General features: G+C 42.7%; 3 non-coding genes across 3 annotated transcripts; all 3 read right to left on the bottom strand.

The window, feature by feature from the left end:
• Window positions 1-46,406: 46,406 nt before the first annotated feature.
• Window positions 46,407-46,480, bottom strand: TRNAN-AUU (transfer RNA asparagine (anticodon AUU)). The gene has a single exon. It is a non-coding gene; the product is annotated as a tRNA-Asn (tRNA).
• A 5,769-nt stretch (window positions 46,481-52,249) lies between these two features.
• TRNAN-AUU (transfer RNA asparagine (anticodon AUU)) lies at window positions 52,250-52,323 on the bottom strand. The gene has a single exon. It is a non-coding gene; the product is annotated as a tRNA-Asn (tRNA).
• A 4,604-nt stretch (window positions 52,324-56,927) lies between these two features.
• Window positions 56,928-57,001, bottom strand: TRNAN-AUU (transfer RNA asparagine (anticodon AUU)). The gene has a single exon. It is a non-coding gene; the product is annotated as a tRNA-Asn (tRNA).
• Window positions 57,002-72,089: the final 15,088 nt, after the last annotated feature.

Raw genomic sequence — 72,089 nt, 5'->3', positions numbered from 1 at the left:
GGCACAGTATCCTAACTGAGGTCTGGAGGAGGGTCATAGGGGGAGGAGCCAGTGCACACCAGGTAGTCCTAAAGCTCTCTTTAGTTGTGCCAAGTCTCCTGCGGAGCCGCTATTCCCCATGGTCCTTACGGAGTCCCAGCATCCACTACGGACTACGAGAAATAGATTTACCGGTGAGTAAAATCTTATTATATATATATATATATATATATATATATATATATATATATGACTTGGGGTTTGTTTTATTAGATAGAGCATGTCCCTGTGAAGTGCCTTTTGGGGTTGTGGTTTTTCAGAAAGTTACAGGTTTTTTTTAATTAAGAGAAATATGCCCCATTATAGAGATCGGGCATTTCAATTTGTTGCGCCTGCGCAGTGGCCGCCAGCAGGGGGTGTACTAGAGTGCCTTCTCTTGAGAGCCGCAATGTGGCCGCCTTCTCCCCGGTTATTCTGTAAATAGGAAAATAACCTCACAGGTTCACATAGGGCAGAGTTGCCACTACTAGTGCAGGGCTGTAACTTACAGTACTAAGGAAAAGCCATATACTAAAGCGGCACGGTGACCTCACCCCTCTCAGAGACACCAGGGCGCAGCACACTGGTACACACACCTGTTAGCTCAGGGCAGCACTATAGGACCCTCCTGTAATGCTGTGCTGGCGGCGTGTAGTGATCAGGGCACTGGGAGACTGGCTGGCTGGTCTCCGTCTCTGTTGCCTATAGAACTTCCACCTCTGTTATATATCAGGGCTGCTCTCCTGTTGTTATGATTCCAATACTCTGGTCTGGGGATATCTTATAGCAAGGACCTGAGTACTGGAACGTAATGCTTGGAAAGGGAGTGGGAACGGGAATAGCCCCTGGCGCCCTATCTCCGTTGTCTCGCCCGTGCTGTCAGAAATCTCTTGCGAGACTATGGTTGCTTGGGCCCATGGCAGCCGCGTTTGAAGGGCGGATTACGTCTGCCCAACTCCGATGCCCCCTCAGGTCTTAATGGGAGACAAAGAGAAATCCGAGACAGGGTGATAACAAGGGGCCCTCTACTAAACAACAAAGCCAGGGGCTCAAAACTAACTTTAAACTAGAGTATGTGCGGAAAACCGCCAGGGAAAAGGACAACCAAAATACCCACTTGTCCACTCTTCTACCCGGCACCGGCGAGTTCCGGAGAGGAGTGTGGGAGCGTAAACCTCCGCAAATGCACCAACACAGAATACAAAATAAAGCGGCCTAGGCCGCAGCACGCGGCAGAGCCGCCACTCACGAAAACCACACGAGATCCTCTAGCGACTGTTGCGGGTAAATGAGGACTGGAAGACTCCTTGGGAAGAGATGACAACACTAAGATTCAGGAACTCTGAGGACAGGAATGACCGGACACAGCAGAACTGGAACAGACGTCAGCAAACCAAAGCAGCATGCAGGAAGCTATTACCGGCGTCTGTGTGAAGCACTGAGAAGGTATTTAGCAGGGAGTCCTTCAATCAGAAGTTCAGAGCCTGATTAGCACAATGCCGTGCAGCTGCCTTGCTGCACGACCAGAAGACAAGTGTGTGTGTGTAGTTCACTTGATTGACCCTGCAAGGGGAGCGCAGTCCGTCCGTGGCGTCCCCGTTGCTAGGGTCCAGGCGGCTCAGCGCGCCCGGCGTCCTAGCGTTGCTAGGGAGCCGGCGGCTAGCACGCTCGGCGTCCCTAGTTGCTAGGCGCCGGGCCGCGAGGACATCGCGGACCACGGCGCCTAACACCTGTGTGTTCTCTTCCTCTCCTACCTCACACTGGAACTGGCCGCCCAGAGAACGAGAGGGCAGCGGCTGACATCAGAGAGGGTGCAGCAATCTGTGTGGGCAGAGCCCCTCACAGCAAGGTGTCCTTATGCTGTGCCCCGTGTAATCACTGTGATCCATACAGACTCTCACCCTGGTATGCTCTCTATTATTTATTTTTTTACACTGCGGCATGCTCGAGGGAAGGGAGCAGGCACCACCCCACCGCCACTACTCCTCCGCCAGCATCACTGCCGAGCCGGTCAGTGTTCCGGCGGCAATGAGCAGTAGGCAGCCACCAGCAACAACAGTCAGGAAGCTGTTACTCCCGGCAGCAGTAGCGTCAAGCTGCAATTCAGCCAGCGGCACGATGATCCGGGAGACAGTGGCAGCACAGGGAAGCAGTACCCCCTCCAATCGCAGCACCAACTAGGAGACTGAGGCAGCAACCTGCCCCCAGCAGCAGCACCACCCTGATGATAGGTAAGATGCATTTTGGTGTCACAAGAAGGTGGCCGGAGTAGTGGCTGGCTGTGGTCACACCCCGGGGAAAAGTGATAGTGATTTCAGTGTTCCCTTGCGCGGGGATTGGATGTGTAGATGTATGGAGGCTATGTATGTATAGATGTGAGCGGCAGTGTGCGGATGTATGAGAGCGGCAGTGTGCGGATGTATGAGAGCGGCAATGTACGGCTGTATAACTGCGTCGGTGTGCGGCTGTATGAGTGCGATGGTGTGCGGCTGTATGCGTGCGGCGGTGTGCTGCTGTAAGAGTGCGGCAGTCTGCGGCTGTAAGAGTACGGCTGTAAGAGTGCGGGGTTGTACGGATGTATGAGAGCGGGGTTGTACGGATGTATGAGAGCGGGGTTGTACGGATGTATGAGAGCGGGGTTGTACGGATGTATGAGAGCGGCAGTGTATGGATGTATGAGAGCAACAGTGTACAGTTGTGTGAGAGCGGCAGTGTGCGGATGTATGAGAGTGGCGGTGTACGGATGTATGAGAGCGGCAGTGTATGGATGGCAGCGTCATAGGGAGGGATGTCGGAATGCTGTTATAGGGTTCCTAATACAAAATGCCACGTTGGGCTTGATGGGCAGGTAGTGCGGCAAGCACACCCAAATTGGCATCTGACGTCGCCTGCAGTCCACACTGTTGTGAGGAGTCAGAGTTAATTTTGACTGTGTAGTGTACTCACAGAGGACCTACCGCCCGTCCCCTCCTCGCATCTGAGCAGCAGGTCAGGCTCTTATTTTCTTTTTAATCAGGAGAGGCCGAGTGAACTGTGAGCAGGGGGGCAGAGCTACATGGGACCCAGAGGGGCTGCTGTGCTGTCAGAGAGGGAGAGGAAGAGAGAGATGAAGCTACTGCAGATCCCCAGCTGATTGTGAGGTGCCGGGTTGAAGGGTGATGTGATCACCCTTCTCCCTCGCTGCCGCTGGGGACCGCATCTAGGCTTCCTCCATCGAGGGCATGCGGCGCAGCAGTGGGCAGCGTGTAATGAGTTTGTCTGACTCATTATACTGCTGCCTGTTGTGGACACCTCCGTCCGTACGGACTGGTGTACATGCCCAGCACAGAGGTGACAGTGTTGGTGGAAGTGCTGCCCAGTTCTGACCCTGCAGGCCTCCCTGATCTGACTGCGGCCGCTGCTACTGCTGCGGCCCGAAACCCCTGCCGGTCCCCTCCATAGACTTCTGCCTGTCCAGCGCTGAGGTACTAGGGGTATCCCAGCTGCGGGAAGGGTATGTCTCTGGCTTTCTCTCCGGCAGGGGAAGGTGACAGCGGCGGAGGAAGTGTTGCCCACCTCAGACACTGCAGGCCTCTCCGATCCAGCTGCGGCCACAGCTGATGCTGCCAGAACCCCCTGCTGGTCTCCTTTGTTGACTGCCGCATGGCCAGTGCTGAAGTACTGGGGGTAGGCCAGCTACGGGAAGAGTGTCTCTGCCTCGGGCTCTCTCTCTCTCTGTCAGGGGAAGGAAGGGCTGATTCTCTGGCACAACAGGGAGGGCTAGGCTGCAGGAACACAGCACTGGAAGAAACAGGAGGCCGAACTCATGACCAAAAAGTGAGCAGTGCAGTGATCAGCCCCCTAGTCTTTCCCTCTCTCTGGGTGCAGAGCTGTATTCTACAGAGAGAGCTGGGATGGGAAGAAGGGGAACGGCACCTGACACACACATACACGCGCGGCACCTGACACACACATACACGCGCAACACCTGACACACACACATACACGTGCGGCACCTGACACACACACACGTAGCATCAGACACAATAAAATAAACATGCAGCACTTGACCCACACATACACGCGCAACACCTGACACACACACATACACGTGCGGCACCTGACACACACACGTAGCATCAGACACAATAAAATAAACATGCAGCACCTGACCCACACATACACGCGCAACACCTGACACACACACATATACACGTGCGGCACCTGACACACACACGTACCATCAGACACAATAAAATAAACATGCAGCATCTGACACATGCATATACACGCAGCACCTGACACATGCATATACACGCAGCACCTGACACATACATATACACGCACACCATCAGACACACACATACACACGCAGTGCCTTACTCACACACACATAGACACGTGCAGCACCTGACACAGACATACGTATTCATGCACAGCACCAGACATACACTTGTACACACGCGGAGCACCTGATACTCACACACATATACACCCGCAACACCTGACACACACACACGCATACACACGCACCATCAGACACACTCATATATACACGCAGCACCTGACACACACATACACACAGGAGCTGACACACACATACACAGGCAGCACCTGACACACACACACATATACACGCGCAGCACCTGACACCACGCACTCACACGTACAAGCAATGCATTTCACGCCTACCTCCAGCCTCAGTTACAGGCTGCTGCCGCCTACCCCCCTCCCTGCATCAGCTGCAAAGGCAGCAAAATATTTTGACCAAAGTCTAAAGGCCCGTACACATTAAACGATGTCGCTCTGTGAGCGACATCGTCTAATGTTTCCCCTCCCGGGCCGGCCGGCGGCCGACTGTACACACTGAGCGATATGACCGCTCATATCGCTCAGTGACGTCACGCCCCCGCCAGCCCTGCATGAAGGTCGTGGACGACAGTCCACATCCTTCCTGCATGCCCTACCGACAGCGAAGATTGTTGCCGACCCGCGGGGCCGCGCATCGTTTGTCGCTGGCTGCATACACACTTAACGATAAAATGAGCGACGTCGCTCATTAAATCGTTAAGTGTGTACGGACCTTAAACAATTTGGTTTGGTTAATAAAATAATTTTGCACAGAACAGTGATGTTATACGAACATTTTCATTAAACATTTAAAAAATCAAATGTTTATTCTTACAGTGAAATTTTACATTTCTGAATAAAAAAAATAAATTTAAAAAAAGCGATGAAATTCCATAGACAAAAAACCTTATGGTTTCACATGTCCCATTAAGGCTTCTTAGACATGATCGAAATTTCAGAAACCTGTTGTAACTCTTCCACTCAAACTCCAAAAAGCAATGAAATTCCGATCATTAAGGCTGACGCCTTAATGGACGTGTTCCTTGCGCAATACAGATATGGTATGCCATCACAGCCTGTGGGTAAGTGCAGATTCAGCACTCTCACAGAGTGAGATTGCTGTCACTCACACAATGGTGGAGCTGCTAATTCACAGATTTGTGTGCTCATTGGAATACACACATGCAGTCTATGCAACTGAAGGTCTGAGCAGTTTTGTGGTGCTCCCATCCCACACAGTGCCCACAACCATCCCATTCAGTCAACACAACAAAGCCACCTTGTTACAACATCCTTCTAACTCCATACATCCATCTCACTTAGTATACACATTTAGCTCCCTCAAACATGTCTATGCAACTGAAGGTCTGAGCGGAAGACAAAGCTGCTCAGATGAGGTAAGAGTGTTGTTGATTGGAGGGAGGAGAGCGGTGTGGATGGGGGAACAGAAGTGTGTGGATAGAGGGAACACTAAGCAGCACTAATGGGGGGGACAGAGAAACACAGGGGGTAATTCAGACCGCAGCAGCAGCAGCGATTGCAGTCTGAATTAGTTTGTGAGGTGCGCACGTGCAATGGCCGCACTGCGCGTGCGTACCCCAGGAGCCCAGTGAGATGCTATCACCCTGCCTGATTGATAGGCAGAGGTGGTTGCGGGGAAGGAGGGGGGCGTGCAAACAGCGTTAGAATGCCATTGGCAGGGCATGGTCTGCACAACGGAGGCGTTTCCGGACCACTGGGGGGTGGGCTGTGGCGGTTATCCCCCTGCCAAGAGCGCAGGATCCACTAAATTTACCTTCAGGATGTCAGCTACATGAATAGGGTAAGAGTGGTGTGGATAGGGGGTAGATTAAGCAGCAAGTATGGGAAGGGAGACAGAGCGGTGCAGATGGGGGAAATGGTGCAGATGGGTTGAAAACACTGGCATGGATGGGTAGAAAACTGGTGCAGATGGGAGAGAAGACAGTGTGCCATGTACTGGAGGAGGCAGAGTGACGTTGAAGAAGGAAACACTGAGCAGCACAGAGAGAAGGAAACGGTGGTACAGACAATGCACAGGTGGGGAAAGACAGATGGTACAGATAAGTTAGTACAGACTAGCACAGATGGGAGAACACAGCAGTAGGGATTGGGGAAGACCGGGCAGCATGGGGGTGTATAGGGGAAGTAAGTGTAGATGCATAGACCGTAGATGGGGTATTATAGTTTAGCAATTAACCAAGATGTTTGAGGGAGCTAAATGTGTATACTAAGTGAGATGGATGTATGGAGTTAGAAGGATGTTGTAACAAGGTGGCTTTGTTGTGTTGACTGAATGGGATGGTTGTGGGCACTGTGTGGGATGGGAGCACCACAAAACTGCTCAGACCTTCAGTTGCATAGACTGCATGTGTGTATTCCAATGAGCACACAAATCTGTGAATTAGCAGCTCCACCATTGTGTGAGTGACAGCAATCTCACTCTGTGAGAGTGCTGAATCTGCACTTACCCACAGGCTGTGATGGCATACCATATCTGTATTGCGCAAGGAACACGTCCATTAAGGCGTCAGCCTTAATGATCGGAATTTCATTGCTTTTTGGAGTTTGAGTGGAAGAGTTACAACAGGTTTCTGAAATTTCGATCATGTCTAAGAAGCCTTAATGGGACATGTGAAACCGTAAGGTTTTTTGTCTATGGAATATATATATATATCACAAACATATATGATTCATACATATATCACACACACATACATGATACATACATGAGAAAGACCTGGGATGGTGATGAGGCCAGGGCCCCCTGCTGATGTTGCATTGAGGAAGGCAGTGTTCCAGGGCGGATGCCAGTCGGGGAGAGCGCCGCGCAGCCCGGGAAAAATACTGCTGAGGAGCTACATCTGGAAGAGCCCCTGGGAGGGAGAGTGCCACATGCCCCATCCTGCGCGGCAGACTCTGCAGGCCTGCACATGGGAAGGGAGGTCTCTGGCCACACATACTCACCCTTCTGCTGAAGCCCCGCTGCTGTCCCCATCAGCGATCTCCAGCGGGGAGCGGGGCCAGGATGAACCTCAACCTGTGAGAACTATCTTCATGATCAAGAGATCTCATATGCAAGATAAGTATGTGTTGGGATAGGGCTGGGGAGGGCGGCTGCTCGGGCACACCCCCGTCAAGTTAAGGAGATTTAACTGAGGAAGCACAAGGGAACTCTCGTCTGGGGACAACAACTGCAGGGAGACCACATCTTTTCAGATGAACATGGGAGGGCGGAAGGCTGCCTAATACTGAAGCACCCTCAGACATTAAACCATATGCAACAACTATTGCAATCATTCCTGGGGGAAGGTCTGCAGCAGACGGATTTGCATACGGTGATGTCATCCAAGCAGTGGGCCAAAGTTGGCTGGAACCCTCATCTGTATATGAAAAGAGAAAAGGGGCATGCAGGGCATGGCGGCCTTTTGCGGCGCTTGGATAACCCCAAGTTTGCATTAAACACCCCCACCCTCCTTCGGTGTGGGGCTCATGTTGGCCATGCCCAAGCCCCTGAAGCATTCAAGCTGATTTCTTGCAGCAGCTGGGCACTGTAACAGCTTCAGAGCTGCTCTACAAGACAAGTAAAAGGGTGTGGGCCCTGCAGCACCACCTGTAGTTTGCATACACACATATATAGGACAGCATCTCTTATATGCCCCAGGGTCAATAAAATAGTATCCTTATCTAGGGTATCCATCCCCTCAGATAAGGTATTTGTCCATGCCGCTACAGCACTACACACCCAGGCCGACGCAATTGCCGGTCTGAGTAAGGTACCTGAATGTGTATAAATGGACTTCAGGGTAATCTCCTGTTTGCGGTCAGCACACTCTTTGAGGGTAGCCGTATCCTGGGACGGGAGGGCTACCTTCTTGGATAAGCGTGTTAATGCTTTGTCCACCCTAGGGGAGGATTCCCATCGTAACCTATCCGTTGATGGGAAAGGATACGCCATAAGAATCCTTTTGGAAATCTGCAGTCTTTTATCTGGAGATTCCCAAGCTTTTTCACATAACTCGTTCAGCTCGTGTGAGGGGGGAAAGGTTACCTCAGGCTTCTTACCCTTGTACATATGTACCCTCTTGTCAGCGACAGGGGGTTCCTCTGTGATGTGCAAAACATCTTTTATTGCCATAATCATAAATCGAATGGATTTTGCCAATTTTGGCTGTAACTTTGCATCATCGTAATCGACACTGGAGTCAGAATCCGTGTCGGTATCTGTGTCAACAATCTGGGATAGTGGGCGCTTATGAGACCCTGACAGTCCCTGCAACATAGGATCAGGCATGGGTTTAAACCCTGACTGTCCCAAAGCTTCTGCCTTGTCTAATCTTTTGTGCAATGAGTTTACACTAGCATTTAAAACATTCCACATATCCATCCAATCAGCTGTCGGCGGAGACACCACATTCATTTGCTCCCGCTCCTCTCTAATATAGCCTTCTTCCTCAGACATGTCGACACACGTGTACCGACACACTACACACACAGGGAATGCTTTTTCTGAAGACAGTTTCCCCACAAGGCCCTTTGGAGAGACAGAGAGAGAGTATGCCAGCACACCCCCCAGCGCTATATAACCCAGGAATAAAACAGTAACTTAATGTTTGCCCAGTAGTGCTGCTGTATGTAATTTGCGAATTATGTGCCCCCCCCTCTTTTCAACCCTCTTGTCTAACGTGGTATAAGCAGGGTAGAGTCCGGGGAGCTTCCTCTCAGCGGTGCTGTGGAGAAAAAATGGCGCTGGTGAGTGCTGAGGGAGAAGCCCCGCCCCCTCGGAGGCGGGCTTCTGTCCCGCTTAAACTGTAAAATTGGTGGGGGCTTATACATATATAAAGTGCCCAGCTGTATATATGTTATATTTTTGCGAAAGAGGTTTATATTGCTGCCCAGGGCGCCCCCCCTGCGCCCTGCACCCTTACAGTGACCGGAGTATGTGAGGTGTATGGGAGCAAAGGCGCACAGCTGCAGTGCTGTGCGTTACCTCAGTGAAGATCATGAAGTCTTCTGCCGCCTCTGAAGTCTTCTTTTCTTCTCATACTCACCCGGCTTCTATCTTCCGGCTCTGCGAGGGGGACGGCGGCGCGGCTCTGGGACGGACGGCGAGGGTGAGATCCTGCGTACCAATCCCACTGGAGCTAATGGTGTCCAGTAGCCTAAGAAGCAGGACCTTGCAACTCAGAGAGTAGGGCTGCTTCTCTCCCCTCAGTCCCTCGATGAGGGAGTCTGTTGCCAGCAGTGCTCCCTGAAACTTAAAAACCTAACAAAATACTTTCTGTCAGAAAGCTCAGGAGAGCTCCTGAAAAGCACCCAGTCTCCACTGGGTACAGTATCAAACTGAGGTCTGGAGGAGGGGCATAGAGGGAGGAGCCAGTGCACACCCAGAACTAAAGTCTTTCTTAAAGTGCCCATGTCTCCTGCGGAGCCCGTCTATCCCCATGGTCCTTACGGAGTCCCCAGCATCCTCTAGGACGTTAGAGAAAATAGGATTTTAATACCTACCGGTAAATCCTTTTCTCTTATTCCGTAGAGGATGCTGGGCACCCGTCCCAGTGCGTACTGTGTCTGCAGTTATTAAATGGCCCTTAACTCCAGAACATTTATGTGGAGATGAAAACATCCAAGGAAGACTTGACCATCTTCCTTGGATGTTTTCCCCCTGTGTGACTGCTCTCCAGCCTCGGAGGGTTGCATCCGTGGTCCCTAGGATCCCGTCCTGGATCCCGAACCATCGCCCCTCTAGGTGGTGAGAACTGTGCAGCCACCAATGGAGTGAGATTCTGGTCTTGGAAGACAGGATTATCCTCCGGTGCATGTGTAGGTGGGATCCGGACCACTTGTCCAACAGGTCCCACTGGAACACTCTGGCATGGAACCTGCCAAACTGAATGGCCTCGTAGGCCGCAACCATCTTCCCCAGCAACTGAATGCATTGATGGATTAACACTCTTGCTGGTTTCAGAATTTGTTTGACCAGACTCTGGATCTCCAGAGCCTTTCCACTAGAAGAAAACCTCTTCTGTGTCCAGTATCACTCCCAAAAACAACAACCGCGTCATTGGGACCAACTGCGATTTTGGCAAGTTTAGGAGCCAACCATGTTGTTAAAGAACTGTCAGGGAGAGTAGATGTTTTGCACCAACTGGTCCCTGGATCTCGCCTTTATCAGGAGATCATCCAAGTACGGGATAATTGTGACTCCTTGCTTGCGAAGGAGGACCATCATTTCCGCCATCACCCTGGTGAAAATCCTCGGAGCCGTGGACAGACCAAACGGCAACGTCTGAAATTGGTAATGACAATCCTGAATTGCAAACCTCAGGTAGCTTGATGCAGTGGCTAAATGGGAACATATAAGTAGGCATCCTTTATGTCTACCAAAACCATGAAATCTCCTTTATCCCCCGGACTGGAGATCACTACCCTGAGAGATTCCATCTTGAAATTGAATTTCTTTAGGTAGAAATTAAGGGATTTCAGATTTAAGATTGGTCTGACTGAGCCGTCCGGCTTCGGGACCACGAAGAGGCTTGAATAAAAACCTTCTCCCTGCTGACTAAGGCTGATTTGAACAATCGGTGAGGGGGAACGTCTTGAAACCCCAGTTTGTACCCTTGGGACACTATTTGTAAAACCCACGAGTCCAGGTCCGAATGAATCTAGAACTGACTGAAGAGTTTTAGACGTGCCCCCCACTGGTGCGGGCTCCTGCAAGAGAGCCCCAGCGTCATGCAGTGGATTTGGCAGAAGCAGAGGACGATCTCTGCTCCTGCGATCTTGAAGAGGCTACAGACCTCTTCCCTCTTTTCCTTCCTCTACCTGCAAAGAAAGGGGAATCTTAACTTCTTGCATATCTATTGGGCCGAAATGACTGCGTCAGATAATGATGCGTCTTCATCCGTTGAGAGGGAACATAGGGCAAGAAGGATGACTTACCTGCGGGAGCTGCCGAGATCAAATTAACTAGGCCGTCGCCAAACAAGGCTTCACCTTCATAGGGAAGAGATTCCCTTTCTTCTTGGAGTCAGCATCAGCATTCCCTTGGTGAATCCACAATGCCCTCCTATCCCAAACTGCCATGAAATTGGCCCGTGAGCACTTGTGCCCGGTGTAGGATTTTTAAATATGTGTAGTTTACTGTATGCAAGGGTTTAAAACCTTTTAGGAACTGAGATCTAAGGTGTATTACATGTAGTTTAAAAAAAACAAAAAAGGTTTATTTTATGGCAGTAGTTTCCAAACTGGGGTTCTTGCACTGGTAGCATAGTTTGGTGGTCCAGGACCAATTAAAATTATTTATACTTTATTAAAGTGGCAAAACCATTCCCTCACAACATAACTGAACCTGAGGATGACATGCTATAAACACAATTTACTTAATTTTATATTTTTTTCTGAATTTCTCAATAAAAAAAACTTTGGCCTAGGGGTGCCGTGAAACAAATTTTGATACTCTAGGGCAGGGGTGTCAAACCCATGGGCCGCATGCCGCCCCCAATGCATCCTTTTGTGGCCCACAGGCCGAGGTCCGACAGGGGTCCTTTTGTGGCCCGATCACCTTGCTTAGAGCGAGGGCAGGAGAGTGCAGCCAGAGTCTTTGCTTTCTATGTGCGGCACCATCTTCCCGAAGAGATCACCGGGAAGATAGTGCCCCTTCCACTGGCTACAGCACAGGTATACTGGGGTGGGGTAGCAAACTGGGGGCCCCAATGGGCCCCTCCAGCAGTCCCTCTACCAAAACACGTCTTTTGGTGGTTTTGCGGTGTTGTTATAACTACATGGTGACGATACTGTAGCACAGAGATTTTCAACCATTTACAACTCACGTCACACAGAACAAGATTTAAATATTGACAAGGCACACTGAAATATAATGGTGATGCATGGTGCAGTATCGTGTCCTAGGATGTCATGTCGCAGCTTCTCCATAGGTAACGCCTGAACAGGCCCGGTGACAGGGGGGACAAAGGGGACACTTGTTCAGGGCTCCAAGTATTAAGAACAGAAATAATGGGGCCACAGTGCCAATATTGCTTTTTAAAGTGTATCCACCAACTGCTCAATTTAAGCAGGAAAACAATTAACAGGCCAACTAAACCCTCCCCCCTCCTTTTACCCCATCACTTTGTCCAGTCCCTGTGGTCCATACTGTATTGCCATTATTATGCATTTTGCTGTGCTGGCCCTTTTCTGAATGTCCCTGCCACCGCCACCGAAGAGCTGGATAGCCCAGTATGAAAACCACCTGCCGGCCTCACTGACGGTCCGAGTCAAAGGCTCCATTTTTTTTAAAGATCCCTCTGCCAAGTTAAGGGGGGGTTGAGGGGGCCCCAGAGATATCAGTGTACTGGGCCCCGAGATTTCTGTTGCTGGCCCTGACCCTCAGGGGTGTATCTACCCCTTGGCCAGGATGGCACTTGCCAGGGGCACCATCCAGCTGTGCCAACCGTGGCTAAGGGATAGAGTTCTGCAGTCTCGAAAGGGCGCCATGGCAATCAGCGTGGGACTGAACAATTAGACGGTGAGGGAAGGATACTGAAATTGTCCCAACCCTGTTACAGTTTGAAACGCCCCTCAACTGCTGTCCACTGCTTCACTCCTAGCTCTGCCCCTTTGAAATTATTAATCCCTACCCCCCGGTAGGCGGAGTTCTCCAGGCCCATACTCAGGAGTCACCACTGCTGTACATTATGTGCCGGTTGTAGAGGCAGAGCGGGGAACATCAGAGAACGCCACAAATTACACAGTGGGCAAGGAGATGGCTGGAGACAGCTGCACAGCCATGCCTTGCAAGTTCGAGAGAGCTGTTGAATTTCAGCACTTCAAGTCAGAGCCTGCCCCCTGCTGCCCAAGCAGTCCGTGACAGTTAGTGTCGAGGAGGGGGGGATTTGTGCATGTGTGCTATCAGTGTGTGTGTGGGGGGGGTGGGTGGGTGGAGGATGTGTGTGACTGTGAGGGAGCTGTCAGTGTCAGTGTGTGGAAGTGATGAGAGTTGTCAGTACTGGGGAAATGTGTGTGTGTGTGTGTGTACTAGATTTAGGAGTGTGTGTTTGTGAGAGGTTTCAGTTTCAGTTGGGGAATTAGAGTTCATACAGTAATTAAATGTTTTCATATTGAGAACTACATCTCCCAGCATATACAGTGTGCTGGGGATGCTAACAAGCTTTATTTAAAAGTTTAAAAAACATTGCTTTTATGACTGCAATGGTTAAAAAGGGAGAGCTATAAATCAATTTATCAGTGAATGATCGCAGTTTGAGCTGTTACATTTTACTGAACCACCTATCCCTCCACACTCACTACCTGTCCTCAGGATACATTTACCATCCCGGCAGACGGTATACCGGCGGTCATTTGACCGATGTTGGAATCCTGACACCACTTGGGAGACTGGTGCCGGCACACAGACAGCCAACATCCCGAAGGCGAGTATTGGAGGGAGGGTTAGGACCGGGGGAGCGGGTGTTAGGGAAGGCACTAGGAGGGGGGGGGGGGTTAGTCCTAGCTGCCACCCCCTGAGGGTTAGCCCTATCCGCCGCCCCCACAGAGGATTAGGATTAGGTATCATGTGACTGCTGGAATCCCGAGCGCCGGATGCCATACCCAACCCCCTTTACTTTTTCAGGCATTTCTATCTCTCCTCTCTCTATGGTGTTCCGATTGCCCACTTTCCCTTGTGCTTTTCTCTCTCTCTCTCTCCTTTGTTTAGAGCATCAGTTTCTGTAGTCCACTTTATCCTTATTTTTTCCAGTGTTTCACTATCTCTCTGATGTAATGAGGATGTATGGTCTAGAGGGATCAGTAATGCATTGTACTGTATAGAGGCGTCAGGGATGTAGCGTAGGGTATAGAGGCGTCAGGGATGTAGCGTAGGTTATAGAGGCATCAGGAATGTAGCGTAGGGAATAGAGGCATCAGGGATGTAGCGTAGGGTATAGAGGCGTCAGGGATGTAGCATAGGGAATAGAGGCGTCAGGGATGTAGCGTAGGGAATAGAGGCGTCAGGGATGTAGCGTAGGGAATATAGGCATCAGGGATGTACTAGCAGGTATATAGAGGTCAGTGTACTGTATAGAGGGGTCAGTAATGCAGTGATGGTTATAGAAAGGTCAGTGATGTAGTGTAGGGTATAGAGGGGTCAGTTATGTAGTGTGGGGTAAAGAGGGGTCAGTAAAGATACTAAGCTGAAGTACTTAGAACACTTCTTGAATTAAGACACAACCTGCAAGAAAAAGTATGCAATATGGGTGAAAAGGCAAATGTCAGAGGTCTGATACAAGTGACCAGCTCCACACCTTGCACCACATAGCGTTATGTTAAACTGGGATATGTTCTTTTTTGGTGTGTGTGTGTGTGTGTGTGTGTCTGTGTGTGTATGTGTGTGTGTGGGGGGGGGGGGTGCCAAAGGAAATTTTTGCCATTGGCTCCTTTGGTCTAGAACCAGCCCTGATCACAAAATATTTTTGTCTGAGCAGACTGGACACTGATCAGCGTTGGCTCATTCTCAGCCCCCCGCCCAGCCTCTGCTGCCAACAGACTGCTATTAGCTAGTTAACCTTCTGCCTTCCCTATCTATGACAAAGACTTCTGCTAATGCTACCAGACTGTTCCCAGTGGCTTCACACCAACAGTGAATCCCAGCCGATGATGTAGGGCAGCGTGTGGGGGAGGGGGTCAGTTGCTGTGGCTCCAACATGGTAACCGCCAATGGACTGCAATGCTTTATCGATAGGGGGGGCGCCAGTGCCTTACTTTGCCAGGGGCGCTTGGACCCCTAGCTACACCTCTGTTGACCCTAACCGATACCCCTAAACTAACCATAATTCCTGCAGTAAAAATCCATGTTTCTATGTATATAGGGGGTCATTCCGAGTTGATCGCATGCTGCCGTTGTTCGCTGCGTAGCAATCAGTTGAAAAAAAATGGCTAATCTGTGCATGCGCATGCTCCGTAATGTGCATGCGCATCGTACGAGTACAAAGTCCATTGTGGTTTTGCACTAGTTCTAGCGATTATTCCAATCACAGAACAGGCCACAAGGAGATTGACAGAAAGAGGGCGTTTCTGGGTGTCAACTGACCGTTTTCAGGGAGTGCTTGGAAAAATGCAGGCGTGGCAGAAGAAATGCAGACGTGGCTGGGCATTCGCTGGATGGGTGTGTGACATCAAAAGCCGTCCCTCGGTTGTTAGAATCAACGCACACGAAGTGTAACTACAGTGCTGGTCTTATTTTGAAACGATTTTGCAGGCGCTCTGCTACTCAAGTATTCGCACTTCTCCAAAGTGAATATACACTCTCCAGTGGGCAGCGACAATGCGTTTGCATGGCTGCTAAAAACTGCTAGCGAGCAATCAACTCAGAATGACCCCCATAGTGTATTGCAAGAAAATATCTGTAAATCCAATGGTACCGTAAGTGCGGTATATACTCGCACTTCTTTGCGGGGTGAGAACATCTCCCCTAAGTGAAGTCAGCCCTATGAATAGAGTTTGTGTGATCCCTGTGCAGCAGTCACAGAAAGGGTTCATCTCTGCAGTTTGTCACTCAAATTACATTGCTGCATTTTTTCTAGAAGTGGATCTGAGAGCTGTTACCCGCAGACCAGCTACAATAATTATCCTGGGTACTCACTAGACCAGTGGTTTCTTAAACTGCACCCTGGGGTGCCTCAGGACACTTGCAGGGGTGCCTTGGATTGGTGGTCCAGGACCAATTCAAAATATTTATAGTTAGTGTTATAGGCAAAACCAGTGCTGTTGGCTGGCAATCATAACATATGTGCACAAGCAGAAGCAAATCCTGTCCCCTACCAAAGGGCCAGTGCTAGGGTGTTTGGCGCCTCCCTGCAAACTATTAATTTGGGCCCTCTCTCCAATACTTAATAAAGGGACAGTGCGCTCCTTAAAAAAAGAAGGTGTGGTATCACAAGGAAGGGGCATGGCCACACAATAGCACCCCAAATCAAAATACGCCACACAGTAGCACTATCTTATTGTCATTACACCGCATGTAATAATAATAATAATAATACCCACAGTCGCAGTGCCCTTTATACACATAACCACCATATCAGTGCAGCTTACATACATAATGCCAACAGTAGCAGTGCCCCTTCTACACATGCCCATGGTGGCAATCCTTTACATGGCAAATATCAACCTGGTTTTGCCATGTAAAGGATTGCCACTTTAAAAACAAACAATCAAACAAAAACAAAAAAAAACAACAGGAAAAAACACAAAATCTCTCACTTTCTGATTCTCACACCCTATTACATTCCTCCCTATATATTTAAATGTTTCTATTACTGTATGTTCCCTCTTCCCTTCTCCAAACTATACACATCAACATTTTTTTGTATTTCCAGGTAAGTTTTGTGATGTAGGCCATGCACAATTTTAGTTGCCCTAATGTATTTACAGCCTTCTGGAGATATGGCTTCTGGAACTGAACACAGGATTCTAAATGTGGCTGTACCAAGGACCTATACAGTGGCATTACAGGTTGAGTATCCCTTATCCAAAATGCTTGGGACCAGAGGAATTTTGGATATCGGATTTTTCTGTATTTTGGAATAATTGCATACCATAACGAGATATTATGGTGATGGGACCTAAATCTAAGCACAGAAGGCATTTATGTTTCATATACACCTTATACACACAGCCTGAAGGTCATTTTAGCCAATATTTTTTATAACTTTGTGCATTAAACAAAGTGTGTGTACATTCACAGAATTCATTTATGTTTCATATACACCTTATACACACAGTCTGAAGTTCATTTAATACAATATTTTTAATAACTTTGAGTATTAAACAAAGTTTGTGTACACTGAGCCATCAAAACACAAAGGTTTCACTATCTCAGTCTCACTCAAAAAAGTCCGTATTTCGGAATATTCCGTATTTCGGAATATTTGGATATGGGATACTCAACCTGTATTACTTTTTTCTGCTACTGGTTCTTTAACCTATGCAAACAAGCATCTGACTTGCCTTTCCTATTGCTTTGTTACATTGCTTACCTGAAATAGTAATACTTAGATAGCTTTCCTCTTGCCATTATAATGCCCTTAATATTATAGTTAGCCTTTGCATTTTTGAGACGTGTATGATTTTGCATTTTTTGGCATTAAATGTTGCCATGTTCTTGACCATTCCTCTAGTCCAGGGGCGGAACTGCCAGAGACAACGGAGTCAGTTGCCGCCGGGCTCCAGCCCTAAAGGGGCTTCCTCCATTGCCCCCCGGCTGTTACGTGCCCTTCCTACTAAATAGACAAAAGCGCTACCAGCAGGGTCTCGCAGTTTGTACATTCCATGCCGTAACACCCTTCTTTCCACCTTCACAATGAAGCTATTGGTACTTTGCAAAAAAAAAAAAATTATTAGCATTGCAACTCAGCAGATCAATGCAGTGTGCAGCCACACACTCCATATATCTGCTCAGCCACAAAGCTGATTATTTCTTCACAAAGTACAAGGTGAGCTCCAAATAGAGTTCTCTAGCTTAGATTATACCTTTCTATGCAAGGGTAAATAGCTCAATTGTTTGACTGCAATGCCACAGGAAATGGTTTGGATCCAAGACAGTGTGACTGAATAATAAAGAAACCTTAAGATGAGTTCATGAATGTTGTATAAGTATTAGTGAGAGAAGGGGTCAGGAGCATGCTAGGCTGCAAAAAATAAGGTAGGCTGCAAGTGAAAGTAATGATCTCCTATATATTTTCCCAGATCTGTCACTCTGTGTGGCTAACTCTGGGGGAAGTCACAGCAATTAGCGGAGACGGCAACTGCAGGACGATACACCAGTGCCAGCAGCAGACCGTAACAAAGTGACAGATCAAGGAGAATATATAGGAGGTAGGGAGGTGGCCATGGTACATGGCTGGCCAAGGGACACTAGCTCATGTACCCCTTTACCACTGAGGCTGGCCACCAAGGATGGACCTGTCACCAGTGCACATGCAATAACCTCTTCTGCTGCCCTCTTTGCAACTCAGATTGCCCAGTGCTCCCCTTCGCTAACAGTCCACAAAGTTTCCCCATCTCACGATCTGCCTCCTCACCCCCACTTTCATCTCTACAGCACACGCGCATATCATACAAGATCCCATCATGCGTACGTAGGTCTGAAATGCAAGAGGGAGGTTGGGGGGAGATTGGCATGCGCCAGCAACACCACACAGCTCACTGTGACCACAGTGGAGAGGCGCTGCAACAGGACAATACACCAACCTCGGAGCAAGGAACTGCGTCGGTCAGGAGGAGAACTATTTCAATAGCATAAAAAGGTTAATGCGTCCCACCCTATGGACACCAGACTCATCAAGTCACTGTTGCCAGAGTCTCATACAATGACTCTGAACCTCTAAGCACACTATTTGACTGTCCACACCCTGCTGTGCCTATTACCCATCTCCTCCACCACCCTCAACACTGACCCACACATCATTCACCCACAAAGATACAATAAAGGTAGTTTGGATAAATTAGCTAAATGAAATGGATTTAACCAATTTATCTAAATGACCATTTTTGGATGTTTTCCAGTGTTTGTGAGCAAATGGTCAATTGTCATTTGCTGCCACATATTAGCATAATTTTGTTTCAACTAGAAAAAAAAATTGGACAGATAATCTAAGTGTGGATCCAGTTTAAAGGTCCGTATTCACGGCCCGATTTTGGGGAGAGATGTGTGCTGAGCGAACTGCTCAGCACACATCTCTCCACCCGCTCAGCACAGCGTGATGTGTGCTGAGCATACGGGGGGTGGGGGGGCGCTCATTTCACCCCCTGTGTAGGGCATTCTGTGTGTATCCAGCTTAACAGGTGTGAGCATCATACAACTACTGACTTGCGAGTAACTATACAGCAGCTCCATACCTTGTGACTTGAAGAAACACCAGTTAACCCCGGGAATGCTGCAGTCAAAGCAACAATTCCTCTTCTTACATTCCGCTGCACTTATTGTGGGGTAGCCGCAATCCCTTCTGCTGTACGGTTCCACATTACATTGTTTCTTGTCACTTCCTGTTGATGCAGTAAGGAAACATCCAGGAATTACAGCAGCTTAGTTTTTTTTTTTTTAACTGGGGCAATTTAGCTAGATCACAGGGCAATTTAGCTCCTTTGGTCCTTTTTTAGGACCCGTTAATCAGACAGTTGAGCAAACTGAAAAACAGCTAACAGGAAATTTCCACTTAAATGGTATTTTCTAATCTTATCTGACCATGACTAAGAATAAAGGATACACAAGATAAACTCTTAGAGCCATGGACCTTATCCATGTTTAAGCTCCATCAAATCTGTAATCAATAGCACTACATGCTCCCACTTTACCACTGTACTATATACTCTACCTGTGTTTTTAAGGTAAAAACACCATTTAACCCCAGTGACACTTGAATTAAAGCAGCAGCCTCTGGAATAGCATTCCTTAGCATTAATCCCAGGAAATCTGCAATCTTCACGCTCTTTGATAGCCATGCTACATTGCTGTTTACTTGGATGGAGCAGAGAGCACAACATCAGGACATAGGAAATATTACAATGCATGATAAGAAAGGTGTGAGCTCTACAGCAAGGCCTCTAACCCTTCGCCAGTGCCAAATACATAGGGCTTAACTCAGATCTGATCACAGCAGCAAATTTATTAGCTAAAACCATGTACACTGCAGGGGGGGGGGGGTATAATATGTGCAGAGAGAGTTAGATTTTGGTGCGGTGTGTTCAAACTGAAATCTAAATTGCAGTGTAAAAACAAAACAGCCAGTATTTACCCTGCACACAAACAATATAACCCACCTAAATCTCTCTGCAAATGTTATATCTGCCCCCCCATCCCTGCAGTGCACATGGTTTTGCCCACTAGCTAACAAATTTGCTGCATCTGGGAATTACAGCATCTTAATATTTCTTTTTACAGAAGGTTCAGCAAATTAAATTATTTAGTGAAATACTGTAATCATAACAGTTACAGGGATATTGTAGGTAGATTTATTGTCAGTGGATAAATGTAAAAATTAAACCCTTAGGCATAGTTCCAAAATGCTGTCATTGCAATCCAGATTTTAAGGATATCATGCTTGAGCACAGGTGACTTAATTAGAACTTCGGTCAATGTGAATTAACCATTGGACTCAACCATGGTTATCCTTAAAACCCAGGGGTCTATTTAAGATCGATCTTAATCGATGTTGGGCTTCCAGGTTGAAAAAAACACACACATTTACTAACATTTTAAAATTTATATAAAAAAATCATCTGTTCGTAAATGCAGTGCACATGGTTTTGCCCAACTGCTAACAAAAATCCTGCTGCGATCAACTCAGAATTACCCCCCATGGCCCTCATTCCGAGTTGTTCGCTCGCAAGCTGCTTTAAGCAGCATTGCACACGCTAAGCTGCCGCCTACTGGGAGTGAATCTTAGCATCTTAAAATTGCGAATGAAAGATTTGCAATATTGCGATAAGACATCTCTGTGCAGTTTCTGAGTAGCTCGAGACTTACTCTGCCAGTGCGATCAGTTCAGTGCTTGTCGTTCCTGGTTTGACGTCACAAACACACCCAGCGTTCGCCCAGACACTCCTCCGTTTCTCCAGCCACTCCCGCGTTTTTCCCAGAAACGGTAGCATTTTTTCCCACACGCACCTAAAGCGGCCTGTTTCCGCCCAGAAACACCCACTTCCTGTCAATCACATTACGATCACCAGAACGATGAAAAAACCGTGAGTAATATTCCTAACTGCATAGCAAATTTACTTGGCGCAGTCGCAGTGTGAACATTGCGCATGCGCATTAAGCGGAAAATCGCTGCGATGCGAAGAAAATTACAGAGCGAACAACTCGGAATGACCACCTATGTGCACTGCAGGGAAGGCAGATTTAACATGTGCAGAGAGAGTTAGATTTGGGTGTGGTGTGTTCAATCTGCAATCTAATTTGCAGTGTAAAAATAAAGCAGTCAGTATTTACCCTGCACAGAAACAAAATAACTCACCCAAATCTAACTCTTTCTGCACATGTTATATCTGCCTCCCCTGCAGTACACATGGTTTTGCCCAACTGCTAACAAAATTCCTGCTGCGATTATCTTGGAATTACCCCCATCGATTGATGTTTTCACACTGCTCGTGTATATAAGACATAGGGCCTAATTCAGTTTGGATCGTAATACGCGTTCCAACCGCAAAACCTATGAAGAGGATGGGGGCATATACGCAGGGTCCATCCTGTGCGTGTGCCTACATTTTCTCCGGGTGCCCCGCAGAAAATGCGAATGCCTCTGCCTGTCAATCAGTAGAGGGCGTACCTTCGCAGGTATATCGCGATCATGAGCCATGTCTCCCATTTTTGTCATTATAGGTGCTCTGTGAGCTGCTGGCCATGCCCCAGCCCCTCTGTCTCCCGTGAATAGACATTGAGGCTTATTCAGACCAGGTTATTGAGCTTAATACTATAGGATCAAAATTACCCCCAAATTCTATGATTTTAGCTGTTTGAGGTTTTTAAAAAAAATCACCCGAATACAAAATCCGAAAGGGTGGTTTTGCCAAAACGCGTCCGTATCCAAAACACAACTGCGGATCCGAAACCAAAACCAAAACATGAAACACGAACAATGCCCGCTGCACATCTCTAGTTAGGGGAGAAGCATGTAGCCTTGTAGACTATGCACAGCTATATCTAGAAAAATATATGATCTAATCTTTAACCAACCAATGCAAGAAAGTATTTAATGTGAAAATACGAAACACTAGACTAATTGGAGGTGCGCCCTAAAGCAAATTACAATGTTAGGATTAGGGGGTTCGGAAAGACCTCTAGTGTAAACACTACTATATACATTTTAAGATAGGAAGGTACAAATTACATATTCACATTGCATCTATGGGCTGGATTCAAATGTCCCTTTCCTCCCTCAATCGTGCCCGTCAGCAGCTATTCTAATGTTGCTGCCAACGGGTGCGACATGTTTATTTCAGCTCGCTACCCCCAGGGGAAACAAGCTGAAATGTGTGCAAAGAGACCCATTTGGGCAACCAAACGGTGTCTTTTCATGATCGCGCCCATTACTTTATTCAGGTTTAGGTGCTTTGTGCACCTAAACCAGAGTGTAATGGGCGCAATAATTGAGGGCATTTGAATTTCCCTTATATGTGTGTGTGTGTGTGTGATATACACACAGACACACATACTGTATTTCTTTATATAATGGACACCTCAGTTTCTATTCATTCATGTCCTGCCCCCTACTCTGTCAGACCCCTTCCCCTCTACTTTTCTGACCCCAAACGCCACTCATTCTTGTTGAGTGCTGGTGGGCCCATTCAGAATTTTGCTATGGGGCCCACAAAGGTCTAGTTACGCCACTGGGCAGGGTTATAGAGGAGGCGGTGCAAGGCATCCTGGGAACAGTCAAAGCTTTAGCCTGTTGGTGCCTTGGATCAAGATCCAACTCTACACCCCGATGTTAGTGTAGTGCCTTTTGGGGTTAAGGTTTTACAGAAAGTTACAGGTTTTTTTAATTTAGTAAAATATGCCCCATTTTAAAGATAGGGCATTTACATTTGTTGCACCTGTGCAGTACATAGCAGCCTGCAGGGCATGTACAGTGGCTTCATTTGGGTGCACATACATTGCCGGCTCCTGGTCGCAAACTGAAATTATTGTGTGTAAGTGGAATTAGCGGTGTTTATGTCATACAGGGGGGTTGGGGAGGTTTGTGGTTGGTGGGGGGCACGCTGTGTGATTATTATCCTGCATCTATACATACATGCGCTAACACCTGGACATACACTGATGTACCCACACCTAATATCCATACATACACGCCCTGACACCTGGACATACACCAACATTTCCACACCTGCATCTATACATACACATGCTGACACCTGGACATACACCAACATACAAGCACCTGCATCTATATATACACGCGCTGACAAATGGACATACACCGACGTACCCACACTTGCATCTATACATACATGCACTGACATCTGGACATACAAGCACCTGCATCTATACATACACGCGCTGACACCTGAACCTACACTGACCTTCCCACACCTGCATCTATACATACACATTCTGACACCTGGACATACACAGACGTACCCACACCTGCATCTATACATACACGCGTTGACACCTGGACGTACACTGACGTACACACACCTACATCTATATATGCATGGATGCAAATGTGGGTACGTCTGTATACGTCCAGGTGTTAGCATGTGTATGTATAGATGTTAGGTGTGGGTACATCAGTGTATGTCCAGGTGTCAGCACATGTATGTATAGATTCACATGTGGGTAAGCCGGTGTACGTCCACGTGTCAGCATGTGTAGGTATAGATGCAGGTGTGGGTACGTTGGTGTACGTTTAGGGGTCAGCGTGTTTATGTATAGATGTTGGTGTGTGTATGTCAGTGTACGTACAGATATAGGTGTGTGTATGTATGTATGTATGTATGTATATGTATAGAGGAAGGTGTGATACATACATATAACACATACATGATAGATACATACATATATCACACACACGATAGATAGATAGATAGATAGATAGATAGATAGATAGATAGATAGATAGATAGATAGATAGATAGAACACATACATACAAGATAGATAGATACATATATATACACACACATACGATAGATAGATAGATAGATAGATAGATAGATAGATAGATAGATAGATAGATAGATAGATAGATACACATATATATATATATATATATATCACAAACATATATGATTCATACATATATCACACACACATACATGATACATACATGAGAAAGACCTGGGATGGTGATGAGGCCAGGGCCCCCTGCTGATGTTGCATTGAGGAAGGCAGTGTTCCAGGGCGGATGCCAGTCGGGGAGAGCGCCGCGCAGCCCGGGAAAAATACTGCTGAGGAGCTACATCTGGAAGAGCCCCTGGGAGGGAGAGTGCCACATGCCCCATCTTGCGTGGCAGACTCTGCAGGCCTGCACATGGGAAGGGAGGTCTCTGGCCACACATACTCACCCTTCTGCTGAAGCCCCGCTGCTGTCCCCATCAGCGCTCTCCAGCGGGGAGCGGGGCCAGGATGAACCTCAACCTGTGAGAACTATCTTCATGATCAAGAGATCTCATATGCAAGATAAGTATGTGTTGGAATAGGGCTGGGGAGGGCGGCTGCTCGGGCACCCCCCCGTCAAGTTAAGGAGATTTAACTGAGGAAGCACAAGGGAACTCTCGTCTGGGGACAACAACTGCAGGGAGACCACATCTTTTCAGATGAACATGGGAGGGCGGAAGGCTGCCTAATACTGAAGCACCCTCAGACATTAAACCATATGCAACAACTATTGCAAGCATTCCTTGGGGAAGGTCTGCAGCAGACGGATTTGCATACGGTGATGTCATCCAAGCAGTGGGCCAAAGTTGGCTGGAACCCTCATCTGTATATGAAAAGAGAAAAGGGGCATGCAGGGCATGGCGGCCTTTTGCGGCGCTTGTATAACCCCAAGTTTGCATTAAACACCCCCACCCTCCTTCGGTGTGGGGCTCATGTTGGCCATGCCCAAGCCCCTGAAGCATTCAAGCTGATTTCTTGCAGCAGCTGGGCACTGTAACAGCTTCAGAGCTGCTCTACAAGACAAGTAAAAGGGTGTGGGCCCTGCAGCACCACCTGTAGTTTGCATACACACATATATAGGACAGCATCTCTTATATGCCCCAGGGTCAATAAAATAGTATCCTTGTCTAGGCTATCCATCCCCTCAGATAAGGTATTTGTCCATGCCGCTACAGCACTACACACCCAGGCCGACGCAATTGCCGGTCTGAGTAAGGTACCTGAATGTGTATAAATGGACTTCAGTGTAATCTCCTGTTTGCGGTTAGCACACTCTTTGAGGGTAGCCGTATCCTGGGACGGGAGGGCTACCTTCTTGGATAAGCGTGTTAATGCTTTGTCCACCCTAGGGGAGGATTCCCATCGTAACCTATCCGTTGATGGGAAAGGATACGCCATAAGAATCCTTTTGGAAATCTGCAGTCTTTTATCTGGAGATTCCCAAGCTTTTTCACATAACTCGTTCAGCTCGTGTGAGGGGGGAAAGGTTACCTCAGGCTTCTTTCCCTTGTACATATGTACCCTCTTGTCAGCGACAGGGGGTTCCTCTGTGATGTGCAAAACATCTTTTATTGCCATAATCATAAATCGAATGGATTTTGCCAATTTTGGCTGTAACTTTGCATCATCGTAATCGACACTGGAGTCAGAATCCGTGTCGGTATCTGTGTCAACAATCTGGGATAGTGGGCGCTTATGAGACCCTGACAGTCCCTGCAACATAGGATCAGGCATGGGTTGAAACCCTGACTGACCCAAAGCTTCTGCCTTGTCTAATCTTTTGTGCAATGAGTTTACACTAGCATTTAAAACATTCCACATATCCATCCAATCAGCTGTCGGCGGAGACACCACATTCATTTGCTCCCGCTCCTCTCTAATATAGCCTTCTTCCTCAGACATGTCGACACACGTGTACCGACACACTACACACACAGGGAATGCTTTTTCTGAAGACAGTTTCCCCACAAGGCCCTTTGGAGAGACAGAGAGAGAGTATGCCAGCACACCCCCCAGCGCTATATAACCCAGGAATAAAACAGTAACTTAATGTTTGCCCAGTAGTGCTGCTGTATGTAATTTGCGAATTATGTGCCCCCCCCCACCCCTCTTTTCAACCCTCTTGTCTAACGTGGTATAAGCAGGGTAGAGTCCGGGGAGCTTCCTCTCAGCGGTGCTGTGGAGAAAAAATGGCGCTGGTGAGTGCTGAGGGAGAAGCCCCGCCCCCTCGGAGGCGGGCTTCTGTCCCGCTTAAACTGTAAAATTGGTGGGGGCTTATACATATATAAAGTGCCCAGCTGTATATATGTTATATTTTTGCGAAAGAGGTTTATATTGCTGCCCAGGGCGCCCCCCCTGCGCCCTGCACCCTTACAGTGACCGGAGTATGTGAGGTGTATGGGAGCAAAGGCGCACAGCTGCAGTGCTGTGCGTTACCTCAGTGAAGATCATGAAGTCTTCTGCCGCCTCTGAAGTCTTCTTTTCTTCTCATACTCACCCGGCTTCTATCTTCCGGCTCTGCGAGGGGGACGGCGGCGCGGATCTGGGACGGACGGCGAGGGTGAGATCCTGCGTACCAATCCCACTGGAACTAATGGTGTCCAGTAGCCTAAGAAGCAGGACCTTGCAACTCAGAGAGTAGGGCTGCTTCTCTCCCCTCAGTCCCTCGATGAGGGAGTCTGTTGCCAGCAGTGCTCCCTGAAAATTAAAAACCTAACAAAATACTTTCTGTCAGAAAGCTCAGGAGAGCTCCTGAAAAGCATCCAGTCTCCACTGGGTACAGTATCAAACTGAGTTCTGGAGGAGGGGCATAGAGGGAGGAGCCAGTGCACACCCAGAACTAAAGTCTTTCTTAAAGTGCCCATGTCTCCTGCGGAGCCCGTCTATCCCCATGGTCCTTACGGAGTCCCCAGCATCCTCTAGGACGTTAGAGAAAATAGGATTTTAATACCTACCGGTAAATCCTTTTCTCTTAGTCCGTAGAGGATGCTGGGCACCCGTCCCAGTGCGTACTGTGTCTGCAGTTATTAAATGGCCCTTAACTCCAGAACATTTATGTGGAGATGAAAACATCCAAGGAAGACTTGACCATCTTCCTTGGATGTTTTCCCCCTGTGTGACTGCTCTCCAGCCTCGGAGGGTTGCATCCGTGGTCCCTAGGATCCCGTCCTGGATCCCGAACCATCGCCCCTCTAGGTGGTGAGAACTGTGCAGCCACCAATGGAGTGAGATTCTAGTCTTGGAAGACAGGATTATCCTCCGGTGCATGTGTAGGTGGGATCCGGACCACTTGTCCAACAGGTCCCACTGGAACACTCTGGCATGGAACCTGCCAAACTGAATGGCCTCGTAGGCCGCAACCATCTTCCCCAGCAACTGAATGCATTGATGGATTAACACTCTTGCTGGTTTCAGAATTTGTTTGACCAGACTCTGGATCTCCAGAGCCTTTCCACTAGAAGAAAACCTCTTCTGTGTCCAGTATCACTCCCAAAAACAACAACCGCGTCATTGGGACCAACTGCGATTTTGGCAAGTTTAGGAGCCAACCATGTTGTTGAAGAACTGTCAGGGAGAGTAGATGTTTTGCACCAACTGGTCCCTGGATCTCGCCTTTATCAGGAGATCATCCAAGTACGGGATAATTGTGACTCCTTGCTTGCGAAGGAGAACCATCATTTCCGCCATCACCCTTGTGAAAATCCTCGGAGCCGTGGACAGACCAAACGGCAACGTCTGAAATTGGTAATGACAATCCTGAATTGCAAACCTCAGGTAGCTTGATGCAGTGGCTAAATGGGAACATATAAGTAGGCATCCTTTATGTCTACCAAAACCATGAAATCTCCTTTATCCCCCGGACTGGAGATCACTACCCTGAGAGATTCCATCTTGAAATTGAATTTCTTTAGGTAGAAATTAAGGGATTTCAGATTTAAGATTGGTCTGACTGAGCCATCCGGCTTCGGGACCACGAAGAGGCTTGAATAAAAACCTTCTCCCTGCTGACTAAGGCTGATTTGAACAATCGGTGAGGGGGATACTGTAGCACAGAGATTTTCAACCATTTAGTTAATTTGATCTCGGCAGCTCCCGCAGGTAAGTCAACCTTCTTGCCCTATGTTCCCTCTCAACGGATGAAGACGCATCATTGTCTAACGCAGTCATTTTGTCCCAATAGATATGCAAGAAGTTAAGATTCCCCTTTCTTTGCAGGTAGAGGAAGGAGAAGAGGGAAGAGGTCTGTAGCCTCTTCAAGATCGCAGGAGCAGAGATCGTCCTCTGCTTCTGCCAAATCCACTGCATGACGCTGGGGCTCTCTTGCAGGAGCCCACACCAGTGGGGGCACGTCTAAAACACTTCAGTCAGTTCTGGATTAATTTGGACCTGGACTCGTGGGTTTTACAAATAGTGTCACAAGGGTACAAACTGGGGTTTCAAGACGTTCCCCCTCACCGATTGTTCAAATCGGCCTTAGTCAGCAGGGAGAAGGTTTTTATTCAAGCCTCTTCGTGCTCCCGAAGCCGGACGGCTCAGTCAGACCAATCTTAAATCTGAAATCCCTCAATTTCTACCTAAAGAAATTCAATTTCAAGATGGAATCTCTCAGGGTAGGGATCTCCAGTCCGGAGGAAGGAGATTTCATGGTTTTGGTAGACATAAGGATGCCTAATTACATGTTCCCGTTTAGCCACTGCATCAAGCTACCTGAGGTTTGCAATTCAGGATTGTCATTACCAATTTCAGACGTTGCCGTTTGGTCTGTCCACGGCTCCGAGGATTTTCACCAGGGTGATGGTGGAAATGATGGTTCTCCTTCGCAAGCAAGGAGTCACAATTATCCCGTACTTGGATGATCTCCTGATAAAGGCGAGATCCAGGGACCAGTTGGTGCAAAACATCTACTCTCCCTGACAGTTCTTCAACAACATGGTTGGCTCCTAAACTTGCCAAAATCGCAGTTGGTCCCAATGACGCGGTTGTTGTTTTTGGGAGTGATACTGGACACAGAAGAGGTTTTCTTCTAGTGGAAAGGCTCTGGAGATCCAGAGTCTGGTCAAACAAATTCTGAAACCAGCAAGAGTGTTAATCCATCAATGCATTCTGTTGCTGGGGAAGATGGTTGCGGCCTACGAGGCCATTCAGTTTGGCAGGTTCCATGCCAGAGTGTTCCAGTGGGACCTGTTGGACAAGTGGTCCGGATCCCACCTACACATGCACCGGAGGATAATCCTGTCTTCCAAGACCAGAATCTTACTCCATTGGTGGCTGCACAGTTCTCACCTCCTAGAGGGGCGATGGTTCGGGATCCAGGACTGGATCCTAGGGACCATGGATGCAACCCTCCGAGGCTGGGGAGCAGTCACACAGGGGGAAAACATCCAAGGAAGATGGTCAAGTCAGGAAAGTTTTCTCCACATAAATGTTCTGGAGTTAAGGGCCATTTAATAACTGCAGACACAGTACGCACTGGGACGGGTGCCCAGCATCCTCTACGGACTAAGAGAAAAGGATTTACCGGTAGGTATTAAAATCCTATTTTCTCTAACGTCCTAGAGTATGCTGGGGACTCCGTAAGGACCATGGGGATAGATAGGCTCCGCAGGAGACATGGGTACTTTAAGAAAGACTTTAGTTCTGGGTGTGCACTGGCTCCTCCCTCTATGCCCCTCCTCCAGACCTCAGTTTGATACTGTGCCCAGTGGAGACTGGGTGCTTTTCAGGAGCTCTCCTGAGCTTTCTGACAGAAAGTATTTTGTTAGGTTTTTAATTTTCAGGGAGCACTGCTGGCAACAGACTCCCTCATCGAGGGACTGAGGGGAGAGAAGCAGCCCTACTCTCTGAGTTGCAAGGTCCTGCTTCTTAGGCTACTGGACACCATTAGCTCCAGAGGGATTGGTACGCAGGATCTTACCCTCGCCGTCCGTCCCAGAGCCGCGCCTCCGTCCCCCTTGCAGAGCCGGAAGATAGAAGCCGGGTGAGTATGAGAAGAAAAGAAGACTTCAGAGGCGGCAGAAGACTTCATGATCTTCACTGAAGTAACGCACAGCACTGCAGCTGTGCGCCATTGCTCCCATACACCTCACACACTCCGGTCACTGTAAGGGTGCAGGGCGCAGGGGGGGGGGGGCACCCTGGGCAGCAATATAAACCTCTTTTTGGCAAAAATATAACACATATACAGCCGGGCACTGTATATATGTATGAGCCCCCGCCAATTTTACAGTTTAAGCGGGACAGAAGCCTGCCGCCGAGGGTGCGGGGCTTCTCCCTCAGCACTCACCAGCGCCATTTTTTCTTCACAGCACCGCTGAGAGGAAGCTCCCCGGACTCTCCCCTGCTTATACCACGGTAGACAAGAGAGTTGAAAAGAGGGGAGGGGGGCACATAATTTGGCGCAAATTACATGCTGCAGTACTACTGGGCAAACATTAAGTTACTGTGTATTCCTGGGTTATATAGCGCTGGGGTGTGTGCTGGCATACTCTCTCTCTGTCTCTCCAAAGGGCCTTGTGGGGAAACTGTCTTCAGAAAAAGCATTCCCTGTGTGTGTGGTGTGTCGGTACACGTGTGTCGACATGTCTGAGGAAGAAGGCTATATTAGAGAGGAGCAGGAGCAAATGAATGTGGTGTCTCCGCCGACAGCTGATTGGATGGATATGTGGAATGTTTTAAATTCTAGTGTAAACTCATTGCACAAAAGATTAGACAAGGCTGAAGCTTTGGGACAGTCAGGGTCTCAACCCATGCCTGATCCTATGTTGCAGGGACTGTCAGGGTCTCATAAGCGCCCACTATCCCAGATTGTTGACACAGATACAGACACGGATTCTGACTCCAGTGTCGATTACGATGATGCAAAGTTACAGCCAAAATTGGCAAAATCCATTCGATATATGATTATGGCAATAAAAGATGTTTTGCACATCAGAGAGGAACCCCCTGTCCCTGACAAGAGGGTACATATGTACAAGGTGAAAAAGCCTGAGGTAACCTTTGAGGGGGTCACACGAGCTGAACGAGTTATGTGAAAAAGCTTGGGAATCTCCAGATAAAAGACTGCAGATTTCCAAAAGGATTCTTATGGCGTATCCTTTCCCATCAATGGATAGGTTACGATGGGAATCCTCCCCTAGGGTGGACAAAGCATTAACACGCTTATCCAAGAAGAAAGCCCTCCCGTCCCAGTATACGGCTACCCTCAAAGAGTCTGCTGACCGCAAACAGGAGATTACCCTGAAGTCCATTTATACACATTCAGGTACCTTACTCAGACCGGCAATTGCGTCGGCCTGGGTGTGTAGTGCTGTAGCGGCATGGACGGATACCTTATCTGAGGGGATGGATACCCTAGATAAGGATACTATTTTATTGACCCTGGGGCATATAAGAGATGCTGTCCTATATATGTGTGTATGCAAACTACAGGTGGTGCTGCAGGGCTCACACCCTTTTACTTGTCTTGTAGAGCAACTCTGGAGCTGTTTCTGGGTCCAGCTGCTGCAAGAAATCAGCTTGAATGCTTCAGGGGCTGGGGCATGGCCAACATGAGCCCACACTGATGGGGGGTGGGGGTGTATAAAGCGATTTAGGGGTCATCCAAGCGCAACCCCACAAAGGCCGCCATGCCCTGCGTGACCCTTTTCTCTTTTCATATGCAGACGAGGGTTGCAGCCAACTATGCCCACTGCTTGGATGACATCACTATATGCAAATCCATCTGCTGCAGGCCTTCCCCCAGGAATGCTTGCAGTAGTTGTTGCATTAGGTTTGTTGTTAGGGGGTGTTTCAGTATTAGGCAGCCTTCTGCCCTCCCACATTCGTCTGAAAATGTGTTCTCCCTGCAGTTGTTGTTCCCAGATGAGAGTTCCCTTGTGCTTCCTCAGTTGAATCTCCTTAACTTGACAGGGGTGTGCCCGAGCAGCCGCCCTCCACAGCCCTATCCCAACACATACTTATCTTGCATATGAGATCTCTTGATCATGAAGATAGTTCTCACAGGGTGAGTTTCATCCATTACATTTTAAAGTAGGAAGGTACAAATTACATATTCAAATTACATATATGTGCTGGATTCAAATGTTTTCCCCCCTTCCTTTCTCAATTGTGCCCATCAGCAGCTATTCTAATGTTGCTGCCAATGGGTGTGACGCATTCATTTCTTCTGTGGGGTACACTGGACTCCACAAGGATTCACATTGTATGTACACCAGAGTAGGATCTTGATCTGAGGCACCCACAGGCTCAAAGCTTTTGACTGTTCCCAAGATGCTCAGCGCCCCCTCCTCTATAACCTCGCTTCCATGAACAGGGAGCTCAGTTTGTAGTTGGTGCCTTCAGTAGCAGGCCACTTAACAGGGGGCTGCCTCAGGCAGCCTATTCTTAGCTATTAATTTTGGCAAGAAAAGAATAACTTTTTTTATAAGAATCTACAAGGGCTGCAGCAGGCTAGGTCTAATAGACCTCTTTACTGCAGCTCCATCACTCCCAGTGGCGCAGTATACTCCCGTGCCCCGGTTGCTGGGTCACTGCAGCGGAGGCTCCGGTTTCTTCCTAAGGTCAGTCACACACACACCGCCCTCCGGGATCACGAGGCCGCTGATGGGGGCGGGCCGTGTGCGCACTGGCGTGGACACTGATTACTGGGCAGCCGCTCCACTAGCCACCAGGGACAGTTAAGGAGCACAGCTCTGGGGTTTTTTCTCCTATATTAACCCCATTTTGTACTACCCGCAGTGCATTGTGATAGGTAATGGGGCCTGATTCAGGTTGGATCGCAATCCAACTGCAAAAACTGCTAAGAGCATACGCATCCGCCTGCATTTTCTGCGGCACCCCGCAGATAATGCGATCACCTCTGCCTGTGAATCGGTGAAGGGGGGGGTGGAGGGGGGTCAACAACACTCCATTTCCAAGTCGGAGATGGAGCGGTGCGGGGGCACGGTTTCAAAATGGGGTCGGCAACGGAGAAACAGGAGGCGTGGTCAGAGCAGCTGCATGACATCACATGGGCCGGACTCTGCCAGTGGAGCCCCAGCGTCATGAGGTAGATTTTGTAGAGGCCGGGGAGGACTTCTGTTCCTGGGAACTAGCTGTGTTGTGCAGCTTTATTCCTCTGCCCCTACCTCTGGCAAGAAAGGACGCACCTCGCACTTTCTTGTTTCTTTGTGACCGAAAGGACTGCATTTGATAATGCGGAGCTTTCTTATGCTGTGAGGGAACATAAGGTAAAAAATTTGATTTTCCAACTGTAGCTGTGCGTGTTAATGCTTTGTCCATCCTACGGGAGGATTTCCATCGTAACCTATCCGTTGATGGAAAAGGATACGCCATAAGAATCCTTTTGGAAATCTGCAGTCTTTTATCTGGAGATTCCCAAGCTTTTTCACATAACTCGTTCAGCTCGTGTGACCCCCTCAAAGGTTACCTCAGGCTTCTTTCCCTTGTACATATGTACCCTCTTGTCAGGGACAGGGGGTTCCTCTGTGATGTGCAAAACATCTTTTATTGCCATAATCATATATCGAACGGATTTTGCCAATTTTGGCTGTAACTTTGCATCATCGTAATCGACACTGGAGTCAGAATCCGTGTCGGTATCTATGTCAACAATCTGGGATAGTGGGCGCTTATGAGACCCTGACAGTCCCTGCAACATAGGATCAGGCATGGGTTGAGTCCCTGACTGTCCCAAAGCTTCAGCCTTGTCTAATCTTTTGTACAATGAGTTTACACTAGCATTTAAAACATTCCACATATCCATCCAATCAGGTGTCAGCTGAGACACCACATTCATTTGCTCCCGCTCCTCTCTAATATAGCCTTCTTCCTCAGACATGTCGACACATGTGTACCGACACACCACACACACAGGGAATACTTTTTCTGAAGACAGTTTCCCCACAAGGCCCTTTGGAGAGACAGAGAGAGAGTATGCCAGCACACTCCCCAGCGCTATATAACCCAGGAATAACACAGTAACTTAATGTTTGTCCAGTAGCGCTGCTGTATGTAATTTGCGCCGAATTATGTGCCCCCCCTCTCTTTTCAACCCTCTTCTCTACCGTGGTATAAGCAGGGGAGAGTCCGGGGAGCTTCCTCTCAGCGGTGCTGAGGAGAAAAAATGGCGCTGGTGAGTGCTGAGGGAGAAGCCCCGCCCCCTCGGCGGCGGGCTTCTGTCCCGCTTAAACTGTAAAATTGGTGGGGGCTCATACATATATACAGTGCCCAGCTGTATATATGTTATATTTTTGCCAAAAAGAGGTTTATATTGCTGCCCAGGGCGCCCCCCCTGCGCCCTGCACCCTTACAGTGACCGGAGTATGTGAGGTGTATGGGAGCAATGGCGCACAGCTGCAGTGCTGTGCGCTACCTCAGTGAAGATCATGAACTCTGTGGAGCCCGTCTATCCCCATGGTCCTTACGGAGTCCCCAGCATCCTCTAGGACGTTAGAGAAACTAGGATTTTAATACCTACCGGTAAATCCTTTTCTCTTAGTCTGTTGAGGATGCTGGGCACCCGTCCCAGTGTGTACTGTGTCTGCAGTTATTAAATGGCCCTTAACTCCAGAACATTTATGTGGAGACAACTTTCCTGACTTGACCATCTTCCTTGGACGTTTTCCCCCTGTGTGACTGCTCCCCAGCCTCGGAGGGTTGCATCTGTGGTCCCTAGGATCCAGTCCTGGATCCCGAACCATCGCCCCTCTAGGAGGTGAGAACTGTGCAGCCACCAATGGAGTGAGATTCTGGTCTTGGAAGACAGGATTATCCTCCGGTGCATGTGTAGGTGGGATCCGGACCAATTGTCCAACAGGTCCCACTGGAACACTCTGGCATGGAACCTGCCAAACTGAATGGCCTTGTAGGCCACAACCATCTTCCCCAGCAACTGAATGCATTGATGGATTAACACTCTTGCTGGTTTCAGAATTTGTTTGACCAGACTCTGGATCTCCATAGCCTTTCCACTGGAAGAAAACCTCTTCTGTGTCCAGTATGTGTTATGATTCCAGCACTCTGGTCAGAGAAGATCTTATGGCAAGGACCGGAGCACTGGAACGGAATGCTGGGGAAGGGAGCAGGACAGGAAAATAGCCCCTGGCGCCCTAACTCTGTTGTCTCGCCCGTGTTGTCAGAAATCCCCTGCGAGACTATGGTTTCTTGAGCCCTTGGCAGCCGCGTTTGAAGGGCGGATTATGTCTGCCCAACTTCGATGCCCCCCGGTCTTAATGAGAGACAAAGGGAAACCCGAGACAGGGTGATAACAAGAGGCCCTCTAACTAAACAACCAGGCCAGGGGCTAAGCAAACTCAAAACTATAATATGTGCGGAGAAACCGCCAGGAAAAAGGACAACCAAAATATCCACTTGTCCAATTCTCCTACCCGGCACCGCCGAGTACCAGAGAGGACTTGTGGAAGCGGAACCCTCCGCAAATGCTCCAAACACAAAATATAAAAGGTAAAGCGGCTGAGCCGCAACACACGGCAGAGCCGCAACTCACGAACACCACTGGATATAAAACGGTGATCAGTCAGGACTCCAGGGAACCAAACGACCTCTTGGGATGAGATGACAACTCCCGAATACCGGACTTCTGCGGACTGGAATGACCGGATACAGCAGGACTGGAAACAGACTCTCAGCAAACAAATCTACAAAGAAATATAACTGCATCAATTGTATTCTGACTAAAATGATCTTATTTGGTTCTAGATTTAAGAGTTTTTTTGAAATACTTTAAGATTTAGAGATTATTTGGTATTAGGTTGGGTAATTTTACTGTCTATATTCATGGATTTCTACAGATCTGAATGGTCAATCTGGCATTAATATATGGTTAAAAGAGCTTCTTGGTTTTAAGGGTAATAAAAATTCCATGAGCATCATTCTCATAAGAGTAATAAAAATTAGGAGGTTTATGAAAGATTTATAAACATAATGATTGAGAGTATCGTTATTGTTTAATCGTGATTTAAAGTAACTTCTGGCTATGAGACATTGGTTTTTATATTATTGTTTTTTAATAGTTCATTTAAGTGTATTTTAAATAATTCGAGTCCACTCTCCTTTGTTTCTCTGCAAATGTGTTAATATATATATGTATAAGAAATTTTTTGACTGCCACTGCTTGAATAGGAGTCTGCAAGTCATTAATAGATTAAATTAAATGATGGCAGCTGAGCTCCTTCTGATTACAAGTGATTACCAACAGACAGGTGTATTGCCAATTAAGGAAGCAGAGGAGTATAAAGGAGACCAGGGGCTCTAGAGGCGGTACTTCTGAGGAAACAGCCCCAGGATTGAGGCTGAGAAACGCGTCAAGCAATCCGTCTGATTACATTGCCCGACATTCTGCATGGCATCCAGCTAACCATCACGAACAGAGACTGATTTCTGCAGCACGTCCCCGACAGCATCCGCCACTCAGCGCCTCACCCAGCATCTGTTCGGCATTTGGCTCACCGCACCAAACGGAGATTCAGCTTATGACAGCTAGCAGTATGCTCCAGGTGAAGCTTGATGGAAAGTGGTGAGAGAGCATTATAGTCTTTGAATTTTTATGCCGATCTGAATGAGACTGTGAGCATTTTATCTATTATTTCTCACAAGCCCTGCACATTCTGTTGCAGTGTCCCAGAGTGGGCAGCCGGCGCCCTACGGACATAACACAATTGTTGCCCATTGCATAAGTTGGGTTAAGTATAATAACAGACTCCAAAATAGCGTCACATGCTTAATCTGTTATTGTGCAATTATAAGCTTCATAAGAAAAGCTGATCAATTCTGGACGGCATTATTGAGAAATAAGAGCTAAATAGGGATTTCACAAATAATGGAGCGGATGACATCAATGTGAATAATCCCTATATACATCACGGATGAACTTTTAAACCCTCTACCAATATATGGTTTCAAGTGTTTCAATCAGCCCACGCGTGGAGCTTACTCTAAGGAATTCCTGTTAATCACAAGAGTTACTATACATTATATAAAGGGTAGATTGATACATTGTTCCAAAGGAGACCTTAGTGAGGAATACAAATTGTTACATGTTTTGATGTGTTGCTGCTAAAAGATTTTTTAAAGTCACAGGATGTTTAGGTTTTCTCATAATTTTTATATATGAATAAGGTCATTTTTAATAAAATATATTAATACTTTAGTGACAGCGCTTCTCTCTGTGGTTCTCAGCAAACAAAGGCAGCATGCAGGAAGCTATTACCGGCATCTGTGAGAAGCCCTGGGAGTGTATTTAACAAGGAGTCCTCCAATCAGCTGCTAAAGGCTGATTAGAATAAATGCCGTGCAGCTGCCTTGCTGCACGGCCAGAGAGCAGGTGAATATCTTAATTTCCTAAAGCCTAGCAACGGGGAACGCGGTCCACCAGTGGCGTCCCCGTTGCTAGGGTCCGTGCGGCTCAGCGCGCCCGGCGTCTAGCGTTGCTAGGGAGCCGGCGGCTGTACGTGCACGGCATCTCTAGTTGCTAGGCGCCGGGCCGCGCAGACCATCAAGCGGACCCCGGCGCCTAACAGTACCCCCCCCTTGAGGAGGGGTCAAGGAACCCCTAAAGCCAGGTTTCTGAGGAAATTCCCGAAAAAATGCCCTCTTGAGCCTCGGGGCATGAAGATCCTTATCCTGGACCCAAGACCTTTCCTCCGGACCATAGCCTTTCCAGTGAACCAGAAAATACAGCCGATCCCGGGACAATTTGGAATCGAGAGCCTTCTCTACCAAGAACTCCTGTTGTCCCTGTACATCCACTGGAGATCTACCCTGAGAGATCTTCCGAGGAAATCTACTGGAAGAAACGTATTGTTTCAACAGGGAACAATGAAACGTATTTCCAATCCTGAGAGATCTTGGTAAACGTAACCGAAAGGCAACTGGGTTGACTCTTTTAATAATAAGAAATGGCCCAATAAATTTGGGTCCCAGTCTAGCTGAGGATTGTCGAAGCCTGATGTTGCGAGTCGACAACCACACCCTATCTCCCACCTTAAAAGTGCAAGGACGTCGGAGCCTGTCAGAAAATTTCTTCTCTCGAAAGGCCGCTTTTCTGAGAGCAAGGTGCACCTTTTTCCAAATGGCTCTGAGATGGGAGGTTAAGGTAAGCGAGGAGACTGAGGAATGATGAAAAAAAGAATTAGCTCTGGGGTGAAAACCAAAAACTGAAAAGAATGGAGACTCTTTAGTGGAGGAATGACAAGAATTATTGTAAGCAAATTCAGCCAACGGAAGAAACTCGGACCAATCATTCTGGAGTTTGGCTGAATACAAGCGCAAATATTGTTTCAATGATTGGTTAACTCGTTCGGTTTGCCCGTTGGATTGTGGGTGGTAACCGGATGTTAACGACAATTTCATCTTCAATGAGGCACAAAAACATTTCCAGAATTGTGCGATGAATTGTGGACCCCGATCAGAAACAATATCAGTAGGCAACCCATGAAGCCTGAATACATGGCGGAGAAACAAAACTGCCAACCCTTGGGCAGAAGGCAATCGGGGAAGAGCAATAAAATGAGCCATTTTACTAAAACGGTCCACTACCACCCATATGACTCGGAATCCGGCTGAAAGGGGAAGGTCAACCACAAAATCCATGGAAATATGAGACCACGGCCTGAGAGGAACATTTAAGGGCATAAGTTGCCCGATGGGCAAGGAACGGGGAACCTTATGCTGTGCACAAACCTGACATGAATAAACAAATTCCTTGACGTCTTTAGAAAGACCAGGCCACCATACTGAGCGAGAGACTAACTCCAATGTCTTAGAGACTCCTGGATGCCCTGAAACTTTGTTATCATGGAATTCCGTTAAAACAGTAACTCTCAAAAACTCAGGGACGTAAAGACGACCAGCAGGGGTAATTCTAGGAGCTTGGTGTTGAAGCTGTTTTAACTGGGTAAATAAATCTTGTGTGAGGCCCGCCCAGATGACCGAAGATGGAAGTATGGGGGTAACAGGATTGTTATTGTGAACCGGAAGAAAGCTATGTGACAGGGCATCAGCCTTAGTATTCTTGGAACCAGGCCTGAAAGTGATTATAAATTTGAAACGCGTAAAAAATAATGCCCAACGTGCCTGCCGGGCATTAAGCCGCTTAGCCGATTCAATCTATTGCAGGTTCTTATGGTCAGTCAATACCGAAATAGTATGTTTTGCTCCCTCCAGCCAATGCCTCCACTCCTCGAAAGCCCATTTTACCGCCAGTAACTCCCGATTACCAACGTCATAGTTGGATTCAGCGGAGGAGAATTTCCTGGACATAAAGGCACAAGGATGTAACTCCAGAGACTCCGGATCCTTTTGAGAAAGGATAGCCCCCACTCCAACCTCCGAGGCATCAACCTCCACCACAAAGGGCAATTCCGGATTAGGAAGTCTGAGGACTGGAGCCGAGACAAAGGCTTGTTTCAAGGCCCGGAAGGACAACTCAGCTTCACGCGACCAGTTGGTAGGATCCGCTCCTTTCTTTGTCAGAGCTACAATGGGAGCAACCAGGTCAGAAAAAGAATGAATGAACCTCCTATAATAATTCGCAAACCCTAAAAAACGCTTAATTGCTTTTAAATTGGTGGGTTGCGCCCAACTAAGGATGGCCTGGAGTTTCTTTGGTTCCATGGAAAATCCCTGAGGGGAAATTATGTACCCTAAAAAAGATACTTCCGTGACATGAAACTCACACTTCTCCAGCTTGGCATATAAATGATTCTCACATAACTTTTGAAGAACCAGACGCACCTGGGTAACATGTTGTTCCATTGATTTAGAAAAAATCAGGATGTCGTCTAAGTAAACGACCACGAATTTCCCTAGGAAGTCACGGAGCACATCGTTAATGAGGTCTTGAAAAACTGCCGGAGCATTGGACAGGCCGAACGGCATCACCAGGTATTCGTAGTGACCCGACTGAGTACTGAAGGCCGTTTTCCACTCATCTCCAGATTTAATTCGGATGAGGTTGTACGCTCCTCTAAGGTCAATTTTAGAAAAAAATCACAGCAGAACGTAACTGATCAAAGAGTACAGAAATCAACGGCAAAGGATAGGTGTTTTTAACTGAGATCTTATTCAGGGCTCTAAAATCAATGCAAGGTCTAAGCGAGCCATCCTTTTTCTCCACAAAGAAGAAGCCTGCACTTAAAGGAGATTTTGATGGTCTAATAAATCCTTTCTCAAGGCTCTCCTTTACATAATCATTCATAGCCGCAGTTTCTGGCCCGGATAATGCATATAATCTTCCCTTTGGCAATGCGGCACCAGGAATTAACTCAATAGCACAATCATAAGGCCGATGGGGAGGCAGAATGTCCGCATTGCCTTTGGAGAAAACATCAGCAAACTCCTGGTATTCCACCGGAATGAGTTCTGGAATGATAGCTGCTACTCTGACTGGAAACGTGATACATTCCTTATCACAAAAAGTACCCCAATGTGAAATCTCCCCCGACCGCCAATCAATGGTGGGATTATGAAAGGCCAGCCAAGGGTGACCCAGAACAACTGGAACTGCTGGGCAATGTGTAAGAAAGAACTCGATTTTCTCGGAATGTAGAGCTCCTACTGTAAGTAGTACAGGAGGTGTACGGAGAGAAATAATCCCATTAGACAGCGGACTCCCATCTAAGCCATGCATGGTGACACACCTACCCAAAGGTAACTGAGGAATGCCTAAGGCCTTAGCCCAAGTTAAATCCATAAAGTTTCCTGCAGCTCCACTGTCAACAAAAGCCGACACCAAAGAACTGAGGCTGCCAAAGGAAACTTTAACTGGGACTAAAAGGGAGTTATTCGAGGAGATAAGCTGCAGACCTAGGTGAACCCCCTCACAATTCACCTGGTCAAAGCGTTTCCCGACTTGTTCGGACAATTACGAGCAAAATGTCCCTTACCCCCACAGTACAGACAAAGACCAGAATTTTGCCTTCTGGCTCTTTCTTCAGGAGACAGCCGGGAGAGACCCATCTGCATGGTCTCCTCTACGTCTTCAGGAATGGAATATACACACGGACTTGACCTTACAGGTGCTCCTTTTTCAGCCCTCCGCTCTCTGAGACGACGATCAATCTTAATAGAAAGCTCCATGAGTTTATCGAGAGTCTCAGGAGCGGGGTACTGAAGGAGACTGTCTTTTATAGACTCTGATAAGCCGAGGCGAAACTGACTGCGCAGGGCTGGGTCATTCCAGCCACAGTCGTTCGACCAACGGCGAAACTCCGTACAATAAACCTCTGCAGGATTTCTACCCTGTCTGAGAGCGCGCAACTGACTTTCAGCGGACGCCTCTCTATCAGGGTCATCATACAAGAGCCCTAAAGACTCAAAAAAAGCGTCAATTGACAACAATGCCGGATCCTCTGCTCTTAAACCAAATGCCCAGGACTGAGGATCCCCCTGGAGCAAAGAAATAATAAACCCGACCCCCTGAGATTCAGTACCCGAGGAAGTCGGTCTTAAACGAAAATAAAGTTTACAGGATTCTTTAAAATTAAAAAAACTCTTTTCTATCACCAGAAAAACGGTCAGGCAAATGCATCTTTGGTTCAGGGACTACCCTTGGGGAAGCTCGCAAAAGATCTTCCTGCGACTTCACCCGAAGAGAAAGATCCTGAACCATCTGAGTAAGTTCTTGAATCTGGCTGACTAAGAGCTGACCAGGATTTGGCCCTAAACCTGTTGGATTCATGAGGCCGATACACTCTCACAAAACTGAATGAGCAAAAATTAAACCCTGTTTAATTTTAAGTTTTGGTATGGCCGGTAATAATGTTATGATTCCAGCACTCTGGTCAGAGAAGATCTTATGGCAAGGACTGGAGCACTGGAACGGAATGCTGGGGAAGGGAGCAGGACAGGAAAATAGCCCCTGGCGCCCTAACTCTGTTGTCTCACCCGTGTTGTCAGAAATCCCCTGCGAGACTATGGTTTCTTGAGCCCTTGGCAGCCGCGTTTGAAGGGCGGATTATGTCTGCCCAACTTCGATGCCCCCCGGTCTTAATGAGAGACAAAGGGAAACCTGAGACAGGGTGATAACAAGAGGCCCTCTAACTAAACAACCAGGCCAGGGGCTAAGCAAACTCAAAACTATAATATGTGCGGAGAAACCGCCAGGAAAAAGGACAACCAAAATATCCACTTGTCCAATTCTCCTACCCGGCACCGCCAAGTACCAGAGAGGACTTGTGGAAGCGGAACCCTCCGCAAATGCTCCAAACACAAAATATAAAAGGTAAAGCGGCTGAGCCGCAACACACGGCAGAGCCGCAACTCACGAACACCACTGGATATAAAACGGTGATCAGTCAGGACTCCAGGGAACCAAACGACCTCTTGGGATGAGATGACAACTCCCGAATACCGGACTTCTGCGGACTGGAATGACCGGATACAGCAGGACTGGAAACAGACTCTCAGCAAACAAAGGCAGCATGCAGGAAGCTATTACCGGCGTCTGTGAGAAGCCCTGGGAGTGTATTTAACAAGGAGTCCTCCAATCAGCTGCTAAAGGCTGATTAGAATAAATGCCGTGCAGCTGCCTTGCTGCACGGCCAGAGAGCAGGTGAATATCTTAATTTCCTAAAGCCTAGCAATGGGGAACGCGATCCGCCAGTGGCGTCCCCGTTGCTAGGGTCCGTGCGGCTCAGCGCGCCCGGCGTCTAGCGTTGCTAGGGAGCCGGCGGCTGTACGTGCACGGCGTCTCTAGTTGCTAGGCGCCGGGCCGCGCAGACCATCATGCGGACCCTGGCGCCTAACAGTATGACTCCCAAAAACAACAACCGCGTCATTGGGACCAACTGCGATTTTGGCAAGTTTAGGAGCCAACCATGTTGTTGAAGAACTGTCAGGGAGAGTGCAATGTTTTGCACCAACTGGTCCCTGGATCTCGCCTTTATCAGGAGATCATCCAAGTACGGGATAATTGTGACTCCTTGCTTGCGAAGGAGAACCATAATTTCCGCCATCACCCTGGTGAAAATCCTCGGAGCCGTGGACAGACCAAACGGCAATGTCTGAAATTGGTAATGACAATCCTGAATTGCAAACCTTAGGTAGCTTGAGGCAGTGGCTAAATGGGAACATGTAAGTAGGCATCCTTTATGTCTACCAAAACCATGAAATCTCCGTCCTCCGGACTGGAGATCACTGCCCTGAGAAATTCCATCTTGAAATTGAATTTCTTTAGGAAGAAATTGAGGGATTTCAGATTTAAGATTGGTCTGACTGAGCCGTCCGGCTTCGGGACCACGAAGAGGCTTGAATAAAAACCTTCTCCCTGCTGACAAAGGCCAATTTGAACAATCGGTGAGGGGGAACGTCTTGAAACCCCAGTTTGTACCCTTGGGACACTATTTGTAAAACCCACGAGTCCAGGTCCGAATGAATCCAGAACTGACTGAAGAGTTTTAGACGTGCCCCCACTGGTGTGGGCTCCTGCAAGAAAGCCCCAGTGTCATGCAGTGGATTTGGCAGAAGCAGAGGACAATCTCTGGTCCTGCGATCTTGAAGAGGCTACAGACCTCTTCCTTTTCCTTCCTCTACCTGCAAAGAAAGGGGAATCTAAACTTCTTGCATATCTATTGGGCCAAAATGACTGCGGTAGATAATGATGCGTCTTCATCCGTTGACAGGGAACATAGGGCAAGAAGGTTGACTTACCATTGAAATGAGGATGCATCTTGCTGCCTTTCCAATGAAGCAAGTTTAATTTAGTAATAGGTGAAAAACCATCCTTACAAAGGTGTTAATCAGAGACTTGGCTTTGTGGACACTTTTCAGAGAACAAATTTGTTAGCATAAAAATAAAGCCAGAAAATGAAGAGCTGTTTAATCACGCAATTTGATTTTTTTGCCAGCATATTTCTTTTTCTCTGCAACCCACTGCTAAATTGTGATTCCTAGATGTTTTTATAAAATCACTGAATCAAATCTAACTCTGATTACATCAGAGAAGGCCAGGTACCCTACACCATAACAGGGGGTATGAAATTTGACTTGTCTACTTAAAGATCACCAAAATCTGATAACAAGGTCAAGTACGTCCCTGGGTGGGATTGAACCACCAACCTTTTGGTTAATAGCCGTACACACTAACTGATTGCGCCACAGAGACACTTTGCAAAAGTACATACTGACAAAGGCTAATAAGCATTCATCTAAAACGTTTCCTAGAAAAACTTTAAAAAGTCAATAATCTGGAGAGTTTTTGTAAGATGTTTCTTCCATCAACCAACGAAGAAACACATTGGTACTTTCCCATGATGAGTGAGTGCTTCAGGATCTCTTGCACTTACATGTGCAGCAGAGTACAGCAATGGAAGCATGCTAGGCCCATAACCCAGAGGTAGGCAGATTGAAACTATCTTCTGCTATATGCATTTTTTTTTGTTAATTAAAGTAATCCAAAACTGGGATTGATATTTTGGCTCTTTTATTTTTACTTAAAGTACAACAACTTTTACCATTTTAATTTGTTTTAATAGTATATTGACAGTATTGTTTTCTTTCAAAAATCCACTTAATTTTCTTTACCCTATTATTAAAATGGTAATTGACAAAAACAAACTACATTGTCACCAGAAGAGCAATACAAAATGTACAAGTGATATATTAAAATCATATTTCCAGCTTGCATTTCAATGATGCATTGGGGCAACGATTTTGTGAGAAACATCTTCACCCTTAAATAAAGATTTTCTTAATTCCTTACCTGTGTGCTAATTAGATATCACCTTGTTTTCATATTAAACAGACTTCCACATGAGAAAGCAGCAAGGATGCAGTGGCGTTAATGTTTCCTGGTGTCAACTTGTATTATTTCAGTAGACATTGAAATGAGGATGCATCTTGCTGCCTTTCCAATGAAGCAAGTTTAATTTAGTAATAGGTGAAAAACCATCCTTACAAAGGTGTTAATCAGAGACTTGGCTTTGTGGACACTTTTCAGAGAACAAATTTGTTAGCATAAAAATAAAGCCAGAAAATGAAGAGCTGTTTAATCACTCAATTGGATTTTTCTGCCAGCATATTTTTTTTCTCTGCAACCCACTGCTAAATTGTGCTTCCTAGCTGTTTTTATAAAATCACTGAATCAAATCTAACTCTGATTACATCAGAGAAGGCCAGGTACCCTACACCGTAACAGGGGGTTTGAAATTTTGACTTGTCTACTTAAAGATCACCAAAATCTGATAACAAGGGAAATTAGGTCCCTGGGTGGGATTGAACCACCAACCTTATGGTTAATAGCCGTACATACTAATTGATTGCGCCACAGAGACACTTTGCAAAAGTCCATACTGACAAAGGCTAATAAGCATTCATCTAAAACGTTTCCTAGAAAAACTTTAAAAAGTCAATAATCTGGAGAGTTTTTGTAAGATGTTTCTTCCATCAACCAACGAAGAAACACATTGGTACTTTCCCATGATGAGTGAGTGCTTCAGGATCTCTTGCACTTACATGTGCAGCAGAGTACTGCAATGGAAGCATGCTGGGCCCATAACCCAGAGGTAGGCAGATTGAAACTATCCTCTGCTATATGCATTTTTTTTTGTTAATTAAAGTAATCCAAAACTGGGATTGATATTTTGTCTCTTTTATTTTTACTTAAAGTACAATAACTTTTACCATTTTAATTTGTTTTAATAGTATATTGACAGTATTGTTTTCTTTCAAAAATCCACTTCATTTTCTTTACCCTATTATTAAAATGGTAATTGACAAAAACAAACTACATTGTCACCAGAAGAGCAATACAAAATGTACAAGTGATATATTAAAATCATCTTTCCAGCTTGAATTTCAATGATGCATTGGGTCAACAAATTTGTGAGAAACATCTTCACCCTTAAATAAAGATTTTCTTAATTCCTTACCTGTGTGCTAATTAGATATCACCTTGTTTTCATATTAAACAGACTTCCACATGAGAAAGCAGCAAGGATGCAGTGGCGTTAATGTTTCCTGGTGTCAACTTGTATTATTTCAGTAGACATTGAAATGAGGATGCATCTTGCTGCCTTTCCAATGAAGCAAGTTTAATTTAGTAATAGGTGAAAAACCATCCTTACAAAGGTGTTAATCAGAGACTTGGCTTTGTGGACACTTTTCAGAGAACAAATTTGTTAGCATAAAAATAAAGCCAGAAAATGAAGAGCTGTTTAATCACTCGATTGGATTTTTCTGCCAGCATATTTTTTTTCTCTGCAACCCACTGCTAAATTGTGCTTCCTAGCTGTTTTTTTATAAAATCACTGAATCAAATCTAACTCTGATTACATCAGAGAAGGCCATGTACCCTACACCATAAGAGGGGGTTTGAAATTTTGACTTGTCTACTTAAATATCACCAAAATCTGATCACAAGTTTAATTAGGTCCCTGGGTGGGATTGAACCACCAACCTTTCGGTTAATAGCCGAACACACTAACCGATTGCGCCACAGAGACACTTTGCAAAAAGTGCCTACTGACAAAGGCTAATAAGCATACATCTAGAACGTTTCCTAGAAAAACATTAAAAAATCAATAATCTGGAGAGTTTTTGTAAGATGTTTCTTCCATCAACTAACGAATAAACACATTGGTACTTTCCCATGATGAGTGAGTGCTTCAGGATCTCTTGCACTTACATGTGCAGCAGAGTACTGCAATGGAAGCATGCTGGACCCATAACCCAGAGGTAGGCAGATTGAAACTATCCTTTGCTATATGCATTTTTTTTGTTAATTTAAGTAATCAAAACTGGGATTGATATTTTTGCTCTTTTATTTTTACTTAAAGTACAATAACTTTTACCATTTTAATTTGTTTTAATAGTATATTGACAGTATAGTTTTCTTTCAAAAATCCACTTAATTTTCTTTACCCTGTTATTAAAATGGTAATTGACAAAAAAAACTACATTGTCACCAGAAGAGCAATACAAAATGTACAAGTGATATATTAAAATCATCTTTCCAGCTTGAATTTCAATGATGCATTGGGGCAACAATTTTGTGAGAAACATCTTCACCCTTAAATAAAGATTTTCGTAATTCCTTACCTGTGTGCTAATTAGATATCACCTTGTTTTCACATTAAACAGACTTCCACATGAGAAAGCAGCAAGGATGCAGTGGCGTTAATGTTTCCTGGTGTCAACCTGTATTATTTCAGTAGACATTGAAATGAGGATGCATCTTGCTGCCTTTCCAATGAAGCAAGTTTAATTTAGTAATAGGTGAAAAACCATCCCTACAAAGGTGTTAATCAGAGACTTGGCTTTGTGGACACTTTTCAGAGAACAAATTTGTTAGCATAAAAATAAAGCAAGAAAATTAAGAGCTGTTAAATCAAGCAATTTGATTTTTTTGCAAGCATATTTCTTTTTCTCTGCAACCCACTGCTAAATTGTGCTTCCTAGATGTTTTTATAAAATCACTGAATCAAATCTAACTCTGATTACATCAGAGAAGGCCAGGTACCCTACACAATAAGAGGGGGTTTGAAATTTTGACTTGTCTACTTAAATATCACCAAAATCTGATAACAAGGTCAATTACGTCCCTGGGTGGGATTGAACCACCAACCTTTTGGTTAATAGCCATACACACTAACTGATTGCGCCACAGAGACACTTTGCAAAAGTACATACTGACAAAGGCTAATAAGCATTCATCTAAAACGTTTCCTAGAAAAACTTAATAAAGTCAATAATCTGGAGAGTTTTTGTAAGATGTTTCTTCTATCAACCAACGAAGAAACACATTGGTACTTTCCCATGATGAGTGAGTGCTTCAGGATCTCTTGCACTTACATGTGCAGCAGAGTACAGCAATGGAAGCATGCTGGGCCCATAACCCAGAGGTAGGCAGATTGAAACTATCCTCTGCTATATGCATTTTTTTGTTTGTTAATTAAAGTATTCCAAAACTGGGATTGATATTTTGGCTCTTTTATTTTTACTTAAAGTACAATAACTTTTACCATTTTAATTTGTTTTAATAGTATATTGACAGTTTTGTTTTCTTTCAAAAATCCACTTCATTTTCTTTACCCTATTATTAAAATGGTAATTGACAAAAACAAACTACATTGTCACCAGAAGAGCAATACAAAATGTACAAGTGATATATTAAAATCATCTTTCCAGCTTGAATTTCAATGATGCATTGGGGCAACGATTTTGTGAGAAACATCTTCACCCTTAAATAAAGATTTTCTTAATTCCTTACCTGTGTGCTAATTAGATATCACCTTGTTTTCACATTAAACAGACTTCCACATGAGAAAGCAGCAAGGATGCAGTGGCGTTAATGTTTCCTGGTGTCAACCTGTATTATTTCAGTAGACATTGAAATGAGGATGCATCTTGCTGCCTTTCCAATGAAGCAAGTTTAATTTAGTAATAGGTGAAAAACCATCCTTACAAAGGTGTTAATCAGAGACTTGGCTTTGTGGACACTTTTCAGAGAACAAATTTGTTAGCATAAAAATAAAGCCAGAAAATAAAGAGCTGTTTAATCACTCAATTGGATTTTTCTGCCAGCATATTTTTTTTCTCTGCAACCCACTGCTAAATTGTGCTTCCTAGCTTTTTTTTATAAAATCACTGAATCAAATCTAACTCTGATTACATCAGAGAAGGCCAGGTACCCTACACAATAACAGGGAGTATGAAATTTGACTTGTCTACTTAAAGATCACCAAAATCTGATCACAAGGTCAATTACGTCCCTGGGTGGGATTGAACCACTAACCTTTTGGTTAATAGCCGTACACACTAACTGATTGCGCCACAGAGACACTTTGCAAAAGTACATACTGACAAATGCTAATAAGCATTCATCTAAAACGTTTCCTAGAAAAACTTAAAAAAGTCAATAATCTGGAGAGTTTTTGTAAGATGTTTCTTCCATCAACCAACGAAGAAACACATTGGTACTTTCCCATGATGAGTGAGTGCTTCAGGATCTCTTGCACTTACATGTGCAGCAGAGTACAGCAATGGAAGCATGCTGGGCCCATAACCCAGAGGTAGGCAGATTGAAACTATCCTCTGCTATATGCTTTTTTTTTGTTAATTAAAGTAATCCAAAACTGGGATTGATATTTTGGCTCTTTTATTTTTACTTAAAGTACAATAACTTTTACCATTTTAATTTGTTTTAATAGTATATTGACAGTATTGTTTTCTTTCAAAAATCCACTTCATTTTCTTTACCCTATTATTAAAATGGTAATTGACAAAAACAAACTACATTGTCACCAGAAGAGCAATACAAAATGTACAAGTGATATATTAAAATCATCTTTCCAGCTTGAATTTCAATGATGCATTGGGGCAACGATTTTGTGAGAAACATCTTCACCCTTAAATAAAGATTTTCTTAATTCCTTACCTGTGTGATAATTAGATATCACCTTGTTTTCGCATTAAACAGACTTCCACATGAGAAAGCAGCAAGGATGCAGTGGCGTTAATGTTTCCTGGTGTCAACTTGTATTATTTCAGTAAACATTGAAATGAGGATGCATCTTGCTGCCTTTCCAATGAAGCAAGTTTAATTTAGTAATAGGTGAAAAACTATCCTTACAAAGGTGTTAATCAGAGACTTGGCTTTGTGGACACTTTTCAGAGAACAAATTTGTTAGCATAAAAATAAAGCCAGAAAATGAAGAGCTGTTTAATCACTCAATTGGATTTTTCTGCCAGCATATTTTTTATCTCTGCAAACCACTGCTAAATTGTGCTTCCTCGCTGTTTTTATAAAATCAATGAATCAAATCTAACTCTGATTACATCAGAGAAGGCCAGGTACCCTACACCATAAGAGGGGGTTTGAAATTTTGACTTGTCTACTTAAAGATCACCAAAAGCTGATAACAAGATCAATTACATCCCAGGGTGGGATTGAACCACCAACCTTTTAGTTAATAGCCGTACACACTAACTGATTGCGCCACAGAGACACTTTGCGAAAGTGCATACTGACAAAGGCTAATAAGCATTCATCTAAAACGTTTCCTAGAAAAACTTTAAAAAGTCAATAATCTGGAGAGTTTTTGTAAGATGTTTCTTCCATCAACCAACGAAGAAACACATTGGTACTTTCCCATGATGAGTGAGTGCTTCAGGATCTCTTGCACTTACATGTGCAGCAAAGTACAGCAATGGAAGCATGCTGGGTTCATAACCCAGAGGTAGGCAGATTGAAACTATCCTCTGCTGTATGCTTTTTTTTTTTAATTAAAGTAATCCAAAACTGGGATTGATATTTTGGCTCTTTTATTTTTACTTAAAGTACAATAACTTTTACCATTTTAATTTGTTTTAATAGTATATTGACAGTATTGTTTTCTTTCAAAAATCCACTTAATTTTCTTTACCCTATTATTAAAATGGTAATTGACAAAAACAAACTACATTGTCACCAGAAGAGCAATACAAAATGTACAAGTGATATATTAAAATCATCTTTCCAGCTTGAATTTCAATGATGCATTGGGGCAACGATTTTGTGAGAAACATCTTCACCCTTAAATAAAGATTTTCTTAATTCCTTACCTGTGTGCTAATTAGATATCACCTTGTTTTCGCATTAAACAGACTTCCACATGAGAAAGCAGCAAGGATGCAGTGGCGTTAATGTTTCCTGGTGTCAACTTGTATTATTTCAGTAGACATTGAAATGAGGATGCATCTTGCTGCCTTTCCAATGAAGCAAGTTAAATTTAGTAATAGGTGAAAAACCATCCCTACAAAGGTGTTAATCAGAGACTTGGCTTTGTGGACACTTTTCAGAGAACAAATTTGTTAGCATAAAAATAAAGCCAGAAAATGAAGAGCTGTTTAATCACTCAATTGGATTTTTTTTGCCAGCATATTTTTTTTCTCTGCAACCCACTGCTAAATTGTGCTTCCTAGCTGTTTTTTATAAAATCACTGAATCAAATCTAACTCTGATTACATCAGAGAAGGCCAGGTACCCTACACAATAAGAGGGGGTTTGAAATTTTGACTTGTCTACTTAAATATCACCAAAATCTGATCACAAGGTCAATTACATTCCTGGGTGGGATTGAACCACCAACCTTTTGGTTAATAGCCTTACACACTAACCAATTGCACCACAGAGACACTTTGCAAAAAGTACATACTGACAAAGGCTAATAAGCATTCATCAAGAACGTTTCCTAGAAAAACTTTAAAAAGTCAATAATCTGGAGAGTTTTTGTAAGATGTTTCTTCCATCAACCAATGAAGAAACACATTGGTACTTTCCCATGATGAGTGAGTGCTTCAGGATCTCTTGCACTTACATGTGCAGCAGAGTACTGCAATGGAAGCATGCTGGACCCATAACCCAGAGATAGGTAGATTGAAACTATCCTCTGCTATATGCATTTTTTTTTGTTAATTAAAGTAATCCAAAACTGGGATTGATATTTTGTCTCTTTTATTTTTACTAAAAGTACAATAACTTTTACCATTTTAATTTGTTTTAATAGTATATTGACAGTATTGTTTTCTTTCAAAAATCCACTTCATTTTCTTTACCCTATTATTAAAATGGTAATTGACAAAAACAAACTACATTGTCACCAGAAGAGCAATACAAAATGTACAAGTGATATATTAAAATCATCTTTCCAGCTTGAATTTCAATGATGCATTGGGGCAATGATTTTGGGAGAAACATCTTCACCCTTAAATAAAGATTTTCTTAATTCCTTACCTGTGTGATAATTAGATATCACCTTGTTTTCACATTAAACAGACTTCCACATGAGAAAGCAGCAAGGATGCAGTGGCGTTAATGTTTCCTGGTGTCAACCTGTATTATTTCAGTAGACATTGAAATGAGGATGCATCTTGCTGCCTTTCCAATAAAGCAAGTTTAATTTAGTAATAGGTGAAAAACCATCCCTACAACGGTGTTAATCAGAGACTTGGCTTTGTGGACACTTTTCAGAGAACAAATTTGTTAGCATAAAAATAAAGCCAGAAAATGAAGAGCTGTTTAATCACTCAGTTGGATTTTTTTTGCCAGCATATTTTTTTTCTCTGCAACCCACTGCTAAATTGTGCTTCCTATCTGTTTTTTATAAAATCACTGAATCAAATCTAACTCTGATTACATCAGAGAAGGCCATGTACCCTACACCATAAGAGGGGGTTTGAAATTTTGACTTGTCTACTTAAATATCACCAAAATCTGATCAGAAGTTTAATTAGGTCCCTGGGTGGGATTGAACCACCAACCTTTCGGTTAATAGCCGAACACACTAACCGATTGCGCCACAGAGACACTTTGCAAAAAGTGCATACTGACAAAGGCTAATAAGCATTCATCTAGAACGTTTCCTAGAAAAACTTAATAAAGTCAATAATCTGGAGAGTTTTTGTAAGATGTTTCTTCTATCAACCAACGAAGAAACACATTGGTACTTTCCCATGATGAGTGAGTGCTTCAGGATCTCTTGCACTTACATGTGCAGCAGAGTACAGCAATGGAAGCATGCTGGGCCCATAACCCAGAGGTAGGCAGATTGAAACTATCCTCTGCTATATGCATTTTTTTGTTTGTTAATTAAAGTATTCCAAAACTGGGATTGATATTTTGGCTCTTTTATTTTTACTTAAAGTACAATAACTTTTACCATTTTAATTTGTTTTAATAGTATATTGACAGTTTTGTTTTCTTTCAAAAATCCACTTCATTTTCTTTACCCTATTATTAAAATGGTAATTGACAAAAACAAACTACATTGTCACCAGAAGAGCAATACAAAATGTACAAGTGATATATTAAAATCATCTTTCCAGCTTGAATTTCAATGATGCATTGGGGCAACAATTTTGTGAGAAACATCTTCACCCTTAAATAAAGATTTTCGTAATTCCTTACCTGTGTGCTAATTAGATATCACCTTGTTTTCACATTAAACAGACTTCCACATGAGAAAGCAGCAAGGATGCAGTGGCGTTAATGTTTCCTGGTGTCAACTTGTATTATTTCAGTAGACATTGAAATGAGGATGCATCTTGCTGCCTTTCCAATGAAGCAAGTTTAATTTAGTAATAGGTGAAAAACCATCCCTACAAAGGTGTTAATCAGAGACTTTGCTTTGTGGACACTTTTCAGAGAACAAATTTGTTAGCATAAAAATAAAGCCAGAAAATGAAGAGCTGTTTAATCACTCAATTGGATTTTTCTGCCAGCATATTTCTTTTTCTCTACAACCCACTGCTAAATTGTGCTTCCTAGATGTTTTTATAAATCACTGAATCAAATCTAACTCTGATTACATCAGAGAAGGCCAGGTACCCTACACCATAACAGGGGGTTTGAAATTTTGACTTGTCTACTTAAAGATCACCAAAATCTGATAACAAGGTCAATTACGTACCTGGGTGGGATTGAACCACCAACCTTTTGGTTAATAGCCGTACACACTAACTGATTGCGCCACAGAGACACATTGCAGAAGTATATACTGACAAGGGCTAATAAGCATTCATCTAAAACGTTTCCTAGAAAAACTTTAAAAAGTTAATAATCTGGAGAGTTTTTGTAAGATGTTTCTTCCATCAACCAACGAAGAAACACATTGGTACTTTCCCATGATGAGTGAGTGCTTCAGGATCTCTTGCACTTACATGTGCAGCAGAGTACAGCAATGGAAGCATGCTGGGCCCATAACCCAGAGGTAGGCAGATTGAAACTATCCTCTGCTATATGCTTTTTTTTTGTTAATTAAAGTAATCCAAAACTGGGATTGATATTTTGGCTCTTTTATTTTTACTTAAAGTACAATAACTTTTACCATTTTAATTTGTTTTAATAGTATATTGACAGTATTGTTTTCTTTCAAAAATCCACTTCATTTTCTTTACCCTATTATTAAAATGGTAATTGACAAAAACAAACTACATTGTCACCAGAAGAGCAATACAAAATGTACAAGTGATATATTAAAATCATCTTTCCAGCTTGAATTTCAATGATGCATTGGGGCAACGATTTTGTGAGAAACATCTTCACCCTTAAATAAAGATTTTCTTAATTCCTTACCTGTGTGATAATTAGATATCACCTTGTTTTCGCATTAAACAGACTTCCACATGAGAAAGCAGCAAGGATGCAGTGGCGTTAATGTTTCCTGGTGTCAACTTGTATTATTTCAGTAGACATTGAAATGAGGATGCATCTTGCTGCCTTTCCAATGAAGCAAGTTTAATTTAGTAATAGGTGAAAAACCATCCTTACAAAGGTGTTAATCAGAGACTTGGCTTTGTGGACACTTTTCAGAGAACAAATTTGTTAGCATAAAAATAAAGCCAGAAAATGAAGAGCTGTTTAATCACTCAATTGGATTTTTCTGCCAGCATATTTTTTTTCTCTGCAAACCACTGCTAAATTGTGCTTCCTCGCTGTTTTTATAAAATCAATGAATCAAATCTAACTCTGATTACATCAGAGAAGGCCAGGTACCCTACACCATAAGAGGGGGTTTGAAATTTTGACTTGTCTACTTAAAGATCACCAAAAGCTGATAACAAGATCAATTACATCCCTGGGTGGGATTGAACCACCAACCTTTTAGTTAATAGCCGTACACACTAACTGATTGCGCCACAGAGACACTTTGCGAAAGTGCATACTGACAAAGGCTAATAAGCATTCATCTAAAACGTTTCCTAGAAAAACTTTAAAAAGTCAATAATCTGGAGAGTTTTTGTAAGATGTTTCTTCCATCAACCAACGAAGAAACACATTGGTACTTTCCCATGATGAGTGAGTGCTTCAGGATCTCTTGCACTTACATGTGCAGCAAAGTACAGCAATGGAAGCATGCTGGGTTCATAACCCAGAGGTAGGCAGATTGAAACTATCCTCTGCTGTATGCTTTTTTTTTTTAATTAAAGTAATCCAAAACTGGGATTGATATTTTGGCTCTTTTATTTTTACTTAAAGTACAATAACTTTTACCATTTTAATTTGTTTTAATAGTATATTGACAGTATTGTTTTCTTTCAAAAATCCACTTAATTTTCTTTACCCTATTATTAAAATGGTAATTGACAAAAACAAACTACATTGTCACCAGAAGAGCAATACAAAATGTACAAGTGATATATTAAAATCATCTTTCCAGCTTGAATTTCAATGATGCATTGGGGCAACGATTTTGTGAGAAACATCTTCACCCTTAAATAAAGATTTTCTTAATTCCTTACCTGTGTGCTAATTAGATATCACCTTGTTTTCGCATTAAACAGACTTCCACATGAGAAAGCAGCAAGGATGCAGTGGCGTTAATGTTTCCTGGTGTCAACTTGTATTATTTCAGTAGACATTGAAATGAGGATGCATCTTGCTGCCTTTCCAATGAAGCAAGTTTAATTTAGTAATAGGTGAAAAACCATCCCTACAAAGGTGTTAATCAGAGACTTGGCTTTGTGGACACTTTTCAGAGAACAAATTTGTTAGCATAAAAATAAAGCCAGAAAATGAAGAGCTGTTTAATCACTCAATTGGATTTTTTTTGCCAGCATATTTTTTTTCTCTGCAACCCACTGCTAAATTGTGCTTCCTAGCTGTTTTTTATAAAATCACTGAATCAAATCTAACTCTGATTACATCAGAGAAGGCCAGGTACCCTACACAATAAGAGGGGGTTTGAAATTTTGACTTGTCTACTTAAATATCACCAAAATCTGATCACAAGGTCAATTACGTTCCTGGGTGGGATTGAACCACAAACCTTTTGGTTAATAGCCTTACACACTAACCAATTGCACCACAGAGACACTTTGCAAAAAGTACATACTGACAAAGGCTAATAAGCATTCATCAAGAACGTTTCCTAGAAAAACTTTAAAAAGTCAATAATCTGGAGAGTTTTTGTAAGATGTTTCTTCCATCAACCAATGAAGAAACACATTGGTACTTTCCCATGATGAGTGAGTGCTTCAGGATCTCTTGCACTTACATGTGCAGCAGAGTACTGCAATGGAAGCATGCTGGGCCCATAACCCAGAGATAGGTAGATTGAAACTATCCTCTGCTATATGCATTTTTTTTTTGTTAATTAAAGTAATCCAAAACTGGGATTGATATTTTGTCTCTTTTATTTTTACTTAAAGTACAATAACTTTTACCATTTTAATTTGTTTTAATAGTATATTGACAGTATTGTTTTCTTTCAAAAATCCACTTCATTTTCTTTACCCTATTATTAAAATGGTAATTGACAAAAACAAACTACATTGTCACCAGAAGAGCAATACAAAATGTACAAGTGATATATTAAAATCATCTTTCCAGCTTGAATTTCAATGATGCATTGGGGCAACGATTTTGTGAGAAACATCTTCACCCTTAAATAAAGATTTTCTTAATTCCTTACCTGTGTGATAATTAGATATCACCTTGTTTTCACATTAAACAGACTTCCACATGAGAAAGCAGCAAGGATGCAGTGGCGTTAATGTTTCCTGGTGTCAACCTGTATTATTTCAGTAGACATTGAAATGAGGATGCATCTTGCTGCCTTTCCAATGAAGCAAGTTTAATTTAGTAATAGGTGAAAAACCATCCCTACAACGGTGTTAATCAGAGACTTGGCTTTGTGGACACTTTTCAGAGAACAAATTTGTTAGCATAAAAATAAAGCCAGAAAATGAAGAGCTGTTTAATCACTCAATTGGATTTTTTTTGCTAGCATATTTTTTTTCTCTGCAACCCACTGCTAAATTGTGCTTCCTAGCTGTTTTTTATAAAATCACTGAATCAAATCTAACTCTGATTACATCAGAGAAGGCCATGTACCCTACACCATAAGAGGGGGTTTGAAATTTTGACTTGTCTACTTAAATATCACCAAAATCTGATCACAAGTTCAATAAGGTCCCTGGGTGGGATTGAACCACCAACCTTTCGGTTAATAGCCGAACACACTAACCGATTGCGCCACAGAGACACTTTGCAAAAAGTGCCTACTGACAAAGGCTAATAAGCATACATCTAGAACGTTTCCTAGAAAAACATTAAAAAATCAATAATCTGGAGAGTTTTTGTAAGATGTTTCTTCCATCAACTAACGAATAAACACATTGGTACTTTCCCATGATGAGTGAGTGCTTCAGGATCTCTTGCACTTACATGTGCAGCAGAGTACTGCAATGGAAGCATGCTGGACCCATAACCCAGAGGTAGGCAGATTGAAACTATCCTTTGCTATATGCATTTTTTTTGTTAATTTAAGTAATCAAAACTGGGATTGATATTTTTGCTCTTTTATTTTTACTTAAAGTACAATAACTTTTACCATTTTAATTTGTTTTAATAGTATATTGACAGTATAGTTTTCTTTCAAAAATCCACTTAATTTTCTTTACCCTGTTATTAAAATGGTAATTGACAAAAAAAACTACATTGTCACCAGAAGAGCAATACAAAATGTACAAGTGATATATTAAAATCATCTTTCCAGCTTGAATTTCAATGATGCATTGGGGCAACAATTTTGTGAGAAACATCTTCACCCTTAAATAAAGATTTTCGTAATTCCTTACCTGTGTGCTAATTAGATATCACCTTGTTTTCACATTAAACAGACTTCCACATGAGAAAGCAGCAAGGATGCAGTGGCGTTAATGTTTCCTGGTGTCAACCTGTATTATTTCAGTAGACATTGAAATGAGGATGCATCTTGCTGCCTTTCCAATGAAGCAAGTTTAATTTAGTAATAGGTGAAAAACCATCCCTACAAAGGTGTTAATCAGAGACTTGGCTTTGTGGACACTTTTCAGAGAACAAATTTGTTAGCATAAAAATAAAGCAAGAAAATTAAGAGCTGTTAAATCAAGCAATTTGATTTTTTTGCAAGCATATTTCTTTTTCTCTGCAACCCACTGCTAAATTGTGCTTCCTAGATGTTTTTATAAAATCACTGAATCAAATCTAACTCTGATTACATCAGAGAAGGCCAGGTACCCTACACAATAAGAGGGGGTGTGAAATTTTGACTTGTCTACTTAAATATCACCAAAATCTGATAACAAGGTCAATTACGTCCCTGGGTGGGATTGAACCACCAACCTTTTGGTTAATAGCCATACACACTAACTGATTGCGCCACAGAGACACTTTGCAAAACTACATACTGACAAAGGCTAATAAGCATTCATCTAAAACGTTTCCTAGAAAAACTTAATAAAGTCAATAATCTGGAGAGTTTTTGTAAGATGTTTCTTCTATCAACCAACGAAGAAACACATTGGTACTTTCCCATGATGAGTGAGTGCTTCAGGATCTCTTGCACTTACATGTGCAGCAGAGTACAGCAATGGAAGCATGCTGGGCCCATAACCCAGAGGTAGGCAGATTGAAACTATCCTCTGCTATATGCATTTTTTTGTTTGTTAATTAAAGTATTCCAAAACTGGGATTGATATTTTGGCTCTTTTATTTTTACTTAAAGTACAATAACTTTTACCATTTTAATTTGTTTTAATAGTATATTGACAGTATTGTTTTCTTTCAAAAATCCACTTCATTTTCTTTACCCTATTATTAAAATGGTAATTGACAAAAACAAACTACATTGTCACCAGAAGAGCAATACAAAATGTACAAGTGATATATTAAAATCATCTTTCCAGCTTGAATTTCAATGATGCATTGGGGCAACGATTTTGTGAGAAACATCTTCACCCTTAAATAAAGATTTTCTTAATTCCTTACCTGTGTGCTAATTAGATATCACCTTGTTTTCACATTAAACAGACTTCCACATGAGAAAGCAGCAAGTATGCAGTGGCGTTAATGTTTCCTGGTGTCAACCTGTATTATTTCAGTAGACATTGAAATGAGGATGCATCTTGCTGCCTTTCCAATGAAGCAAGTTTAATTTAGTAATAGGTGAAAAACCATCCTTACAAAGGTGTTAATCAGAGACTTGGCTTTGTGGACACTTTTCAGAGAACAAATTTGTTAGCATAAAAATAAAGCCAGAAAATAAAGAGCTGTTTAATCACTCAATTGGATTTTTCTGCCAGCATATTTTTTTTCTCTGCAACCCACTGCTAAATTGTGCTTCCTAGCTTTTTTTTATAAAATCACTGAATCAAATCTAACTCTGATTACATCAGAGAAGGCCAGGTACCCTACACAATAACAGGGAGTATGAAATTTGACTTGTCTACTTAAAGATCACCAAAATCTGATCACAAGGTCAATTACGTCCCTGGGTGGGATTGAACCACTAACCTTTTGGTTAATAGCCGTACACACTAACTGATTGCGCCACAGAGACACTTTGCAAAAGTACATACTGACAAATGCTAATAAGCATTCATCTAAAACGTTTCCTAGAAAAACTTAAAAAAGTCAATAATCTGGAGAGTTTTTGTAAGATGTTTCTTCTATCAACCAACGAAGAAACACATTGGTACTTTCCCATGATGAGTGAGTGCTTCAGGATCTCTTGCACTTACATGTGCAGCAGAGTACAGCAATGGAAGCATGCTGGGCCCATAACCCAGAGGTAGGCAGATTGAAACTATCCTCTGCTATATGCATTTTTTTTTGTTAATTAAAGTAATCCAAAACTGGGATTGATATTTTGGCTCTTTTATTTTTACTTAAAGTACAATAACTCTTACCATTTTAATTTGTTTTAATAGTATATTGACAGTATTGTTTTCTTTCAAAAATCCACTTCATTTTCTTTACCCTATTATTAAAATGGTAATTGACAAAAACAAACTACATTGTCACCAGAAGAGCAATACAAAATGTACAAGTGATATATTAAAATCATCTTTCCAGCTTGAATTTCAATGATGCATTGGGGCAACGATTTTGTGAGAAACATCTTCACCCTTAAATAAAGATTTTCTTAATTCCTTACCTGTGTGCTAATTAGATATCACCTTGTTTTCACATTAAACAGACTTCCACATGAGAAAGCAGCAAGGATGCAGTGGCGTTAATGTTTCCTGGTGTCAACTTGTATTATTTCAGTAGACATTGAAATGAGGATGCATCTTGCTGCCTTTCCAATGAAGCAAGTTTAATTTAGTAATAGGTGAAAAACCATCCCTACAAAGGTGTTAATCAGAGACTTTGCTTTGTGGACACTTTTCAGAGAACAAATTTGTTAGCATAAAAATAAAGCCAGAAAATGAAGAGCTGTTTAATCACTCAATTGGATTTTTCTGCCAGCATATTTCTTTTTCTCTACAACCCACTGCTAAATTGTGCTTCCTAGCTGTTTTTATAAATCACTGAATCAAATCTAACTCTGATTACATCAGAGAAGGCCAGGTACCCTACACCATAACAGGGGGTTTGAAATTTTGACTTGTCTACTTAAAGATCACCAAAATCTGATAACAAGGTCAATTACGTACCTGGGTGGGATTGAACCACCAACCTTTTGGTTAATAGCTGTACACACTAACTGATTGCGCCACAGAGACACATTGCAAAATTATATACTGACAAGGGCTAATAAGCATTCATCTAAAACGTTTCCTAGAAAAACTTTAAAAAGTTAATAATCTGGAGAGTTTTTGTAAGATGTTTCTTCCATCAACCAACGAAGAAACACATTGGTACTTTCCCATGATGAGTAAGTGCTTCAGGATCTCTTGCACTTACATGTGCAGCAGAGTACAGCAATGGAAGCATGCTGGGCCCATAACCCAGAGGTAGGCAGATTGAAACTATCCTCTGCTATATGCTTTTTTTTTGTTAATTAAAGTAATCCAAAACTGGGATTGATATTTTGGCTCTTTTATTTTTACTTAAAGTACAATAACTTTTACCATTTTAATTTGTTTTAATAGTATATTGACAGTATTGTTTTCTTTCAAAAATCCACTTAATTTTCTTTACCCTATTATTAAAATGGTAATTGACAAAAACAAACTACATTGTCACCAGAAGAGCAATACAAAATGTACAAGTGATATATTAAAATCATCTTTCCAGCTTGAATTTCAATGATGCATTGGGGCAACGATTTTGTGAGAAACATCTTCACCCTTAAATAAAGATTTTCTTAATTCCTTACCTGTGTGATAATTAGATATCACCTTGTTTTCGCATTAAACAGACTTCCACATGAGAAAGCAGCAAGGATGCAGTGGCGTTAATGTTTCCTGGTGTCAACTTGTATTATTTCAGTAGACATTGAAATGAGGATGCATCTTGCTGCCTTTCCAATGAAGCAAGTTTAATTTAGTAATAGGTGAAAAACCATCCTTACAAAGGTGTTAATCAGAGACTTGGCTTTGTGGACACTTTTCAGAGAACAAATTTGTTAGCATAAAAATAAAGCCAGAAAATGAAGAGCTGTTTAATCACTCAATTGGATTTTTCTGCCAGCATATTTTTTTTCTCTGCAAACCACTGCTAAATTGTGCTTCCTCGCTGTTTTTATAAAATCAATGAATCAAATCTAACTCTGATTACATCAGAGAAGGCCATGTACCCTACACCATAAGAGGGGGTTTGAAATTTTGACTTGTCTACTTAAAGATCACCAAAATCTGATAACAAGATCAATTACATCCCTGGGTGGGATTGAACCACCAACCTTTTAGTTAATAGCCGTACACACTAACTGATTGCGCCACAGAGACACTTTGCGAAAGTGCATACTGACAAAGGCTAATAAGCATTCATCTAAAACGTTTCCTAGAAAAACTTTAAAAAGTCAATAATCTGGAGAGTTTTTGTAAGATGTTTCTTCCATCAACCAACGAAGAAACACATTGGTACTTTCCCATGATGAGTGAGTGCTTCAGGATCTCTTGCACTTACATGTGCAGCAAAGTACAGCAATGGAAGCATGCTGGGCTCATAACCCAGAGGTAGGCAGATTGAAACTATCCTCTGCTGTATGCTTTTTTTTTTTAATTAAAGTAATCCAAAACTGGGATTGATATTTTGGCTCTTTTATTTTTACTTAAAGTACAATAACTTTTACCATTTTAATTTGTTTTAATAGTATATTGACAGTATTGTTTTCTTTCAAAAATCCACTTAATTTTCTTTACCCTATTATTAAAATGGTAATTGACAAAAACAAACTACATTGTCACCAGAAGAGCAATACAAAATGTACAAGTGATATATTAAAATCATCTTTCCAGCTTGAATTTCAATGATGCATTGGGGCAACGATTTTGTGAGAAACATCTTCACCCTTAAATAAAGATTTTCTTAATTCCTTACCTGTGTGCTAATTAGATATCACCTTGTTTTCGCATTAAACAGACTTCCACATGAGAAAGCAGCAAGGATGCAGTGGCGTTAATGTTTCCTGGTGTCAACTTGTATTATTTCAGTAGACATTGAAATGAGGATGCATCTTGCTGCCTTTCCAATGAAGCAAGTTTAATTTAGTAATAGGTGAAAAACCATCCCTACAAAGGTGTTAATCAGAGACTTGGCTTTGTGGACACTTTTCAGAGAACAAATTTGTTAGCATAAAAATAAAGCCAGAAAATGAAGAGCTGTTTAATCACTCAATTGGATTTTTTTTGCCAGCATATTTTTTTTCTCTGCAACCCACTGCTAAATTGTGCTTCCTAGCTGTTTTTTATAAAATCACTGAATCAAATCTAACTCTGATTACATCAGAGAAGGCCAGGTACCCTACACAATAAGAGGGGGTTTGAAATTTTGACTTGTCTACTTAAAGATCACCAAAATCTGATCACAAGGTCAATTACGTCCCTGGGTGGGATTGAACCACCAACCTTTTGGTTAATAGCCTTACACACTAACCAATTGCACCACAGAGACACTTTGCAAAAAGTACATACTGACAAAGGCTAATAAGCATACATCTAGAACGTTTCCTAGAAAAACATTAAAAAGTCAATAATCTGGAGAGTTTTTGTAAGATGTTTCTTCCATCAACCAATGAAGAAACACATTGGTACTTTCCCATGATGAGTGAGTGCTTCAGGATCTCTTGCACTTACATGTGCAGCAGAGTACTGCAATGGAAGCATGCTGGGCCCATAACCCAGAGATAGCTAGATTGAAACTATCCTCTGCTATATGCATTTTTTTTTGTTAATTAAAGTAATCCAAAACTGGGATTGATATTTTGTCTCTTTTATTTTTACTTAAAGTACAATAACTTTTACCATTTTAATTTGTTTTAATAGTATATTGACAGTATTGTTTTCTTTCAAAAATCCACTTCATTTTCTTTACCCTATTATTAAAATGGTAATTGACAAAAACAAACTACATTGTCACCAGAAGAGCAATACAAAATGTACAAGTGATATATTAAAATCATCTTTCCAGCTTGAATTTCAATGATGCATTGGGGCAACGATTTTGGGAGAAACATCTTCACCCTTAAATAAAGATTTTCTTAATTCCTTACCTGTGTGCTAATTAGATATCACCTTGTTTTCACATTAAACAGACTTCCACATGAGAAAGCAGCAAGGATGCAGTGGCGTTAATGTTTCCTGGTGTCAACCTGTATTATTTCAGTAGACATTGAAATGAGGATGCATCTTGCTGCCTTTCCAATGAAGCAAGTTTAATTTAGTAATAGGTGAAAAACCATCCCTACAACGGTGTTAATCAGAGACTTGGCTTTGTGGACACTTTTCAGAGAACAAATTTGTTAGCATAAAAATAAACCAGAAAATGAAGAGCTGTTTAATCACTCAATTGGATTTTTTTGCCAGCATATTTTTTTTCTCTGCAACCCACTGCTAAATTGTGCTTCCTAGCTGTTTTTTATAAAATCACTGAATCAAATCTAACTCTGATAACATCAGAGAAGGCCAGGTACCCTACACAATAAGATGGGGTTTGAAATTTTGACTTGTCTACTTAAATATCACCAAAATCTGATCACAAGGTCAATTACATCCCTGGGTGTGATTGAACCACCAACCTTTTGGTTAATAGCCTTACACACTAACCAATTGCACCACAGAGACACTTTGCAAAAGTCCATACTGACAAAGGCTAATAAGCATTCATCTAGAACGTTTCCTAGAAAAACTTTAAAAAGTCAATAATCTGGAGAGTTTTTGTAAGATGTTTCTTCCATCAACCAATGAAGAAACACATTGGTACTTTCCCATGATGAGTGAGTGCTTCAGGATCTCTTGCACTTACATGTGCAGCAGAGTACTGCAATGGAAGCATGCTGGGCCCATAACCCAGAGGTAGGCAGATTGAAACTATCCTTTGCTATATGCATTTTTTTTGTTAATTAAAGTAATCCAAAACAGGGATTGATATTTTGGCTCTTTTATTTTTACTTAAAGTACAATAACTTTTACCATTTTAATTTGTTTTGATAGTATATTGACAGTATTGTTTTCTTTCAAAAATCCACTTAATTTTCTTTACCCTATTATTAAAATGGTAATTGACAAAAACAAACTACATTGTCACCAGAAGAGCAATACAAAATGTACAAGTGATATATTAAAATCATCTTTCCAGCTTGAATTTCAATGATGCATTGGGGCAACGATTTTGTGAGAAACATCTTCACCCTTAAATAAAGATTTTCTTAATTCCTTACCTGTGTGCTAATTAGATATCACCTTGTTTTCACATTAAACAGACTTCCACATGAGAAAGCAGCAAGGAAGCAGTGGCGTTAATGTTTCCTGGTGTCAACCTGTATTATTTCAGTAAACATTGAAATGAGGATGCATCTTGCTGCCTTTCCAATGAAGCAAGTTTAATTTAGTAATAGGTGAAAAACCATCCCTACAAAGGTGTTAATCAGAGACTTGGCTTTGTGGACACTTTTCAGAGAACAAATTTGTTAGCATAAAAATAAAGCCAGAAAATGAAGAGCTGTTTAATCACTGAATTTGATTTTTCTGCCAGCATATTTTTTTTCTCTGCAACCAACTGCTAAATTGTGCTTCCTAGCAGTTTTTTATAAAATCACAGAATCAAATCTAACTCTGATTACATCAGAGAAGGCCAGGTACCCTACACAATAAGAGGGGGTTTGAAATTTTGACTTGTCTACTTAAATATCACCAAAATCTGATCACAAGGTCAATTACGTCCCTGGGTGGGATTGAACCACCAACCTTTTGGTTAATAGCCGAACACACTAACCGATTGCGCCACAGAGACACTTTGCAAAAAGTACATACTGACAAAGGCTAATAAGCATACATCTAGAACGTTTCCTAGAAAAACATTAAAAAATCAATAATCTGGAGAGTTTTTGTAAGATGTTTCTTCTATCAACCAACGAATAAACACATTGGTACTTTCCCATGATGAGTGAGTGCTTCAGGATCTCTTGCACTTACATGTGCAGCAGAGTACTGCAATGGAAGCATGCTGGACCCATAACCCAGAGGTAGGCAGATTGAAACTATCCTTTGCTATATGCATTTTTTTTTGTTAATTTAAGTAATCAAAACTGGGATTGATATTTTGGCTCTTTTATTTTTACTTAAAGTACAATAACTTTTACCATTTTAATTTGTTTTAATAGTATATTGACAGTATTGTTTTCTGTCAAAAATCCACTTAATTTTCTTTACCCTATTATTAAAATGGTAATTGACAAAAACAAACTACATTGTCACCAGAAGAGCAATACAAAATGTACAAGTGATATATTAAAATCATCTTTCCAGCTTGAATTTCAATGATGCATTGGGGCAACGATTTTGTGAGAAACATCTTCACCCTTAAATAAAGATTTTCTTAATTCCTTACCTGTGTGCTAATTAGATATCACCTTGTTTTCACATTAAACAGACTTCCACATGAGAAAGCAGCAAGGATGCAGTGGCGTTAATGTTTCCTGGTTTCAACCTGTATTATTTCAGTAGACATTGAAATGAGGATGCATCTTGCTGCCTTTCCAATGAAGCAAGTTTTATTTAGTAATAGGTGAAAAACCATCCCTACAAAGGTGTTAATCAGAGACTTGGCTTTGTGGACACTTTTCAGAGAACAAATTTGTTAGCATAAAAATAAAGCCAGAAAATGAAGAGCTGTTTAATCACGCAATTTGATTTTTTTGCCAGCATATTTCTTTTTCTCTGCAACCCACTGCTAAATTGTGCTTCCTAGATGTTTTTATAAAATCACTGAATCAAATCTAACTCTGATTACATCTGAGAAGGCCAGGTACCCTACACAATAACAGGGGGTATGAAATTTGACTTGTCTACTTAAAGATCACCAAAATCTGATAACAAGGTCAATTACGTCCCTGGGTGGGATTGAACCACCAACCTTTTGGTTAATAGCCTTACACACTAACCAATTGCACCACAGAGACACTTTGCAAAAGTCCATACTGACAAAGGCTAATAAGCATTCATCTAGAACGTTTCCTAGAAAAACTTTAAAAAGTCAATAATCTGGAGAGTTTTTGTAAGATGTTTCTTCCATCAACCAATGAAGAAACACATTGGTACTTTCCCATGATGAGTGAGTGCTTCAGGATCTCTTGCACTTACATGTGCAGCAGAGTACTGCAATGGAAGCATGCTGGGCCCATAACCCAGAGGTAGGCAGATTGAAACTATCCTTTGCTATATGCATTTTTTTTGTTAATTAAAGTAATCCAAAACTGGGATTGATATTTTGGCTCTTTTATTTTTACTTAAAGTACAATAACTTTTACCATTTTAATTTGTTTTGATAGTATATTGACAGTATTGTTTTCTTTTAAAAATCCACTTAATTTTCTTTACCCTATTATTAAAATTGTAATTGACAAAAACAAACTACATTGTCACCAGAAGAGCAATACAAAATGTACAAGTGATATATTAAAATCATCTTTCCAGCTTGAATTTCAATGATGCATTGGGGCAACGATTTTGTGAGAAACATCTTCACCCTTAAATAAAGATTTTCTTAATTCCTTACCTGTGTGCTAATTAGATATCACCTTGTTTTCACATTAAACAGACTTCCACATGAGAAAGCAGCAAGGATGCAGTGGCGTTAATGTTTCCTGGTGTCAACCTGTATTATTTCAGTAAACATTGAAATGAGGATGCATCTTGCTGCCTTTCCAATGAAGCAAGTTTAATTTAGTAATAGGTGAAAAACCATCCCTACAAAGGTGTTAATCAGAGACTTGGCTTTGTGGACACTTTTCAGAGAACAAATTTGTTAGCATAAAAATAAAGCCAGAAAATGAAGAGCTGTTTAATCACTCAATTGGATTTTTCTGCCAGCATATTTTTTTTCTCTGCAACCCACTGCTAAATTGTGCTTCCTAGCAGTTTTTTATAAAATCACTGAATCAAATCTAACTCTGATTACATCAGAGAAGGCCAGGTACCCTACACAATAAGAGGGGGTTTGAAATTTTGACTTGTCTACTTAAATATCACCAAAATCTGATCACAAGGTCAATTACATCCCTGGGTGGGATTGAACCACCAACCTTTTGGTTAATAGCCGTACACACTAACCAATTGCGCCACAGAGACACTTTGCAAAAAGTACATACTGACAAAGGCTAATAAGCATACATCTAGAACGTTTCCTAGAAAAACATTAAAAAATCAATAATCTGGAGAGTTTTTGTAAGATGTTTCTTCTATCAACCAACGAATAAACACATTGGTACTTTCCCATGATGAGTGAGTGCTTCAGGATCTCTTGCACTTACATGTGCAGCAGAGTACTGCAATGGAAGCATGCTGGACCCATAACCCAGAGGTAGGCAGATTGAAACTATCCTTTGCTATATGCATTTTTTTTTGTTAATTTAAGTAATCAAAACTGGGATTGATATTTTTGCTCTTTTATTTTTACTTAAAGTACAATAACTTTTACCATTTTAATTTGTTTTAATAGTATATTGACAGTATAGTTTTCTTTCAAAAATCCACTTAATTTTCTTTACCCTATTATTAAAATGGTAATTGACAAAAAAAACTACATTGTCACCAGAAGAGCAATACAAAATGTACAAGTGATATATTAAAATCATCTTTCCAGCTTAAATTTCAATGATGCATTGGGGCAACAATTTTGTGAGAAACATCTTCACCCTTAAATAAAGATTTTCGTAATTCCTTACCTGTGTGCTAATTAGATATCACCTTGTTTTCACATTAAACAGACTTCCACATGAGAAAGCAGCAAGGATGCAGTGGCGTTAATGTTTCCTGGTTTCAACCTGTATTATTTCAGTAGACATTGAAATGAGGATGCATCTTGCTGCCTTTCCAATGAAGCAAGTTTAATTTAGTAATAGGTGAAAAACCATCCCTACAAAGGTGTTAATCAGAGACTTGGCTTTGTGGACACTTTTCAGAGAACAAATTTGTTAGCATAAAAATAAAGCCAGAAAATGAAGAGCTGTTTAATCACGCAATTTGATTTTTTTGCCAGCATATTTCTTTTTCTCTGCAACCCACTGCTAAATTGTGCTTCCTAGATGTTTTTATAAAATCACTGAATCACATCTAACTCTGATTACATCTGAGAAGGCCAGGTACCCTACACAATAACAGGGGGTATGAAATTTGACTTGTCTACTTAAAGATCACCAAAATCTGATAACAAGGTCAATTACGTACCTGGGTGGGATTGAACCACCAACCTTTTGGTTAATAGCCGTACACACTAACTGATTGCGCCACAGAGACACATTGCAAAAGTATATACTGACAAGGGCTAATAAGCATTCATCTAAAACGTTTCCTAGAAAAACTTTAAAAAGTTAATAATCTGGAGAGTTTTTGTAAGATGTTTCTTCCATCAACCAACGAAGAAACACATTGGTACTTTCCCATGATGAGTGAGTGCTTCAGGATCTCTTGCACTTACATGTGCAGCAGAGTACAGCAATGGAAGCATGCTGGGCCCATAACCCAGAGGTAGGCAGATTGAAACTATCCTCTGCTATATGCTTTTTTTTTGTTAATTAAAGTAATCCAAAACTGGGATTGATATTTTGGCTCTTTTATTTTTACTTAAAGTACAATAACTTTTACCATTTTAATTTGTTTTAATAGTATATTGACAGTATTGTTTTCTTTCAAAAATCCACTTAATTTTCTTTACCCTATTATTAAAATGGTAATTGACAAAAACAAACTACATTGTCACCAGAAGAGCAATACAAAATGTACAAGTGATATATTAAAATCATCTTTCCAGCTTGAATTTCAATGATGCATTGGGGCAACGATTTTGTGAGAAACATCTTCACCCTTAAATAAAGATTTTCTTAATTCCTTACCTGTGTGATAATTAGATATCACCTTGTTTTCGCATTAAACAGACTTCCACATGAGAAAGCAGCAAGGATGCAGTGGCGTTAATGTTTCCTGGTGTCAACTTGTATTATTTCAGTAGACATTGAAATGAGGATGCATCTTGCTGCCTTTCCAATGAAGCAAGTTTAATTTAGTAATAGGTGAAAAACCATCCCTACAAAGGTGTTAATCAGAGACTTTGCTTTGTGGACACTTTTCAGAGAACAAATTTGTTAGCATAAAAATAAAGCCAGAAAATGAAGAGCTGTTTAATCACTCAATTGGATTTTTCTGCCAGCATATTTCTTTTTCTCTACAACCCACTGCTAAATTGTGCTTCCTAGCTGTTTTTATAAATCACTGAATCAAATCTAACTCTGATTACATCAGAGAAGGCCAGGTACCCTACACCATAACAGGGGGTTTGAAATTTTGACTTGTCTACTTAAAGATCACCAAAATCTGATAACAAGGTCAATTACGTACCTGGGTGGGATTGAACCACCAACCTTTTGGTTAATAGCTGTACACACTAACTGATTGCGCCACAGAGACACATTGCAAAATTATATACTGACAAGGGCTAATAAGCATTCATCTAAAACGTTTCCTAGAAAAACTTTAAAAAGTTAATAATCTGGAGAGTTTTTGTAAGATGTTTCTTCCATCAACCAACGAAGAAACACATTGGTACTTTCCCATGATGAGTAAGTGCTTCAGGATCTCTTGCACTTACATGTGCAGCAGAGTACAGCAATGGAAGCATGCTGGGCCCATAACCCAGAGGTAGGCAGATTGAAACTATCCTCTGCTATATGCTTTTTTTTTGTTAATTAAAGTAATCCAAAACTGGGATTGATATTTTGGCTCTTTTATTTTTACTTAAAGTACAATAACTTTTACCATTTTAATTTGTTTTAATAGTATATTGACAGTATTGTTTTCTTTCAAAAATCCACTTAATTTTCTTTACCCTATTATTAAAATGGTAATTGACAAAAACAAACTACATTGTCACCAGAAGAGCAATACAAAATGTACAAGTGATATATTAAAATCATCTTTCCAGCTTGAATTTCAATGATGCATTGGGGCAACGATTTTGTGAGAAACATCTTCACCCTTAAATAAAGATTTTCTTAATTCCTTACCTGTGTGATAATTAGATATCACCTTGTTTTCGCATTAAACAGACTTCCACATGAGAAAGCAGCAAGGATGCAGTGGCGTTAATGTTTCCTGGTGTCAACTTGTATTATTTCAGTAGACATTGAAATGAGGATGCATCTTGCTGCCTTTCCAATGAAGCAAGTTTAATTTAGTAATAGGTGAAAAACCATCCTTACAAAGGTGTTAATCAGAGACTTGGCTTTGTGGACACTTTTCAGAGAACAAATTTGTTAGCATAAAAATAAAGCCAGAAAATGAAGAGCTGTTTAATCACTCAATTGGATTTTTCTGCCAGCATATTTTTTTTCTCTGCAAACCACTGCTAAATTGTGCTTCCTCGCTGTTTTTATAAAATCAATGAATCAAATCTAACTCTGATTACATCAGAGAAGGCCATGTACCCTACACCATAAGAGGGGGTTTGAAATTTTGACTTGTCTACTTAAAGATCACCAAAATCTGATAACAAGATCAATTACATCCCTGGGTGGGATTGAACCACCAACCTTTTAGTTAATAGCCGTACACACTAACTGATTGCGCCACAGAGACACTTTGCGAAAGTGCATACTGACAAAGGCTAATAAGCATTCATCTAAAACGTTTCCTAGAAAAACTTTAAAAAGTCAATAATCTGGAGAGTTTTTGTAAGATGTTTCTTCCATCAACCAACGAAGAAACACATTGGTACTTTCCCATGATGAGTGAGTGCTTCAGGATCTCTTGCACTTACATGTGCAGCAAAGTACAGCAATGGAAGCATGCTGGGCTCATAACCCAGAGGTAGGCAGATTGAAACTATCCTCTGCTGTATGCTTTTTTTTTTTAATTAAAGTAATCCAAAACTGGGATTGATATTTTGGCTCTTTTATTTTTACTTAAAGTACAATAACTTTTACCATTTTAATTTGTTTTAATAGTATATTGACAGTATTGTTTTCTTTCAAAAATCCACTTAATTTTCTTTACCCTATTATTAAAATGGTAATTGACAAAAACAAACTACATTGTCACCAGAAGAGCAATACAAAATGTACAAGTGATATATTAAAATCATCTTTCCAGCTTGAATTTCAATGATGCATTGGGGCAACGATTTTGTGAGAAACATCTTCACCCTTAAATAAAGATTTTCTTAATTCCTTACCTGTGTGCTAATTAGATATCACCTTGTTTTCGCATTAAACAGACTTCCACATGAGAAAGCAGCAAGGATGCAGTGGCGTTAATGTTTCCTGGTGTCAACTTGTATTATTTCAGTAGACATTGAAATGAGGATGCATCTTGCTGCCTTTCCAATGAAGCAAGTTTAATTTAGTAATAGGTGAAAAACCATCCCTACAAAGGTGTTAATCAGAGACTTGGCTTTGTGGACACTTTTCAGAGAACAAATTTGTTAGCATAAAAATAAAGCCAGAAAATGAAGAGCTGTTTAATCACTCAATTGGATTTTTTTTGCCAGCATATTTTTTTTCTCTGCAACCCACTGCTAAATTGTGCTTCCTAGCTGTTTTTTATAAAATCACTGAATCAAATCTAACTCTGATTACATCAGAGAAGGCCAGGTACCCTACACAATAAGAGGGGGTTTGAAATTTTGACTTGTCTACTTAAAGATCACCAAAA

This window comes from Pseudophryne corroboree, unplaced genomic scaffold (assembly GCF_028390025.1).
Source record: "Pseudophryne corroboree isolate aPseCor3 unplaced genomic scaffold, aPseCor3.hap2 scaffold_957, whole genome shotgun sequence".
Taxonomy (NCBI): domain Eukaryota; kingdom Metazoa; phylum Chordata; class Amphibia; order Anura; family Myobatrachidae; genus Pseudophryne; species Pseudophryne corroboree.
The sequence above is the reverse complement of the archived record's forward strand: the minus strand, read 5'-3'. Positions and strand labels throughout refer to the sequence as shown.